The sequence below is a fragment of the Mustela putorius genome, unplaced genomic scaffold (assembly GCF_011764305.1).
Source record: "Mustela putorius furo isolate JIRA1106 unplaced genomic scaffold, ASM1176430v1.1 tig00003853_pilon_pilon_pilon, whole genome shotgun sequence".
Classification (NCBI taxonomy): Eukaryota; Metazoa; Chordata; class Mammalia; order Carnivora; family Mustelidae; genus Mustela; species Mustela putorius.
Genome location: NW_025422005.1, coordinates 69,907,858 through 69,968,805, shown reverse-complemented (window position 1 = coordinate 69,968,805; position 60,948 = coordinate 69,907,858). Strand labels below are relative to the sequence as shown.

The 60,948-nt window shown below is 40.6% G+C and overlaps 1 protein-coding gene across 1 annotated transcript; it reads left to right on the top strand.

Moving 5' to 3' along the window:
• Window positions 1-21,740: 21,740 nt before the first annotated feature.
• On the top strand, window positions 21,741-45,742 carry LOC123387276. The gene is made up of 4 exons (XM_045063435.1): window positions 21,741-21,810; window positions 22,804-22,958; window positions 27,406-27,690; window positions 45,312-45,742. The coding sequence occupies exons 1-4, from the start codon at window positions 21,741-21,743 to the stop codon at window positions 45,549-45,551; spliced, it is 750 nt and encodes a 249-aa protein (XP_044919370.1). The 3' UTR covers window positions 45,552-45,742.
• Window positions 45,743-60,948: the final 15,206 nt, after the last annotated feature.

Here is a 60,948-nt window from a genome sequence, read left to right as displayed (position 1 = left end):
AGCTCCTACTTTCGTTGATTTGTTCTATTGTTTTTTTGGTTTCTATTTCATTGATTTCTGCTCTGATCTTTATGATTTCTCTTCTCCTGCTGGGCTTAGGGTTTCTTTCTTGTTCTTTCTCTAGCTCCTTTAGGTGTAGGGTTAGGTTGTGTACCTGAGACCTTTCTTGTTTCTTGAGAAAGGCTTGTACCGCTATATATTTTCCTCTCAGGACTGCCTTTGTTGTGTCCCCACAGATTTTGAACCGTTGTGTTTTCATTATCATTTGTTTCCATGATTTTTTTCAATTCTTCTTTAATTTCCCGGTTGACCCATTCATTCTTTAGAAGGATACTGTTTAGTCTCCATGTATTTGGGTTCTTTCCAAACTTCCTTTTGTGGTTGAGTTCTAGCTTTAGAGCATTGTGGTCTGAAAATATGCAGGGAATGATCCCAATCTTTTGATACCGGTTGAGTCCTGATTTAGGACCGAGGATGTGATCTATTCTGGAGAATGTTCCATGTGCACTAGAGAAGAATGTGTATTCTGTTGCTTTGGGATGAAATATTCTGAATATATCTGTGATGTCCATCTGGTCCAGTGTGTCATTTAAGGCCTTTATATCCTTGCTGATCTTTTGCTTGGATGACCTGTCCATTTCAGTGAGGGGAGTGTTAAAGTCCCCTACTATCATTGTATTATTGTTGATGTGTTTCTTTGATTTTGTTATTAATTGGTTTATATAGTTGGCTGCTCCCACGTTGGGGGCATAGATATTTAAAATTGTTAAATCTTCTTGTTGGACAGACCCTTTGAGTATGATATAGTGTCCTTCCTCATCTCTTATTATAGTCTTTGGCTTAAAATCTAATTGATCTGATATAAGGATTGCCACTCCTGCTTTCTTCTGATGTCCATTAGCATGGTAAATTCTTTTCCACCCCCTCACTTTAAATCTGGAGGTGTCTTCGGGCTTAAAATGTGTTTCTTGGAGGCAACATATAGATGGGTTTTGTTTTTTTATCCATTCTGATACCCTGTGTCTTTTGACAGGGGCATTTAGCCCATTCACATTCAGGGTAACTATTGAGAGATATGAATTTAGTGCCATTGTATTGCCTGTAAGGTGACTTTTACTGTATATGGTCTCTGTTCCTTTCTGATCTACCACTTGTAGGCTCTCTCTTTGCTTAGAGGACCCCTTTCAAGATTTCCTGTAGAGCTGGTTTGGTATTTGCAAATTCTTTCAGTTGTTGTTTGTCCTGGAAGCTTTTAATCTCTCCTTCTATTTTCAATGATAGCCTAGCTGGATATAGTATTCTTGGCTGCATGTTTTTCTCGTTTTTAGTGCTCTGAAAATATCATGCCAGCTCTTTCTGGCCTGCCAGGTCTCTGTGGATAAGTCAGCTGCCAATCTAATATTTTTACCATTGTATGTTACAGACTTCTTTTCCCGGGCTGCTTTCAGGATTTTCTCTTTGTCATTGAGACTTGTAAATTTTACTATTAGGTGACGGGGTGTGGGCCTATTCTTATTGATTTTGAGGGGCATTCTCTGAACCTCCTGAATTTTGATGCTCGTTCCCTTTGCCATATTGGGGAAATTCTCCCCAATAATTCTCTCCAGTATACCTTCTGCTCCCCTCTCACTTTCTTCTTCTTCTGGAATCCCAATTATTCTAATGTTGTTTCGTCTTATGGTGTCACTTATCTCTCGAATTCTCCCCTCGTGGTCCAGTAGCTGTTTGTCCCTCTTTTGATCAGCTTCTTTATTCTCTGTCATTTGGTCTTCTATATCACTAATTCTTTCTTCTGCCTCATTTATCCTAGCAGTGAGAGCCTCCATTTTTGATTGCACCTCATTAATAGCTTTTTTTATTTCAACTTGGTTAGATTTTAGTTCTTTTATTTCTCCAGAAAGGGCTTTTATATCTCTCGAGAGGGTTTCTCTAATATCTTCCATGCCTTTTTCGAGCCCGGCTAGAACCTTGAGAATTGTCATTCTGAACTCTAGATCTGACATATTACCGATGTCTGTATTGATTAGGTCCCTAGCCTTCGGTACTGCCTCTTGTTCTTTTTTTTGTGTTGAATTTTTACGTCTTGTCATTTTGTCCAGATAAGAGTAAATGAAGGGGCAAGTAAAATACTAAAAGGGTGGCAACAACCCCAGGAAAATATGCTTTAACCAAATTAGAAGAGATCCAAAATCGTGAGTGGGGAGAAAGGGGATAAAAAGAGGTTCAAAAAGGAAGAGAGAAAAAAGAAAAAAAAAAAAAAAAGAAAAGAAAAGAAAAGAATTTTAAAAAAAGAAAACACCTAAGAAAAATGTAAAAAAAAAAAATATATATATATATATATTAGATAAACTAGTAAAAAATCGTTAAAAAAGAAAAAGGTAACAGTTAAAAAAAAAAAATTTTACCCGAAGGCGAGAAAAAAAGAAAATGAAAAAGAAAAAATTAAATTAACTGCAAGACTAAAAAAAATCACAGGAAAAAAGCCATGAGTTCCGTGCTTGGCTTTCTCCTCCTCTGGAATTCTGCTGCTCTCCTTGGTATTGAAACCGCACTCCTTGGTAGGTGAACTTGGTCTCGGCTGGATTTCTTGTTGATCTTCTGGGGGAGGGGCCTGTTGTAGTGATTCTCAAGTGTCTTTGCCCCAGGCGGAATTACACCGCCCTTACCCGGGGCCGGGGTGAGTAATCCGCTCGGGTTTGCTTTCAGGAGCTTTTGTTCCCTGAGCGCTCTCCGCAGAGTTCCAGAGGACGGGAATACAAATGGCGGCCTCCTGGTCTCCGGCCTGGAGGAGCCGAGAGCCCAGGGCCCCACTCCTCAGTGCGCCCTCAGAGAACAGCGCCCAGTTACTCCCGTCTGCCTGACCTCCGGCCGCGCTCCGAGCTCACCGAGCCTGCGACCGGTTCAAGGTAACACGGAGCTGCGAGCTTACTGTCAGCTCTGTCTCTGTAGCCGGCTTTCCCGCTCCAATACCCGCAAGCTCTGCGACACTCAGACACCCCCGATCCTTCTGTGACCCTGCGGGACCTGAGGCCACGCTGACCCCGCGTGGGCTTCGCCCCGGTTTAGCCTCTGGAGCGATGTCCCTCAGCGGAACAGACTTTTAAAAGTCCTGATTTTGTGCGCGGTTGCTCCGCCGCTTGCCGGGAGCCGGCCCCTCCCCCCGGGGTCTATCTTCCCGTCGCTTTGGATTCACTTCTCCGCCGGTCCTACCTTTCAGAAAGTGGTTGATTTTCTGTTTCCAGAATTGCTGTTCTTCTTCTCTTCGATCTGCCGATGGATTTTCAGGTGTTTGCAATCTTTAGATAAGCTATCTAGCTGATCTCCGGCTAGCTGAAGCAGTCTCAGCTTGCTACTTCTCCGCCATCTTGACTCCTCCCCCCGCCAATTTTTTTTTTTTTCTGCTTCTACTTAGATGATCTTTCCCCACCATTTCTTCTGCTGTGAATTACATTGATTGATTTTCTAATGTTGACCCAAACTTTCATTCTTGGAATAAACCCATTTGGTCATGGTGTGTTTTCTCTTTTATGTATTTCTGGATTTAATTTGCTTGTTTTTTGTTAAAGATTTTTATATCCATCTTCAAGAAATGTATTTGTAATTTTCTTCTCTTATAAAAACTTCGTCAGATCTTGATTTCAAGGTTATGTTGGCCTCATAAAATCCTCTTCTGTATGCTGAAATAAGATTTTGTTGGATTAGTATTATTTCTGCCTTAGTTATTTGGTAAGATGCATCACTGAAGTCTTCTGAGCCTGAAGTTTTGAAGTGAGAACATTATTGCACATTCAATAAAAAGTGAATTGTATTTATTTATTGCTGGGATAGCTTTCTAAAAGATGGAACAGGACATCTTGGGCATGTCTCTCCTTCCCCTGCCCTGTGCTGCCTCCAAGGAGAATTTTAACACCGCCTATATCCCTGAAGTACCCTGACTCCAGCTGATCCCTTGTCCTCCTCATGAATTGTTTTCATCCTCCTCCATACTGGAGAAGTCACCCTGTGGCCTGAGTAAATGGATCGATCAGACTGAGAAAGGACAGGGTTTGCTGTTACAACAGGGACAGGTGAGAAGCACCTGGGTGGCTCCATCGGTTAAGCATCAGACTCTTGGTTTCAGTTCAGGTTATGATCTCAGAGTTGCAGGATCAAGCCCCCAGTCGGGCTCTGGCCTCAGTGTGGAGTCTGCTTGAGATTCTCTCTCCTCGTCCCACTGCCCTTCCCGCTCATTCTCTCTCTCTGAAATAAATAAACCTTTCAAAATAAATAAATAAATAAATAAAATGGAAGTAGGTGGGAAAAGGTGGCCAATGTGAGGAATTGCGGGGACAATGTACCTTATTCTCATGGAGGCCTTTCCTCCAGGTAACTAATTACCAGACTTAGCAGCTTTATAACAGATAATACCTCACACTTTCTGTGAGTCAGGAAGGCAGGCATGGCTTAGCCGAATTCTCTACCTCAGAGTTTCTCAAAAGGGTGCAGTTGAGGTGTTGAACAGGGCTGAGGTCTCATCTGTGGCTCAACCGGAGAAAGAACTACTTCCAAGCTTATGTGGGTATGGATGGGATTTAGTTCCTTTCAGGAAATATGGGCCTCAGTTCTTTGCTGACTGTTGGTTGGAGGCTCTTCTCAGTTTCTTGTCATGTGGGCCCTCTACGTGGCAGTTTCACGAAGTCAGCAAAGGAGAATGTGTGTAGAGAGTCTGTTGGCACAACAGGGGTCGCAATCGCATGTGACATAGTCGTGGAAGTGACATCCCCTCTACTTTGCCTTACATTATTATGAGAAGCAAGTCAGGTCCAACCCACTGTGAAGGGAAGGCAATTACACAAGGACATGAATACTAGGAGGTGGGGATAATTGTTAGGTAATTACTAGAATCTGTCTACTACACATGGAGCCATTTCAGATTTTCCTATATCAATTTTGTTAATTGTGATTTTCAAGGAATTTTTCATTTCATCTAAATTGTCAAATTTATTTGCATAGCGTTAGTCATAGTATCCTCTTATCTTTTTAAATACCTGTCAAGTGATGTCCTTTTTAAATTTTTTATATTAACTATTTGCCTTTTCTCTCATTTCTTTTCTTGATTGGTCTTCTGAAGGATTTATCAATTTTACAAATCCTTTCCAGGAACCAACTTTTGACTTTGTTGATTTTTTTTAATGTTTTATCTGATTTCCTAACTGTATTGTTTTCTCTCTTTACTTTCTCTATTCTCTATTTCTCTATTTACTTTCTTCTTCTTCTTCTTTTTTTTCTATTTACTTTTGGTTTAATATGATTTTGTTTTTCTAGCTTAAGTAGAAGCTTGGATCCCTGATTTTTAATTATTTTTTTATTTTTTAATAGATAAACAAGATTTTCAAAACAATGTAATTATGTCAGTACATTCCTAGGGCTCCCGGCAGGGCTTTGGAAAAGGCCTATGATTGAGAAGCTGAAGCTTCCTCAGGCTTGCAATAATCCACTCCTTCTATTACTGCCTTTCATTTATTTTGAGAGGCACATCCCACCCCATCCCCCAACTTGTTTTAACATCTCTGGAAATGGAACATGTGCTATAAGCTGAGGCATCTTGTAATTGCTGTCAGCCAGGCAGAAGTCACGGCACAGTCATTGTTGCCTACGTGTGTGCATGACTTTGGGGAGGGCTGGCTGTTCCCACTGTCATCATTTCCGCTGAGCTGTATGCAGTTTTGGTACCTACGTTGAGTTTCAGTGGTAAACACTGTAAAAAGGATTACGTTATGATTCAGCACTGAAACCAAAAGATAGCGTATGTTCAGAAAAGCAAGAAAAGCCAGTAAAGTGTTGTGTTAGTGAAGCAAATGTTGTAGGAGGACTGCTCATAATTTGGATGTTTTCCTGTAAAGCAACAACCAATTTATTTCATTGTGTTTTCCCCTTTATGTATGCATAATAGTAATATTGGAGAAAAGCTATGTCTAACTCATAATTAAAACAAAAATTTTAAGTGATAAGAAGGCAATGAGCCATTGTTTAATTGGTAGTGCTTTCTTTTGTCTGCTGTGTCTTACAGTTGATGGTGACTCCAACTGATGAAATATTAGGTCGTCATTTAATTCCCATATAAATGTCCATGAAGGGACCACTATTATTACCCATTTTTAGAGGTGAGTAAATTCAAGCATGGGGTGTTAACTTGTTCAAGTTCACAGCTAGTAAGGGGCAGATCTGTGATTAGAATTTTGGAGTGTGGGGCTTAGGTCTATGCTCTTTACTGTGCATTATATTGTCGTGGTACATGAGGAAAAGGGAGAAGCAGTTTCTCTTTTGCGTTTCTCATCAATTAAAAATATTAGATTTTCCAGACAACTGTGGCCTTGTCCTTCTCTTCATTAGTTCACCACCCATGGATAAAACCTAAACTTCTGAAAATTCAAAGCCTTCCCTGATCTAGCCTCAGCCAACTCTTGCTTGACTCACACCCTCTAGCCACATGGAACTATTGCTTCGTGTGTCCATACCAAGGGCGTCTTTCATCCGGCCTAGCATTTAATTGATCTTCCTTTTACTCTTACAAACCTTTATATAGTTTTTGCTTATCTGAAGTTATTCATGTTAACCCCTTGTGTAAAAAAAGTTGATCCAGGAGGCCTAACAGCTCTAATTTGAAAGTCCTGGTGGCAAATGGTCCCTGGTTTGCCTCTGGAAATGTGGATTTCAGGAGGGCTCCAACCATTCCTGGAGCTGATAACTATACCAATAATATGGTTTATGCTGAGCACCTGCTTTCCTTCTGAGAGTCTGGAATGCTGGTATGTTCTAGGTAAAGGATGTCTCTATGACTACCCCCAGGAAAAATCCTGGGTTCTATGTCTCTAACAAGCTTCCCTGGTTGGCAACATTTCACACTTGCTGGCACAACTCTTCTGGGAGATTTAGGTGGATCCTGTGTGACTCGGTTGGGAGAAGACTCTTGGAATCTTATTTATGATTTCCCCTAACCACTATGCACATTTCCCCCTTGTCAATTTCTCTTTGTATCCTTTCCCTGCAAGACATCATAGCTGTGAGTATATGCTGAGTCCATATGTCCTCCTAGAGAACCATAAAGCCTGAGGGTAGCCCTGGGGACCCCAGTGCAACCCCTTTGCTCGAAATCCCTGCCCATGTCCTTCCCCTTCCCTCTTTACCTGGATAACTTTTTCCAGGGAGCTGCTTCTGAATCTCCCCCTCATCTCCCTGCTGTATTTTTATTCTTCCTTGGAACTACTGTAGTATCCTGTGGCAGTGTCTATTACTATACTTATCATATCATTTTATAACTATAGGGACACTGCCTTGCAGTCCTTTGGGGTTTTTGAGAGCACAAACTGGGTTATATTCATCTTTGTATCTGCACATCTGTCACACCGTGTTGATTGATTAATATTTATTGAATAAATGAATGCTGTGGCCAAGCTGGGATGTCTTCTGATTGCAGGTAACATCTGTAATAAAAATAATTGAGACAGAAGTTTGGAATGTGCTTCGAGAATTTTTTTTTTCTTTTTGCACATCTTTACCTACAGAATTAGTTATTAAATTGTTTCCTCATTCAATAGACACTTAGAAAACTTGTGTCTTTTTAAAAATTTTTTTATTTTTTTATAAACATATAATGTATTATGAGCTCCAGAGGTACAGGTCTGTGAATTGCCAGGTTTACACACTTTACAGCACTCACCATATCACACACCCTCCCCAGTGTCCATAACCCCACCACCCTCTCCCTACCCACCTCCCCCCAGCAGCCCTCAGTTTGTTTGATTCTCTTATGGAAAAAAAGTGTTTTTATGTTAGATGGGGTTCAGGGTATTTAAAAAGAAAGGAAAAAGACTAAAGCTTGAGTTGATGTTAAGAAAATTAGGAGAGGAGTGCCTGGGTGGCTCCATTGGTTAAGCCACTGCCTTCGGCTCAGGTCTTGATCCTGCAGTCCCGGGATTGAGTCCCACATCAGGCTCCCAGCTTCATGGGGAGTCTGCTTCTCCCTCTGACCTTCTCCCCTCTCATGCTCTCTCTTTCACTCTCTCTCTCTCATTCTCTCTCAAATAAATACATAAATAAAATCATTAAAAAAAAAAGAAAATTAGGAGAATTAAATGTAGGCCATAGCTGTGTCCTCTGCAAAATGGTGTTAAGGATACTGTTCTAAACCCACGGTCATGACAAAAAAGGAGTCTGGCATGATGTTTTGAGAGAAGGTACAAGGCCATTCCACATATTTATCAGTAACTGGTGCTTCATTAGTTCCAACGAAAATACATCTATCTTCTTGCGTGGATTCCCCATTGGCTAGAAACTTACACTTTTATTCTGGGACAGTTCATTTCCTGATACCTTCATAAAGGTGGTATTTAGATTTATTTTTTCCCTTCATTCATTGTTTGCTAATGCCTTACTTTTCCCTCCCACAGTTATATAATCACCTTGCTATTTTTAATACTGCTTTTCTGACAAAGCCAAGTCTAAGCTTTAACAGATACATTTCATATCTTGGAAGTTGCCCCAATGATTCACTCTGCTATGAACTGAATATATTATACATTTTTTGATTGTTCTTACTCTTAAAAAAGATATTGGGTTTCCTGAGATGTGATTTTTCAAGTTAAAATTAGAACTAGGAAAAGACACCCTCCTTGGGGGGTTTGGGAGGTAGGGCATGTGTAGCCAGGAGTGGAAGTGGTTGGTAACTCAGGACAGAAATAGTGTCAGCTAAGCTCAGCCAAAGTTGTAATTACATCTTGTATTTTCCATTCACAATATGGATGGATATGTGGTAACGCCAGGTGCGGAATTCATCAATTTCTGCATTGTTCAGTTTGTTAGGATTTAAACTGATGGCGGTCTGTCCAAAACATCCCCATGCATACTCTTCCCGGATGTTAGTGATCGTTATCCCGTGAAGGAGAAAATAGTGCTTGGGACCCTGCTTTTGGCCATATGAGGCTCAGGAATTAAATCCCTCTAGATAAGCTCTTCGTCCTTCTCTTCCTTTTGGCTTCTATACCAGAGTTGCCTAAATCATATACCATTAAAAAATTATGTCACGTGATGCACGAGTATATTATGGATTATTTATTTCAGCATAAGGAAAAGCAGATTATTTCATAATAGCCCAAATCACGGCCAAATAATTCAGATGTAAACTTGTAGAAACTCCTGAGAAAATCTTTTAAAAAACATTATTTGAATTTTGGTATTGCTCGAGCCTTCATTAATTTTTACCAAGATAAAGAGTTTATGTCTAAGTCAAGTCTATTATCCACAGGACACAGGAAAACCCACAGAGGCTAAGTAATAAAACTGCGGTTGGCCATGAATCGGCAGCCTCACTCCCAAACGTGCTTGCTCTGCGCCCTGTCCTTCTCTCTCTCTCGCTGAAATAGACCATAGAATCTTGAAATGTTCGGTTTTCTAATCAGAAGCTTTTTCCCCTCTTTAAACATATCAAGTCAGCAGACTTTTGGTGACGCTTCGATTTAAAATTTTTAAATGTAAGGTTTTCTTTTTTCGCTGGATTCATGCACTGGCCCACATTTTAGTTTTGTGATTCTATTTACCGCTATTGAAAGATCTCTAAGTGGTATATAGCTTAGTATAATCCTTCTCAGAGATATTTCTTCTGATAGAGTTTTCACTGCTTACCTTTGTACTCTTTCATAAATCCTGTCTTCAAGATGTTTCCTTTATAAAAGAAACAACTTCCTAAAATTCCGATATGGCCACATAAAATTACAGTTTCACATGGGAACAAGAGCTGAGCCAGACTTAGCAATTGAATGGTGACGCTAATACAGCATAATAGACGAGTGATGCCATCAGTCTGCTTCCTCACTTCTACTGTTTCTTTTCACTTGTTATTGCTCAACTCGGTCAAGAAGCAGGAACAAAGCCCTATTGTATTAGCATAGTTTCTCTCCTGCAGGAAAACGGCTAAACGTTCAACATCTTAGTGCAAAAAATAACTATTGGAAGAACAAAAGAATCAAAATGAGAATCTCTAACTCATGCTCGAAGAAATATTCCAGCAATGAAGTTCAAGCTGCATTATTAGTAGGAAGCCGATTTCTTTCCGGCCCTAAACGCTGGTCTGTGAATTAGAAGAGGTAAAGACTATTCTAATTATTATTGCCCCCCTGCCCCAAGATTTCTCATCCCTGCCTTTACATTTCTGATTTCTTATGAGAATTCCAGCCCTCAGAGGTAGGCAGGCTGTGGGTACTGACAGCCCTGGGAAACTGAGCAGCGTCTGAACACACAATGATTGATCCTTGCTCTAATTGAGATGGCTTGGAATGAAAAGTTACCGTATGCGAAAGATGACTTATTTTCAAACAACAACCCGAACAGTTGTATTTTCAAGAAGACTCGGGCTTGGTAATCATCATTTTTCTACGATTGCAATATATTCGTAAGTGTTGGAAAGAAAAAAAAAAAAAAGCCCGCACTGGCAAAAGCCTAATTGAAATGTAAAGATATGCGTCTGTTATTAGTGTAGTCAAGTTATTATTTTTCACCGCTTGTTTTATTAACATACATCTTGGGTTACGTGTTGCTTTAATCTTCTTTATTAAGATGAGCTGAAAGGTCCTGTCGTTATTTGTCATTTCGATGCCTCAGGTTCCATGTTTTGTTCTGAATTTTCTATGCCAACTTCTTTTGACGTGAAAGTGAAATATTGTTGTTTGGGTAGATGTGCGAATGGGTCTAGGGTGGGTGTTTTGTATAAAAACAATCACAGAAAATCAGTTGTGTGAGCAAATTCTGTCTTCAGGCAAAATAACACTTTTGCTGCAAATGCCATCCCACGGCAAATGTTCTCTGATCATCGCTTTCTCTGGGCTAATGTGATCCTTTCTCATCGCTTCCCCTCCCTGCCATGCCCCCCAACTCCAATAAAACTGGAAATACTATGGTGCAAATGGAGAAACGCACATACTTCTCCTTTCCAGAGGCGCTTTTATCGAAAAGGGAATACACCACAAACTGTTTTACCACTTTGACTCGGCTTCGGTAAAGAAGAAAGAGTAACTTCTCGGTTTGCAGCTGATCTGTGCTTTGGCGGTTCACAGGGCATCATGGTTATAAATGTGTTAGAGGATCCCGGGAGCCTTGCATGATTTTATACTCTTTTTCATAAATAAGTAAAAACGCATCGGAAGGCATTCGTACTTCCCAAGGAAGGCACAATTAAAGAAAGCGGAGAAAAAAAAACGAGACCTAGGATATGGACTCCGCTTTCTGCCCTGGGAAGGCAAACGCATTCACTTTTCCTTGTTGTTGTTGTTTGCTTTTTGCTTTTCTCAGTCCTCTGATTGAGTAATGACAATAGTTCAGTAGGAAAGCGCACAGAAAGGAAATAATGCCCCAGAGCACATCAGTAGTAAAAGTAATTAGTTCATTGTTAACATCAGGGTGCAGTTAACAAGCACACAGGCCCTGCTTTCTGGCTAAGCTGCCACATACTAGGGGAGTCAACTCCAAAGTAAAAATGATTTTGTGCGGAAGGAAGGAGAGCGGGGGATTATAAGCTTGGAAAAGACTGAATTTGGGGGTCGGGGGTGTTTTTCAAAAGCATAATCGGAATCTGCAAATGCAGCCTCGCCTCCTGGATCTGGTCATTATGCCTCACATGTGTATTCAGAGCATGTCCGCTCAGGAGAAACACAGAGACGCCGAGAGAAAGAGAGGCAGTGAGCGAGCGCAAGCCAGCGAGCGCGGGAGACGGAGCGAAAACCATTATTATACACAGCACCTAGGGAACACGAGATCTAATTGGAGAATCAATAACTGAAACCCCATTTTAAATATTCTGCTCTATTAATTCTTTAGGTTAATAAAAACTGCCCGCATGATGATATTTTAGGATATAGATATTCAGAGTTGGATTACTTTTGACAAGAGCGTAAGGAATCTATTCAAAGCTGATTTTCCCCCCTTTTGTTCACTGAGGACCTGCAGAATCTAAGATAAAAATGGCAGTTGTCCTGAGGGCACCCTGAGGCATGTCATTAAAATCAGAATTTGATCCTCTTTTCATGGTTACTTGGGACAATCAAGCACAGGAAACCTGAAAACTCATCAGTTTTCCAAAATATGACATGCCCTTGACTTTGTCAGGATTGCTGGCATTGAGCAGCCCCGGCTATTTCAAAATCCCTTTAGATGTCACTCTGTCTTCAAGAATGCACGCCGCAGAGCTGGTGCGAGAGAGGAGTCGCCGTGCCTCCTCTTGGCGCCTTCGTCCCGTGGAAGCCCTTGCTTCCCTGCTTCCCATCAAAGACAAATTCCATCTCAGTCTTCCAGCAACGGAGTAATTTACTAATCACAGTTAAGGTCAATCCGAGAAGTGTTTTCAGTGTACCCACCCATTCGGGCATTCCAGGGAATGGGTGACTTTGACTTTTACAGTTGCAGCGTGTGATAGATCACGGGACCACAGAGAATCTCGGAGAGGACTCCTTGCCATGGAAGATTTACATGGCTTGTTGTTGGCCATTTGGTTTTGTTTCTTTGCTCTGCTTTTTTATTTTAATTTGCACTGATTAGGCTTCTTTCATTTTTTTGGTTTGAATTACACCAAGCTGGAGACTCCACAAAACTAGAAATCTAGCCAACTTGAGTTGTGAGGAAAACGAAATGTGTATTTCACGAGGCATTCTTCAGGCACTAAAGTTCTCCTTTAACTAAGAAAGTTTCTTTTCTTTTCCTTTTTTTTTTTTTCCTTTTTTTAACTCACAAATTCTTAAACGGGTCTGTGAACCAAGGCCTCTTCCCACCTTCTACCCTAACACTTATTTTTTCCAGGATGAATGGTGAAGAGAGACCCCATTTCTGAGCCATATGTATTGCCTCCACCTGGGAGACATTTGAATATTCCCAGCCCTGAGGACAGCATTTTCATGCAGAAAGGCTAAAAAACTAACCCCAGGACAAACAGGAGGCTTTTCCAAGTGGGGAGCATATGGGTTAGCTATTTTGTCCCTTGCCTTAAAAATGACCTTTGCTTTCTATGAAGGTGAAAATAAAAAAGAGATTTGGCTATGGAGGTTTGCCTGCCCACTAGAGCCAGCTGCATTTTGATAGCTGTGGTTGTTGCAAGTATTGTCAGTTCAAGACCGTAAAGGGGACAGTACGTGACAAGCTATACTATACCTTACGTGTACCATAGAATGAAGGTAGTTCAGGTTCCCTGGCAAGTCCAGGAAATTCTTGTTGTGCTTAGGTCTCACACTTGGGGTACACTGTTGCTTGGGTAGAATTTCACTTGATGGAATTTTGATGGGTCAAAGCTGGTGTAGCAACAGGAAGTTTTTCATGAATTTCACTTTTTTGTTGTCATTCATCTGCTACCCATCATACTAAAACATTCACCTTTGGCAGATGTGCATAGGAAGAACGATTTCCACAAATCATCTCATTCCACACGGCCAGTTTTTTAGAACTTTTTGTTAGACTATAGTTCCAGTTCTCAAGATAAATAAAGTGTACAAAGAAGAGGGACTCTTAGGGAGCGAGATCTTGTGCAAATCTTTGATATTGTGTCTTATTTACCAACCATTTCATGTAAACGAACCTACTTCTCTTTTACTTGGCTTTGGTCTATAGCTTTGCATATGTTTTCCTTCACACCTGGAATGCCTTTTTACCTTTCTCTTCCTCTCTACATGCTCTGCGCCCAAAATCCAGTTCTGAAATCAGCTCCTGCTAAGACCTTTTGTTGATGTGTTCAACTTGACAAAGACACTCAGATGTGTTTTTCATTTTGTCATTGGTGTGATATTATAGCTCATAGTTTATCATTGCAGAAACTTTAATATATTGTAGGTGAACGAATGTGCCCCAAACCTAAAAGGAACATCTTATTCTAACACCTTCTATTGTCTGTGTTAACATCATCAAGGAAGGGACTGCATGGACCAGTTAGACCTCCTGGGTATCTTGATGAACTCTTTTCCCGGGTGTGCCATTGGACATAAGCAATCAAGGCTGCCATCTTATGGCAGCTCCATTAACTCGCTCCGTTATGTTCTATTGGGTGCACAATATGGTGGCTAGCGCAACTCAAAAAGTTCTTTTAGCTCCTCAAAGTAGTACAGAGCACTAACTCCCTACAAAGCACCTGTGATAACATGATAATGATAGACACGGTGCTCTCTGGTGGTCACTTAGATACTAGACCAGAGCTTGGCAAACCATACAGCCCCAAACCTGGCCTGCTATCTATTTTTTAAAATAAACCTTTGTTGGCACCCAGCTCAGCCCATTCACTTGTCTAGATATTGTCTGGTTGATTTTGTGCTCCAATGGCTGAGTTGAGTAGTTTAACAGAGACCATATGGCCCACGAGGCTAAAATATTTATTATCTGGCCATTTACAGAAAAAGTTTGTTGACCTCTGACCTAAATCTTTGCATTGTGTAGTAAGAAGACAATTACTGGCTTAAAGCATAATAAAGACTAATATAAATACCAGACCAAATGAACTATTAAAAGATAAATTACACAAATGTACCCTCTTGGACAACTTTAAAAGGCAGCTGCTTGCTATAAATAAATATTTAGGAACTTGTATTTTCAACAGGAAAAAAAAAAAGCACAAAAAACCAAGGCCTAGAGATGTGGGGTTATCACTCCTCAACTCTACTGAGAATAAGCACTGTTCCTGCAACTTCTTGTAAGGCAATCATTTCATGTATTTATTCAAATAAGTACTTGTTGAGGACTTGATTCATTCCAGGTACTGATGCCTGGAATGCTGCACGGTAAGCCAAATGGAAGGAAATACTTTACTCTCTGATTCTGTATGAGAAAGCTGAGTATCTAGAATAAATGGTAAGCCAGGACCAGAACCAAATCTCCTACCTTGCACTGTGGTCAAGTATGCTCAGGTCAATAATCATGCCTATGAGATACGCAGATTGGGAAAAACAAAAACATTATACAGATTCATGACAAACATGACTTTTTTTCTCTGGTGGTAAATTTATTGGTTGGTGGTACCATGTCTGATTTTCTTCATCAACATCCATATATGAGCTCGCCGAAAGGGCAATCCCAGTGTGAGGCTGTATTGACATTAACTAGCTGTATGACTGTATTCTCTGAACTTCAGTTTCCTCAGCTGTACAATGGGGTAAATCATCTCTAACTTGTCGATGATGGAAGGTAATGGGGGAGGGCGCTGTGCACGGAAACTGAAGATTCAGCACAATCCTGAGCAGCAGAGGTATCTGGATACGGATTCTTACACAGACTAACAAATATTCATGGAGTATCTCCCGTATCCAGTCTCGCCTGATACTGTTCCGTTCCAGCCTGTGGCCTGCTTGCTTTATTCCTAATTTGCTTAGTACTTTTCTTCATTGTGAAAAATCGGGAGCAGTAAGATTGGCCTAACCGAGCTGTGGTGAGAATTGTCACGAGATGCTCGAAGCCATCCGGCTGGGCGCCTGCTCCGTGTAAGGGGTTCAAGAGATGTGAGTGTCCTTTCTTCTGTCTGTATCCTCTTGACCATTAAGGTGGTGTTACCACAGTATCAGAAGGCACATCAAGTTGTAGAAACACGAGAGGGAAGAGAATGACTGCATATCTTACAGGTACCCCGTGGAAGTGGTCCTACTTCGCAAGGTGATGGCCTTGGTGAACAGGGCATGAAACTCCATCATGATGAAAATCTGTTGGCTTGTCCCTTCCAAAAATCTTGCTTCTTTGTCCTGGTTTGAAATTTGAAGGCAGAAGAAAATCCCTCTTATCACCTTAGTCGCCAGGAGTGATGGGACAAATTTGGTATATAAACACTATGTGAAGGTAGGGTAATTATTCTAGCAAGGTGGGGGAAATATCTCAGTAGTGAAGGAAACACTCCCTTTACCTCTTCTTGATTCTGAAGCTGAAACTTCTTCTGTGCCAGTCTGCTTTAAAATCCAATGGCACTGCTGCCGGCTGTCGTCGCATGATGTCAGAGAAGGTGCTGAACACTTAACGAATTCAGGAGTGTGTTTCCAGTGATGAGAAGTGCTGTCTAGTGTTAACAGTGTCAGTCTGAGAGAGACTTGAAGGCACAAAAACCTATGTTTATGTAGGTTCTCATTCATGTTGGGTGTTACACGTATTGCTTTTGATGAAGATGTATGATTGAGTTACTGGTTATGACATCTGTTGAGAGATGGAAGATTACCACGGGTGAAATGCGGCAGAGTAAAGGATGGAGTGTGAATGAAAGGTTACATGCACTGATGTCTTGTTTATTTGATTTAGGAGTCTGAGATAGAATTAATCTATTTCAGTTTTTAGCATGTTAGGAGAACTATCTTAAAGATATGTTTTCCCGTACATAACCGAAAGGTATCAAAAGAGGCTTCAAAAGGAAGATTTAATTCAGTTTAGTTGCACAGAAGTGTGTGCTGGGGGGTGGGGATGAGAGCCGGGACTCTGTTCTTAGAAAAAAGCCTAAACTGCTTTCACGTGTCTTATTCTGTTTCTATTCATGATACTACAGTGCAACAGGGAAAGCCAGGTTTGGGTTTTTTGTTGTTGCTGTTGCTTTTTTTTTTTCATGAAGTTTAAATGTTTTCAGTGAAAACCCATTTTATCTGTTATTTTTCTGGAACAGTGTGACTGCAAACCAAAACCATCATCTCTGAACACAGAAATTAAAGAATGAAATGGGCTATAAACTGAAGCTGAACAGTCTAATTTCACTGTTGCAGTTAATATGGTGAGAAAACCCTCAAAATCATGGGCATTTAAAGGGCAGAAAATAAATGCAATGTTTGACTTTGAATTCTCTGAATAGCACCCGGGTTTTGGCAGCTGAAAACGATGCTAGAATTCACAAGGAAGAACCGAAATTCTCTCAGAACGAATCATGCTCTGAATGTATGCACTTTCTTTCCCACACTGTTTGCTAATTCTACTGTGCTAAAGGGTAAGCTGGGCACATTACTGCCTCCATTTTACAGATGGAGAAAGAGAGCGGAGTTCTAGACGGTCCCAATTTACAAAGTGGGTCCGGGACAAGGTCACAAATAGAAACTTGGACCTCCTCACTCCCAGACTGCAGCTCTAGTCACTGAACCAAATTCCCTCTCTCTGGCCCATTCTAAATGCATTCGTTTATTTGCATCTGCAAAATGGAACACAAGTGGCCCCAAATAAGTGCTCTTGCTCTGGCCTGGGTTGGCTTCCCACTCCTGACCGTTCTGGAAGAGACCTCAAGACTCTTTTCTGGTTTCTTCTAGCAGGACTGTCTGCTGCAAAGTGGTCTCCCCGACCCTGAAGCCTAAATGCTCCCTTTTATTTTGGACTGTATTATAAAATGACTAAATATTCCTTGCTAAATTAAAAAAGAATTTTTTTTTAAAGTGGAAACAATTTTTTTTCAACTATGCATGTCTTCACTGCAGAAAATTTTGAAAGTAGAAACAAAGTAGAAGCAAAACAAAATGTCATAGTTTACTAGGACATAACTCTTATGAAAAATAAAAACATCTTGATTTTCATTTTTAACTAATTCAGATGCTTTCCCTTTTTGATTTAAAATGGAAAGCTTTTACTGCATATACGCCTGTGTGGATATGCGTGCATCTGTCTTTATAGACGCATATACATATACACATACACATACACAGAATCAAAGGAAATCTTTATTCTTTCCTACTCTCCGTTACTATGACTTTTTCTCAAATTTTCTATCCATTGATAGGAAAGAGAGGATGGTATTGCTATAAATGCCAGCCGGAGGACAGTTAAGTCAGGCAACGAACTATCCTCTTTTGAATTCCAGGGCACATGAAACCAGCCCTAATAAAAACTCCATTTTTCTTTCTTCCCCTCACAAAGTAATTTAAAATTGCATTCATTTTAGGATTTCTGTTGAAACACACAGAACCAAAGGCCTGAAACTGTCTATCGGAACAGCCTGGAATTTAGCGATGCCAGCCTTGCTCAGTTGAGTGCCTGACTCACTGGGACCACCCCCCCATCCCCCCCCACCAAGTGATATGCCAGAGAGCATAGACGAAATTTGATATTAAGGCAGACTATTGATTCTTTAGATTACCTCCTAGGGAAAATAATTATCATTTAATCTTTGTATGGGTGGATTTTTGTATTTTAAGGTCTACTTTTTTGGGGGGGGCAATAAGAGAAATATTAGTTTTGATCCTCAAAGTTCTTGTCTCTGATTTTAAAGGGATATTGCTTTAGTTCTCTATCCTTTATGGTATCAATACGCTAGTGGAAATGGTGACGAATAAATCCCACAGAAAGTAGTTAGAGAAGATCAAACATAACCTTCACTGCAGACATAGAGGTGCCTATTCTTTTTTACTCAAAAAAAGATCCTGACTTGGAGATGCCCTCTTCTTTCAGAACAGAAAGCCAGCATTGTCTTCTCTTCTTTCACTACTATTTACGCGAAAATAAACTTTTACTGTGTTCTATAATGGAATGCAAACTTTGATAAAGAGGGGCAGATTTAAATCACAGACCTAACTGCTTTATTAAGTATATTCTTAACCAAGTATCATTATAAAAGCATAAATAATACGTATGTTTGGTCACTGGAGAAAGAATATTAATAAATTATTAACTTCTAATAAATGAGACTGCTAAGAATTTTAACATAATTTAATCTCACTGCTGTGCATTCAGCTGTACCGTGTGAATAGATTAGTCCCCAGCTTCAGTAGTTGGGGGGGGGTCAGTTCATTTCTCAATGCCACGAGCAGAGATTCAAAGATATTTAAGAAAGATTACTCTTTGAAGTGTATTTCATTTACCCTCCTTAAAACACATAAAACATGAATTTTTCACTTAACTTTTTGGTGTCTTTGAAACTTCTGAATGCTACCATTTTACCTGCAATATCCTATTATTATTATTATTATTATTCCAGCTCAAGTTTTCCTGACAGAAATAACTTAGTACCTCAGCTAGAAATGTTATCAGGGAAAACTTGATGCTAACGTGGCAATTGGGTAATGAGGGGTTTGTAAACCGAGTCAGAGTATGTAATTCTCCTCATAGGTTGCTCTTTCTCTAGATTTTATGACTTTAAGTACTTCATGATCAGTAAATAATAAATTCAATTTACCGGATAGAAGTTTTGTCACTTAGAAATACTCACTTGGAATATATATTTCTTAATTGGCATCAATGGCACATTTCCCAGGAAGCATAACAAAATGGATCATTTAATAGATGCCCAATCTCTCCATCCATCTATCTATCAGTGCGGCACACGATGTTTTGACTTTAATATGGTAATTATCTCAGGCTGACTTCAGAGCAGGAAGCTGCCTCCCACACAGCAGTGCTTAATTACTTTAGACTTCAGCTTGCCAAGTGAAAAATTGACTGTTTTTTTGCACATTGCATGGAATTGAAATGATTTCATTGTCATTTCGGTTGAAATACAGCCTGACATCAGCATAGAATCATGGGAAAGATAATGCAAAATTTCTCTGAAATTCTAAAATGGTCTGAAAGCTGCCTTATTTTTTTATGAAGCGGCATTTCATTTCCAGAATGTTAATGAAGATCCACTTCATCTTGAGAGAAGCAAACTTTTAGGAATTCACTTCTGTGAATAATTCCAGCGGCAACTCCATAAAGGGCAAGGCTCCTAGGTAGCTACAATTTAATGTGCACTTTGACAATTAGGGGGCAGAAGAGCAATTGGAATTGGTGTTGACATGATCAGTGGTAAAAATTGTCAGTTTGGGCATGCAGCTAATAAAACTAAAGCAGTAATAACTGCCTTATCCAGAGAATTTAAGAAAGTGCACCCTTATGCAGATTCTGCATAATACTTTTAATGTGCTGTTGCACTAAACATCGGTACAATAGAGCAGCAAAGTGAACGCAGGCTATGTTTGGGTTGAAATTTATTAGAATTTCTTTTTTTCTTCAGATTGCAGCTGCCAATCACATGCTGCTAATTGAATAATTTTCAAGATACCAAAGGCAGATTTCATGAATAAAATGTCCACAAAAATGTTGGATAGAGGGAGAAAGTAAAATTAGGAGGGGAGGCATTGGTATAATGGAGCAAATCATACCCAAGCTTTTACTTTGGCCAGAAGCGCTCGGCAAGTAGCACTGACACCTTTGCCATGTAAACCGCAGGGGAAAGTAATTAAATTTAACAGAAGCTGCCCTTGATTTAAAGCCACAGGGGAAGTAATTAAATTTAATAGAAGCCACTACTTCTAAACAAAGATATATGGTATTTCTCTCACCAAATGTTACCTTATTTTTTTCAAATGTGCCTATAGCTTCTGGTAGCCAGCTTGTAGAAACCAGTTCCAGAACACCTAATGGACAATACATGATCGGAATATTAGCGGCCATACTGGTCAATCATCTGATGTGAGTGCATTGACGTTGCAGTTCCCGAAGTGGCGGAGTGCTGCGCTCTGCCCAGCCTGCTCAAAACCAACCCCTGGCCTTGCGATGGAGACAAGACATTTTGGGAAAAACATCGGCTTGCAGCATTGGGGGCAGCTTTGACCGTGCATCTGCTTCAACTGTCTCCCAACCTCCACCCCTGAGGCTGCCGTTATCTGGTTGAGCTGATTTGGTGTGCTAGCTTTGGAAGAAATAAAGTTCTCCTTTCCTGAAATGCGTGCTTTGGCTATCAGGGTTCTCTGGGCCAGGCCCCAGAGGCCGGCATATTTTCTTCCACCTTAGACCAGCCCAGCTCTGTGTGAGATGCTCCCTGAAAATGGTGGGGCCTCTCACCAAGCCACCTTCTCCCCAAGCCTTCTACCTGGGCTCTGACAGCCTCAAGGAAAAGGTAACTTGTAATATTTTGTGCAAGGATGCCCTGCTTCTCAAGTCATGCATCTTTGGGCTTTATCCTGAACTCATGAGGCCCATAATGGCCAGAGCCTGGGCTGCTCCTGTGTTTCTTTCAGCTTTGCATTAAAAAAACAAAACAAAACAAAACAAAACAAACAAACAAAAAAAACCCATAACAAATAGATATATATATTTGTTTTGTATATATATATATTTTTTTTTAACTCTTTTTACTTAATGGGATTGGAAGGAGTAGTATTGATGGAGGGTAAGAGGATTCGTTTCCCTTCCTAAACTTAAGATTAAGAAAACCAGAGATACCCTGCTTACTTAGGGCCTGTGGGTGACAAAGCGGTGGAACGGGTGTGATCCATAGGAGAGGCCTCAATGAAAACTAATTGTTGAAACAGTCTTGATCTGAATACCATGTAGTTTAGAGAGGCAGAGTGATGGACAGCGGGACCCTCTGCCTAGACTTCTTGAGTTTAAATCTTGTGCTGTCCTTCTAACTGCATGACATTGGCAAGTCGCCTTCTTGCATCTTAGCTTCATTATCTATCAGGTAGGGACAGTAATGGTATCTGCCGTCCAGGAGCGTGGGAAGGATCAAGTAGGCTCCATACACGTAAAGTGCCCAGAACAGTGCCTGACACACCATAAACACGGTCTAAATGTTGACCCTTATTACATACAATATATGCTGGATTTCATTGCCCATTGATAGTAACAGTTCCGCGTCATACCCAGCAGCATAAAAGAATATCCCCCATGGTTTTATTTGAATTCCATACTCCAAACTACATTGTAAACACGGATCCTTGTATATTATGTTTTCAGTGGACTCTCTCTGCAGCCACAGTCCATACTGCTTGAGTAGAAGAGTGATGGTGGTCTAGTTGGGAAGCCGGGGTGGGAAAATGCGGGTTGGAGGTATTGAGGAGATGGAAGAGAACACAGGGTTATCTGGGAGGTATGGCGGTGTGAGAGGTAGGCCAGTATATCTTGTTAAATCACGAACAAAAGCCCCAATAGTGCTTCCCTTTACTGTAGTGGATTATGTCAGTTTCCCTGGTTAGCTCAGAACCAGCACCACATAAGTGAAATCCGTCACTCTTCCTTCCAGGACTGAATGCAATAGTCACAACCCATTTGTCAACCATATATTTTCCTGTCATGGAGTTGTTGGGTGGAAAACCACTGGAAAAGAATTTTTCTTTGTCAGATAAACTTTTCACAATAGAAGAATGTAGTGAAGGCTTCTGAAATAAATCTAGCGGCACTGGGGAGTTTACAAATACTAGCATATTAATATACAGCTAAAATAATAATAAAAAACACCATGCTGCTAAAGATGTTTAGTATTATCAGCTCACTGCAGGAGTTTATTAGAAACTCCTGCTTTCTTTTATTAAAATTTCAATTGGCTTGGTGAATGAGATCCTATGTTAGTGTCATAAAGTGAGAAGCCAGAAGGAGAGGATATTGGCATTTAAGTGCAAATTTCATTTTAAAAACACTTTACATTATAAAAGAAGATTGCATATTGTAAATATTACATATAATGGTAGTGGTGTTAAAAGAAGTGTTAGTAATTTTTAAAAATTCATCAAATCGTCTTTGTTTATGATGATATCTGGCAGATTTTACATTTCTATAGTAAAGCAAAGTTTTAAATTTATCCCAAGATGTTTTTAGTTATGTGCACCAAACATGGTTTTAAAAAAGTTTTCGTGAAATGATGCATAAGTGTAATTTAATGGCAATTGTCGTTGGCAGTAGCACATGACAATTGCTTGATTTTATAATTAGCTGATGATTTTCCCTCCGCATTTTGGAAGCTTTTGTTAAACTAACTCGGTTTATCTGGGCAGCCGGACAGATTGCAAACCCTCATCTACGGTGGGATGCTGGGCTGGCAATGTCGTCGTAAATGATACGGAACACTTTCTGAAGGAAGCCCCGGAGTTGCTTTCCCGGCAGGAACTAACTGGTCGCTGCTCCTTTACCTGGGGGAAAAACTGGCGGTGAGGACAGAGGCAGACCAAGTCCGAGGTGCAACAGCTGGGAAGCCAAGACGAAAACCTCGCTTCCTCGTCTCAACATCTGGAGGCTTCATGGAAGTGGGAAGTCTGCAGGTTTGCAGCTGCAGCCCTTTCATGACAAGTTCAGTAAATTTTACACATGGTTGCTTGCCTCGCAAATATTTTCCAGATTTAACATGTTTACAGCATTGACATTTGAAGCTGAAGCCCCTTCCTTCTTGATCAGAGCGCAGAGTACTCACAGACCGCGTTCTAACTTTATGGGGTTGGAAATCTGGGAATGGGTCATTTACAATTTTCAAACAAATCAAAATGCACTTTGATCGCTGGTCCAAGTTTCTTTAAATGCAATGAGTAATAATAACAAATTAGCCCAACATAGTTATTTTCCCCTTAAAGACGGTCATCTTTAATGTAATTATTTTATTGCACTCTAAAATCCAACCAACATATTTAATCCATCTTATTCAAAGTATATATTTTCTGAGAAGGAACATTAACTCAGCAAATTAGGTAGAGGAGAGGCTCTGTGCCGGTGTGTGTTTATGTATGTTTTTACATTCACCTACATGTTCTGGGAGACTATGCATTTATAATAAAGGCAACATTTATCTTTACCTGTATTTTCTAATTGGAATCGCTCACTTTTTAAACAAATCTTTAGGTGCATTGTATGTTGTCAAAGCAATAGATGGAATATTCAGCAATATAATACTTTCAAAACAAAGAGAATGTTCTCTTGAATTTTTCAGTATTTAAGATCCCTAGTTTCAATTTTTTTAGCAGATTAATTTCACATTAACAACATCAGTTGTGTTTAACATTGATTTTGATCTGGCATCTGAAATAAGATGAGAAGTAATATTTATTGACACAGTCTACTTTTTTTAAGAGCCATAAACATTCAGTTGACTGTCACAATGCTCCTAAGTTGCTAACAGGCATGAGAAAGGCATTCATTTAATATGATACATTTTATCATCCTCATCTCCACAAATGTAAACTCTGTTGCTTTAAACTGGATTTACTGGTGTTCAGATATATAATTCTAAGAATTTTCTTTAACACTAGTTACATTGTTGAATACAATATTTCTCCTTCTCCACTGAAGATAAACCATGGTACATACTATATGAAAAACCCTGTCATAGAATAAACTTTAGGTTATGGTATTTCAAATACAAAACAAAAGCCACCTTTATCCCTCCAACAAAACAAATAAAAACCAGTCGCCTTGCCACTGTGCAAAAATGCATTAAGCATGTATCAATATTGCTCCTATAATTTGGAAGGGATGAGGGTGGTTTTTTTCTTTTTTTGTGTGCTAAGTTTATATCGCCTCTCCCCACTCCCAAGAAATAGATATTTGCCTTGAGTAACGTTTAACACAGTCCCAGGATGACTTATATGATCAGTCAAATGGCTTGTATTGATTTTGAAATTCGTATTTGTAGAAAGATATTTTAACAAGATTTTTGAAAGGAGACAGTACCTCAAAATCAAATGCATTTGGGATTAATTGCAGAGTCAAACATCTTAATTTTAAAGAGGAGAAAGACAAGAACAAATGAAAAAAAAATGAAGATCTGTAATGAAAAGCAGTAAAATAATTTAAGTGAATCATTTTATTAAAATGGCTGTTTCCCTATAAATAAGGAACCATAAAAAATACAATTTGTATATTCTGTTACAAAAAGCCGCACTCTAGGCAGCCAACTACTAAAATTTTATATAGGGGAAAAAAAATGCTCCCCTAAGGAAAATGTGCATATCTGCTGTTTCTTTTTAACAAAGATTGAGATGCTTATAAAGAACTTAGCAAAATCTTCTAAAAATAAAACCCATTTCACCATCCCTCACCCCCTCCACTGTGCACAGTGCATGTGAGGGTTTTCTTTTTTCCCCATTCATGCTGAATTGTCTGATTCCAATTTAAATTGCCAGTCAGTGTTTCACAGCTTTGCACAGCACTTTCTAATTTTTTCCTCTTGGGCATCTCTATTTGAAATGAAGCTTTACTGTCTCACGTAGATCTGCAACAAACAAGTGTACCTACTCAATGGTTTAATCATAACTGGCTAAGCTCAAAAAAAGAAAAAATGAGCAATAAGTTCAGGAAAAATGCATGGGACATCACCAGCCGACAAAATCAAAACCCTCAGCCGAGATGCAAATGATATTTTATTATTTGAAACAGCTGCCATGTAGCCTCAGACAGTTACTCTTTTTTCATGGATTCTTCCTGAATACCTTCATGAAGGTGTGGTATATCCTTTCATGCTTTCCCTGGTGACCAAAGCTCTCCTGCCATTTACCTTGCTCCAGGTGATTTTGGGGAAATACCACAGCCAGGCATCATTACAGAGCCGGGGTAGTTGTTTAGTTGCTAATTGATTCTCAGAGGAAGCAGAATGATTCTGTGGAATGGACTCCTTGTGTGAAATCCACAGACTGCTTTTGTTGCCCTCCCCTTTTTTTCCCTACAGTGCGTCCTTAAAAATTCTTCAGTTTAAGCATGCCTGTGTTTGTGAAATTAAAACTGCCACATTTTCTGGACATTTGACTGTGAAAAACCTTTATGCAGGAGGTCATAATACATTCTGCCTTTCTTAGCCAAAAAAAGAAAAGCTGTGTCAGTTCTCAGGACTAAGATGCTTTTCTACTTAAAAAAAAAATAAATAAATTTTTTTTTTTTACTCTGGTTTTAACGGTGGAAGAACTTGATGTATGTCATGATAAAAATTTAATCTGGGTGTTTTTGACCTGTGGTTCAAGAGGACTCACTCATGCCCTGCCACCAGAATCTCACAGGGCAGTGCAATAAACATTTGTTTTAAAATACGGTTTCATCTGTCTCGAGTCTTTACTGGGTAATCCTGTTGTTAGCATCTGTGCTGTAATGAATGCTGTGATATAATGGAAACTTTCACAAATAAGGCGTCCTTGCTTTAAAAACCGTGCGTGGTGTCGATTTTTTTACAGGTACATTATTTCTGCGAATGGGTTTATCAGCAGTACAACAACATTACAAGACAAGCTAAGCCGTAAAAAGGATTAAGTGGTGCTGTATAATACTGATTAAGTAACGGAGCGATACAGGCGAGCTGTGAGTAACCCGCGCTGCCAAGTCTTCTGAAACAACACAGTCATAAAAGTTTACTTTCCTTGCAGACCCAACTCTTTCCTCTGGGACCCTCTCTAACTGTTCAAACATAAGCTATTCTCCAGTCACTAAATTCTGCCTAGGTTCAAAACAGTCATCAACAACAAACACCCTTTTTTGGGTCTTCCGGTTTTCATAATGCTTCTGTGATATGCAGTTTGGGTCAGCAACTGCCCCTTACCCCCAGCGTGATTCTTAACCTCTTCAGTTTCCTTACCTGTAAAAGGAGGCTAAGAAGACTACCTTAAAAAGTCATTGTGAGGATCAAAGAGATGATGCTGATTAAGTCCTAAGAACAGTACCCTGCACATTTTAAGCACTAAAAATATTAACTGTTATTAAGGGAAATAATTGCGAGTTATTTTCCCCACTAATGAATACATTATGGGCAATTTTTTGTTTTGTTTTGTTTTTTAAATCTACTGAGATGGACTTCAAGTTTTGTTATGATTACAACACAAAACAGTGGCAGGTACCCTGAGAATGTTTTCTAATGCTGCACCCTGAAATTTAAGATCAGCGCAAAAGCAAGCTTCACATACACACACGCACACACGCACACATTCAAAATGCTATTTATAAATGACTTGGTGTATTTGCCCAAATAATATGTTTAATGTGAAGAATATTCCAAAACTGAGATTGACTCACTGAAGATTCTTTAACTGTCAGCTGCTTATGAGAAAGGTTCAGCTAGTTCAATTTTCACGTGAGAAATTAGTTTTAGAAGATAATTTCAGCCATATCACTTGGAATGCTTTTCACATGGGCTACAGAGGGTTATAAATTCTAATTTAATACAAGGCAAAGAAAAAAGAGGGGGCAAAAAAAGAAGTCTGTGGATTTCACACAAGGAATCCATTCCACATTGTTTTCACTAGTTTTTTCCAAGACCCCTGGGGGAATCCAACAATAGGTTATATCAAGTGCAATTAGACTCCTAAATCAGAAGCAAGTAAATTAAGACAGATGTTTATATTTCAAAAATAGTCAGCTTTCCTCATATTTGGGCACAGCTCATCAGATGTGTTAGGGAATAACAAGTCTCCCCTTCAGTGCATCACAGTTCTTTTCAGAAAACAGGGAAAAACACCTACCTGAGTGCAACTCCAAAACCTGAACACAAACTGGGTTATTCCACAATGTGATGAATGTAGATTGTGTAATTGCACCCAAACTTGGAACCCTAGATTTAAGTGTTTAAAACTTAATTTTGCATGTTGCCTTTCTGGGCTGTGCTGCAAACAGGTATAAATTGGAGTGGGGTGCCGCGGGGGGCGGGACAGCAGGGGTAACAGGCTGAGGGGCACTGAGCAAGGCTTTGTTATTAGACATCAGTGTTAGCAGCAGAGCGAAGCTTCTTTTGCTTGGGAAAAGCTTCTCTGCTGGGGCTGGAGAGGACTAAAGAAGGAGAAACCATGGTGGGAGTGGACAGGGGCTGGTGAGGGGGGCAGGGTGTCAGCAGAGGAACCGGTTTCTGCAGAGGAAGCAAGCTGGTGGCAGGCAGGCAGCCCGGGGAGGCAAAGCCGAGGGCGAGCAGAGGCACGCATCCCTGAGCGTTTTCTGGAAAACTACTCTCCAGTTTCCTGTCAAAACAGAGAACAGCAGTGGAGGGACCAACCCCCGAGGACCTCTTCAGCCGAAGAGACTCCGACTTTGGAGGTATATTTTATTTTTATTTATTATCACAACACAGACTATAAATTTAAGAATCTATTGGAGTAATTTCCCCGAGGAAGAAAGCTGACCCCATTCCTACCGCCGCCCTCCTCTCCAAGTGCTAAGTGTGCCGCGAAGCATTTGGAATGCTTTCTTAGGAGTTCCAGATCATTCGACCACTCCCACTGCAGCCGGTCCCTCAGTCTGCTAATCCTGGGGCTTATTTATGAGGACAGGCGAGCAGTGGGCACGCCTTGGCAGCAGCTGTGAGGCCTGCCCCCCACCCCAGGAGACTTGGGGTAGGTGGAGGTGGAGCGGGAGATAATGACCGTTTGGAGACAACCTATTGAAGCCACTGTTTGTTCTATAATAAAAATGACTCGGTGGCTCTGAGCATGAACTCTCAAAGGGAGGGTGCTGCGGGAGGCAGTCGGAGACTTTGTTTTAACCAAATGAACCAACAGAAGCTTGGGGCTTTGTTGTGAGGAGAGCCGGCTTCATGGCAGGCCTTCCTCAGGCTTCATTTGCTCCTGAGGCACCGGCCCTGCCCCGCGGGACTCTGTGGGTGAGGCAGCTGCAGCAGAGACTGGGAAGGGCTAAGCAGAGCTCAGAAACTTCAGGGAGGGGCGGACCAGAACACAGCTCCCGGAGCCACCTTCCAGAACACACAGGCCCAAGGCACACTGTCTCTACACACGCTTTCACAAAAACAGGAGCAAAATAAGATTCACACCACACCCTAAAGGTCCAGAGTCTGAACTGTGGCAACTGTCAGAATCTGTGATTTCCCCGGAGAGACGAGTCTCATGGGGCTCTGGAGAGGAGAGGCAGAGTGGCCCCACTGAACTTGGCCCCCAGGGAGCCTCCTGGTTGCTGCACTGGAGATACCCACCTTCTCTGAGATGTGTCTGGATGCTGCAGGGGAATGTTGGCGTCATAAACCCTGGTGCTCACCCCACAAGCCCCCACCCCCCGACTCCCCAACCTGGAATGATTTTAGAATGTATGCTGTTTGCTTACTTCAGGGAAAAGGGTCAGTCTAGGAGCAAGAGGAGGGCAAGGATAGTCCAGAACATGAGAGCAATAAAAGTGAGGTCAGACAGAATGGTAGAGTCACATAGCTTTCCTACAGGCAGGTTTCCGTGTGGGTTTTTAATACCAAACAAAAGACAAATGGCCAGTCACCCACTGGGTCACAGGGATTGCAGGCAGGGCAGCTCCTTCTCCACCGGGTCTGGGGCTGGGGGTGCCGTCCATCTCCTCCATCTCCGTGCACAGAAGGCTTGTGAGTCGAGGACCCCGCCTCCCGTAGCCCATCTCCCTGAAGCCGATTCCTGGCTCGGAGAAGCTCCCTGCTGTAGAGACAGGGAGTCTTCCCCAGGTCTCCCCGGCAAGCTGCTTGGCTTGCTTTGTGTTATCTCCTGGCATCTGTGCACACCCTGCTTGCATCTAATGTATATTTATTCTCGAGGACTAGGAGCCTCGGCAGGCCCTGGAGTTTGAGTGAATGGCACAGCGGTACTGGGGAAGATTCATTAGCTGTACGTTTCTAGGTTATTTGACGTGGGAGATTTTAAGCAGTTTACATGGTGAGGAGAAGGCAAAGTGACAATGTGCGAGCCTCTCATGACATGCAAATAAATACATGCAGCCAACACAGAATTGCCGTTTATTAGATAATCAATGTGATGCCAGATTTTTCTAAAGAGCACTAGGGAAAATAAATCCACAAGATAGAGGCCAAAGTCCAAGGGCCAGCACTGAGTTTTGCCCATGGCTCTGTCCCCTCCTAGGGGCTCCACTCCTCTGGATGACATGTAGCTCTCTTCACGGCGACATGATGAGGCAGGGACACTGATACGACTCCTCTGAATATGAAAAATAGAAAGAAACCCCTTTTTAATCTTTGTTTTTATGGCTGCAGACATGATTACATAGAGGAAAATCAATCCCAATGGAGCACAATAGATAATACAAAGTAATTGATTAGCCTTTATCATTTTCCGTTACGATATTAAAATAACACCATAATATCAAGCGGCAGCCACTGAGACATAAAGGAAAAAAGAGGAGCTGATTATGTCTAAGGGTAATCAGGTCAGGGAAGTGTGAAGGTAAGATAAATAAGGTAAATACGCAAATGGAAAAAGCCTTGAAAGAAGCAGAAGGGAGTTGGTGGCAAAGTGTCTACATAATAGAAGGGGATCTGATGTTGGGAATATCATCACGCGGGAAGCCAGGAGAGACAGCGGATTGCAGCTGTGTGATTGCGCTACGTCTCGGTTGGTGTCCCAAGCCATAGGGGCCAAAAGCTGAGTGACTTAACTTCTCTGGAAGGGCAATAATCCTTTCAGAATACAATGCCTGCAGCCTGACTGCTATCAGGCTATGAAATTTAGAAAATGAAATACGGGAAGCATTTAGCTCTCGGTGTCTCCCAGGCTCTGAGGCTACCCGCAGGCCATTGTCGGCAGCCACTGAGAAAGCCTCCATTGGCAGCCAGTGTTCCAGACTGCCAGAGACCAGTGTTGCTTTGTCAAAACCCCAAACGCCATGGTTTGTGTCCTAATGGAGAGCAGCTGACCAGAGTTGTTGAGAAACATGGCATCGACAGGATGCCTAGGTACATTATTCTGTGTTCTTGCCTGTTTCATCTTTCCATACATATTTATTCTTTCCACATATATTCATACTGATTAACGCAGGCATAATTGGTATTAATTATACCATCTTACATAAAAATATGACTAAATTTTCCCAGCAACATTTTTCTTCTTTGAGAATACTTATATATAAAAATATATATACATATTTAAAATATATAAACACACATAATATATAAATATATATGAATATATTATATATAGTGTATATATATGTATATATATATATATATGCTTTCTGTCTGATCAATAGATAAATATATTTAAGAGCTAGTTCATTGAAAAGGTACAAGATCTTTGTTTTGGTCCCAGAGTCGCTACATGACATGCTTCTAATTTAGATTTCTTAACACAGTGCCATACATGTGTTAAGCCACCGTTGCAAATAGCCCTGTAGAAGTCAGGTTTTCACATTCACACTTAAAACACGGTATAAAAATGTCGTGCCCACCAGAGTGGTCCAGCCCTTTGGATAAGCAGTAATCAGGAATGTAGCTTACAGTGGTAGAATAAATCACTGTACAGCCTGTGAGTATTAGAGAACTGGTTAGCTGTGATACCCTCAAGAGATGTGGGAAGTAGTTGTTTATTCAGCAGAAGGACTCCAGTTACTACAGAATTTGTTCTTAACTCTCCTAAGTCCTGGGGAGTTGAACTCATTTGTTCATTCATTCACTTATTCATCCCCTAATTGAAAGCCTGTTATGGGTCCAGAACTGAACCTGGTGCTGAGGTGGCAGAGACGGTCTCAAGGGGACACAGGCAATTAGGGAGCACAGGTACATTTAAGCAAATATATGAAAAGGTCCCAGTTGATAAGACACAGGTGCTATGAAATACAGAGGAAATGGAAAATCAGGTAGATATGAATGGGAAGGGCATTTCTAGACCGAAAAGATGGGGAAGGGCATCTCAGGCAGCATGACATTCATACAAATGGTCCCAAAGACACAGAGTGGTAATGTCTTGGGGAAAACAGGAATGGCCTGAATGGAATGCTGAGTGCGTGGGATGGAGTCATGGAAGACTTGACAGTTTCCCCCCTACAAAACAGAAAGGCCGTAGGTGTGTTTAGGCAGGGATAGAGTCTGATTGGATTGTTTTAGAGTGATGGCACTTTGACAAAGTGTGAAGAATGGGCAGAAGTGGGGACAAGAGGAACCATCACACTGTGGAGTGAAACACTGTCTTGGGCAAAGCCTAATGAACTTACTGTGCTAAGTGCAAGGTGATCCTATTGAAACAGTCATATCATGTACATCAAAGGCTTTGGGCAGCAAGTGGCAGAAAACAAGGAACAGCATCTCATCTCCAGGAGGTTCAGAAGGTCGGGATACAGCTCTGTTTCTCAGCCATTCTCTTAGGTGTGGCTCCTGTGTGTGTTGACTGTCCTTGGCTTGGTGGCAAGATGGCCACAGCCATTCCAGAAGACTTATCTAAATGTACAACGTCCAGAGAAGGGCCAACCCTCTCTCTCTCTCTTGCTCTCTTTTTAATGTCTCTTTCTTTGGAATGAATAATCCTTTCCAGAAATTTCCATCAGGTCTCCCTTCATTTCATTAGTCCTATTAAGTCAAATGCTTATTCCTAAGCCAATTACTGATAAAGTTTTATTACAGACTTTGGAGAGTCAACTACTATTCATGCCATGCTTTCTTTTCACTCCCTTTCCTTTTGATCTTCTTTCTCCCCTACTGAAATAACTTCTAGGTGGCTCTGTAATAAGCATGGGATGACGCCATGCCATCCTGTGTACAAACACTGCTTCATTTCTTTGTGAAGATCAAACTAAATCTGGTTGATCCCTATTCATGAGGACTGGTGAGGTGTCACCTATCCATTATTGTTCATGGTTTCCTTTCCTTCCTCATTCTGATGGATGGGAATCCTGCTATTCACACAGATCCAGAGGATGCAGGGAACTCCTGGTCCTGAGTCCACAGTGCTTCACTGTGGTGCTCCCAGCCCAACTCTGTGACGTCTTCTCACATGTGGTTTAAGGTCCCCACATTCTCTCAAAACCTGCAAATCTCATTCTCAGGGCCTGTGGAACCAAGTCCTACCTGGTACCGGAAGTTACCTTCTTCAGACAAATTCAGCGTAATTGTCTTAGTGGTTATGCAGAGTCTGTTAGTGATTGTTGGCTGGGGTCCATCTCTACCTGAAAAATTCCCTCCAAACCTTTAGGACCCAGATACCTGGTACCTTAGCTAGGGAGACAGGAGGTGTGCTGGGGCCAATGTACTTCATTTCTTCCTGATGAGCTTAGGGCCAGCCGAAAAAGACATCATTACTCAATTGTCCAACCTATAGCAGTTAAGAATTCCTAAAATGTCCTCATAGAATGCATCAGTGTATTGAAGGAGTAAACACAGCTATCTAGGGCCAGCTTGAGACTTAACTGGTCTCTCAGAGGAAGTCTGGTTATCAGGGTTCTCTAGTCCTGCATATCCAATATTTCCTTCTTTCATTATCTTTGATCTTCAAGCACAAACCCTCCCATCCCAAAACCCAAAACCAACTTCCCGAATTTATTGATTTGAGGTACTTATTAGCAGGAATGATCTGATTGATTAATTCACACGAAGCATGAACAACTGAAGATCCTGATTAAGTGATATTCTTACCTGGGCTATTGAAAATTTAAAAGAGCTATCTTCTACCCCAGATGAATCCACTTCTGATGGTGGATTTCAGGCAACATGGAGGAACGTAATTATTGGAAGAGTTGCAGGTGTGACCTCTTAAATTCACACTACGTGTTAGAATAGCACCTTTTACAAACTTCTATGTAGAACATTGTATTTTAATAGTCTACTGAAGGGGCTTTCTTTCCCACAAAACAATGACTCCCTTGAGGACAAGACAATGCCTCAGCCCCTAGCACAATTCATATCACAGAGCAGCTTTGTGTTTTTGATGGCTGCTAAAAGCGTCTTTTTACAATTAATCTATTCCGTGGGCTCTGGGGAAATCAAAAAGAGAATGAAGGAATCACTTTCTTGTTTTTCATCTGTTAAATAATCCATATTTTTCTAATCTTTGACAGTATTTAAATTCTGTAAATCACCATTGTCCAATTTGGAACTGTCTTAACTTGCTCACAGTTGCTTTAAAATGTAGACTTCCCATCAAGGCTTAGTATCTGGTTATTTAAGTGACCAGTTGAGAAATTCCCACAAATGCATTGGGTTTTTGTGTCAGAGCGCTTAACTTGCCTCTTAGCTCCACTCCATGCCCATGTGTGTTCTTAGTGATGTTTTCCAAGTGAGATTTCTCTGAATTTTCTGTCATTTTTCTAGAGAGTTAAAGTTTTCTATTTCACCACAAGCTTGTGGTTTGGGTTTAACTTTTGAGGGGTTCAATAAAATTGTAAGTATAGATAGGTTCTAGGGATAATTCTCACTCATTCTTTAGCAGAGGTGATGCTCTTGCAAGGCGAACCAGCAATATCGCCTCACCCACTCACTCTCCTTGCTTAGGTCAAAAACGCTGTGTGCTTGATTGTTTCATGTTATTATAGATCATTATGTTGTCTGTTCAGCATCTTTTTTTTTTTTTTCCACCAGTTGTCCCTTCCAACCTGGTGAAAATATTGATCGCTCGCTGTTGCCTCCTCTGCGATGATGATGGGCATGTGACTCAATCTGGGTTAATCAGGTTACTCCTCTCTGCTCTTGTGATTGGTCCAGAAGTGGGCACATGACCCATACTTAGCCAACCACAGTCATCCTCACAAAGGGCTGAATTTGTTAGGGAAGAAGCCAGTCTCTTTGCAATAAGCCTTAAAGATGACAAGAGCTTTGATTTAATTTGCTGGGACTATTTTTGCTACCGGGTCCAAAGAACTTGCCAAGTACAAAAAGAAATTAGAACCAAGAGATGGGTGGATGAAAGGAGGAAGAGAAAGAGAAGGATCACTGACGACAATGTCTGCGGACCTGACTCTAGCAATCTTTGAAAATTTGAAAAATTCTCTTTTTTTTTGTTTAAGCTAATTTGAATTAGGTTTCTATAAATTCTATCAAAAAGACTCCAGATAAACAAACAAACATGTTTTCTTTTTCTCTATAGAAGTACAAATGATATAAGCGTTACAAGATAGAGGTGCACATATTTTTGAACAAATTAAAAATGGCATGTGCTTGATGCTATAAAACGTACACGATGTTACGTTACCATACTAGCAGCTTCTATAGCCTACACTCAGATGAATGTGAACTCAGGATCCAAGGACTCCTGAAGAATTCAACTAAATAACTAGTAGTTAATAACTAATTTCACATGCAATTGAGAAAAATTGAGAAAGTAAATAAACTGTGCTTCAGAACTAAAAATAAGATTATATGCAGCATAAAATTATCTAAGGGAGAGAAAGAGAATATGACAGCAGCAGAAATCTTAAATCCAATTATACAGAAAACAAGGTAGGTGATTTCCTCATGTATGAACTGGCATTGGTGGCTTTAGGAATATCCCTGTTCTGCAGGATGGGTACCGCTTCCTCTGAGAGACCCTCCTTCATGGCACCCAGTCCTTACCCTTTGACCAGCAGTTACTATGCCAAACTAGAATTGCAGGATTACTTCCTGATCCCCAACTTGAAGATAAGCAGTTTGAGTGCAAGGGCTGTCTTGTTCATCGCTATATCCATCTTATCTAGCTGAGTGCTCAACATTTGCTCCGTTTACAAGGCAAACTGAGCACAGGGGCATGTCTGTTGATAGTGTCACAGGGGTGACAGTGCAGAGCACCCGTGTTCCAGTAGCTTTGTCCTTTGGGGTCGGCTCTTGGTTTTTCTTTATCATCTACCATCCTCTTTATGTTGACTCTTATGCTATGATACTTATAATGTTTATTATATAAGTGACTCAGCTCAAGTCCAAGGAAGAAACACAATCATGCAGCAGGACCTGGAGGAAAATTTCTTTATCTGGCTGTGGCTTTTCTCCCCGCTAGATACATGTTAAACTGCTGATGTTAGATTTGGTTTTCAAATAGAGAGAAAGAGTGTTCTAAACATGACAAGAAAGGCCTGTTAGTTACTACAGCTTAATTTCACTTAGTCCTCTTAATCTTCCTGTGAGTAGTATTATTTCCATGATAGAGTAGTATTATTTCCATTATAAGGCTGAAAATAACTTCTCCTAAAATAGAAAGTTCACAGTGAGTCAGGGTTTGAAACTAGTTCTAACTTCCCAAATCATGGCTTTTTGTACAACACTACTTAGAAGAGTAACTTTAATCCCAGGATTTTTCTAGCAAAGTTTAGAATAAACTAATTTATTTAGAATTATATTATTCCTGACCCCCCCCCAAAAAAAATTAATGCCTGAATCAATAAAGTTTAATTCAATTACACTTCATGTCTCAATTATCAGCAATAGAAAGGTTATGAGGAAAGCAGATTACCTGCAAATTTTATGTGGATAAAACTCATAAATAATATGTGAATAGCTAAAAGCTGCCAACACACTACACTCTTGGCTATAAAAAGAGATTGGTTATAAGTGAGGTGTGATGATTACCATGTTAGGTCAACTTACTCCTCCAGAGTTTATGGCAAATAATTATTTACCAGATGGACTTTCCCCTTAGAAATTTCATCTACTTGACTTCCTCTTTACTTGCCTTCTTTCATCATAAGGTTGAGTCTATTTCAAAATAACTTCTGGGATACTATTTGGGAGAGAAACATAGAGTTACTTTATTCCAGAGGGAAAACAAAAGATTGTTCAAACATCGGCTTAATCCATAGAATGGAGCAGAAGCACTATGTCTATTTTCCATGAGGAAGTCTGAAAGAGCAGAATAAATATTGTGTGGAAAATCCAGAAGGGACCTTTGTCACAGAGTCTAAATTATGAGGTGTTTTCAGGAAACATGCATTTTATCCCAGGTCAGGGCCAGCTGGGGTTGGAAAGGCAGTCTCAAATGATTTGACATTTCCCTGATACCTCCTGGAGGAAATATTCAGGTTCCTAGAGGGGAGTGTGTTTTGGGCTGACAGCTCATGTCTATTTTCAAAGCACCATTACCTATGGCAGGTGATGAAATACTCTGTAAGTTCTGACATGGTGAAGGTTGGAATAATTCAAAAGGGTCTTGCCCTCATAGGCTGCGATTACTGCATTCCCTATGAGTCTTTACAGACCCATTCCTCATGTTGTATATACTCACACATGGAAGACCATTCACACCCACATGCATGTGCATATACACTTTTTCACACATACAGATACTGCTAATTTCTTAATTGCACCTTTTAAAAAAAGTCTTCCAATTTTGCTCCTTTGTAATAGGGTAATATTGCAAAAATATTAGACTACGTGTTTTATTGCCTCTTAAATCTTGTTCCCTTGAAGTCTTCCACTGCCAAGGCTGAGCATGAATCAGATGATCCCTGGGAATGTGTGGGTTCGGATGTACGACCCAGAACAAAAAAATCAAACTATGATTGCTGAGGATAGAATGCATATGCTGCCCCACCCCCAACCCAGTTCCTATGTTGAAACCCTAATCCCTAATGTGGCGGTATTTGGAGAAGAGAAGAGGCCTTTGAGAGGCCTTGATGATGGAATGAGTGTCCTTATAAGAAGCCATGAGAGAGTTTGCTTCCTCTCTCTCTCTCTGCCATATGAAGACACGATGAGACAATGGCTGTCTGCAAACCAGGAAGAGGGCTCTCACCAGGAACCAGATCAGCCATCACCATGCTATTGGACTTCCTAGCCTTCAGAGCTGTGCGAAATAAATATTTGTTGTCTTAGCCACCAGTCAATGATAATTTGTTATAGCAGCCTGAGCTTACTAAATCAATGATGAGAGGGATGTGCTGGTTAAGGAGGAAGAGAAAATAGATTGTGCCTACTGCCCTATGAGGTGGCAGAAGGAGAAAAGTTGGGGGTAATGAAACAAATGGTGAAACCTATTCTGAGTGACTGGTCTGGACCCAGGAGATCACCAAATGTATGTCACAGACCTCAGTGTAGCTTCAAGTTTGGCTAGTGAGACTCAATTTGGGAATCAGTCATCAAGGAAGATGTCCTAGGTCTCCAAGAATTTTGCAGCTCACAGCTGTTCATTTCAAAGGTGAACCCAATAGGATATCCAACCATGACACACTCAAACACTAGGTTAGTCAGCCTATTGTTGATATCTGCCATGAAACCCAGGGCTTCTCCATCCCCAGACCACGAGGGCTGTAACTTGTCCCCTATATGCCAACACCATTTGATGAAGCAAGAGAGGAAAGAGTGAAACAGTTTCATTAGGGAGTGAACTTAGAGTCAGCTGAAAAATTATCCCAAAGAAACTATGGAACCGAAGGAGCTGAAACATCTTTAATAGGCAAATTTAAAGTCAAAGCCTATTGCTTCCCACCCTTCACCCCCATCAGCTTCCCAGAAGGGTGAGAGGTTATAAAAAGATTCTATTACTTGAAGAAAATAAAGAAGTCTCTTTTTCTTTGCTCATCTGGTATGTTAATTGTGACCCTCCCAACATAAGTAATACCTGCAGGACAGTTTTTGAATCGCTGCTAGGACAAATGTCATTTTCTGGGTCTGTCCTTCTCTGTGTCCAGGAAAAGCATCACCAAGTGAACCTTATCACTGCGCCCTGTGTCTTTCTCCTTTAGCTTCAACGGACTTCCAAGTTTGGTTGGTACTTGTTCAGAAAATGAAAAATGCGTTTTGGCCTACGTTCCCCTGCACAGATAAAGATCCTAATTGTGCCATTACAAGCTAGTACATAAATCTGTGTCAAGTTTCTCATAATATTATATCTGCCAATGAGATCTTGAAGGTATTGTTCTCCCTTTCACCTAATGACAGAACAGAACCCTTCATTGAGAGATGGGAAAGAAGGATGATTGAGTTCAATTCAGCCTGAGCATCTGAGTTTGTATATTTTAGGGGAAATGGACTCAATGAACAGACCAGCATTTTCAAACACACCAACAAAGCTGGCTGAAACATCTGGAAAAATCCCTTTGAGATTGAAAACATGTGATACACAACAAAGGCAACAAGTCCATGTTTTTATAGTGTCTTCATTGCAGTGGAGAAACTGAGTTGCCAGCAATCCACAGTCCTTCTTAATACCTGGCATTATTTGCCAAGCTATGGGGTAGGAGGAAAGTCTGAACAATGAGAAAATATGATGTTAAATACATAATATACACTCCTTACACATTTAAGGGAGTCAGAAAAAATGATCAAAACATCAGAAATAATTGGATTAGGAGTTAGTAGATTTCACCCAAATCCCACTTTTATTGTGGGCTTTTTTTTCCCCCCTCCTAGAATGATATTTACTAGAATTAATAAGAAGACCGTGTATTTACTAGCCTCTTTATTCCAGGTAGCTCATAGCCTCCACAGACATTCTTTTATTATTTCTCACAACATCTTCTGTGAGATTTTCGGCAAGAGGTTAGGTATTATCCTTGTTAAACCTGGTGCAGGAAAAGCAACTGTTTTCAAATGTAATTTACAAAAAGCACCTCTTAGGCTGAAATCTACATTGCTGTTAAGGAAGTCTCTCTTGGGGATGTTTTCTCCCTTTCCTCTTTAATTTAAAGTATGAGACTGTCATTTCTGTCGTTAGTTATTGCAGTAACTTTTCTCTCTTCAGACCAAGGTCAAAAGTCCCCCGCTGTTAGTCTATCCATGAAAGTGCTTGAACATACACAGCCGCGTTTCATGCATATTTATGCTGCAGAAGTAATAGAGTAAACATAAGAGGGATGAATTATTAAGGGCAAAGTAAGACTGATGAAATGCTGTTAGTTTAGATATTTGACTGATTTGTACATTTATGAGCTGACATGAAGCAGTTGAAGGCAAAGGAAACAAACTTGGTCTTCCTGCTAAGCCTACTCCCTAAGAATGATAACTCTCTGGGATTGAGAATGGAATAAAATCTATCTTATATCATCTATCTATTTATCATCTGTCTATCTATCTGCACATACGTCCATTTCTATAGTTACATATTAGTGGATTATTTCAAGAACTGCTCAAAAGCCTTTTTTCCATATTAATCAGGGTTCCTTAGGTCTTGTGGATTCTGGGGCTCCCATTGGCCCTGGGTTCTTCTGTAGATCTTTAGTTGCCTTGGACGTTTTTAAAATGAAGAGTTAGTATTTACTTTTAAGGCCGTTCATACTTAATTATAAGAAACCCTGTCAGGAATGAAGGTCCATTTCCAGATCTTTGGTTCTGATGTGGATGGGAAACTATTTGGCAATTTCCACATGGCCTCGTGGAGACCATTCTTTCATGATCATCAGCTCCGACTGTTCGGTGCTTAAGGGTCATCACGTGTTACAACAAAGCCTCAAGTCAACTCTATTGGGGACTAAAAGTCTGGTCAACAAGACTCAGTAGGTTCCACGAGAAAATAGTCCAGTCCTTGGATCTGCTATACCGGTTCTGCCTGTTTTTGCTGGGACTCCTCTCTGCTTCAGGTCGGCTGAACAGAGGTTGCTGATAGCTTCTGCCTGCTCCAACAGCTTCTTCGAACTGGTGCAAAGCTGGGGGTGGGGGGTGGGGGGCAAAGCTGGAAAGACATATCAAGAGAAAGAGACGATTTTTTTCTCATCCTCTTTGTAGGTGTTCTGTAGGTGCTGAAAGGAAATCGTGGGCTGGGGATGGGTAGATGAGAGGAGCCAGTTGAAAGGCAGGATTCTGAATGTTATGCTCAGGAAGAGAAGGCCGGGTTCTAATTTCCAAGGCTGCCAGAGTCCTGTTCGTGATGCTATCTCTTGCTTCTTTTCTCTTTCTGTAATCGAAGAGGTTGTAAGTTATCAAAAAGAAAAATAAAATCACAAACTAAAACATGCCACTGAAAGTCATGAGGTGGAAAAGGCTTTCCTCTTTAGTTTTGCATAAAGGGAATAAGAATCATTTAAAAAAGATTGTTGATGTTATTGTCCTCCAAAGAGAGCCAAGTGGTCCTTCCATCACACTCTTTGGGAAAATGAGAGCAGCAACCAACAGCTTCTTGCTTGATGTGTTTTGACTCTTAAAATTATTTTTCCCACTGGCAGACTCAAGGCATCCAGAGCAGGAGACCCGTGTCCCCACCAAATAGCCACATTTCACAAGGTTGCATTTACATAGAAGATTGTCACATTGTCCAGGTAGCGCTTATCATTTAAGAAATAATTATTTCTTCCCTATTGCTTATAATAACTACTTTAAAGCTCAAAAATGAACTCTATTTCCTCGCCTCAATTTTCTCTCCTCTGTCAGGTCTGCATACTCTGTGGGGCTTCTGGCCTCTGCTGTGTTGCTGGCGCAGATCTTTTCTTTCCCTGGGAGTGGAAAAAGGGGTCTTGAAATGTTTCCTTGGGGGGGGCACGGGGGAGTATCACACCTTTTACCAGACAGCCAGGTTTTCTCTTCTTTCTTCTGATTTAGGTTATTTTATGTTATTAAACAGTCTTGTGCTGGCTTAGCAGTCATTTACATATTCATTCATGTATTATACACTTAAATATTGATCTGTGTGTTCCTGTTGGATTTTGATGGCTCTCCAGCGCCAGGCCGTGTGCAAAGTGTCTGAGATGATGCCGTGACTGTAGCAGACGCCGCACTTACCTTCATGGAGCTTTAGGCCCATTAACTTCCATTAAATTGGGGAGAAAATTATACCCACAATTTATTTGTGTGGTTGGTTGTCCTCATTTCCATATAAAATGATAAGAATATTTTTTGCCAAAGAAGATAGCTGTGATAAGGAGCTTACCTTTGGATTCACTAATCTTGACAATAATCTACTAATTACTTTGTTCAGTTCTCCCACGGTGTAATGGGCTTTTAGAGATATTAGAGCAATTCTCAAAGGTGGGGGGGAGAAAAGAAGTCATGGTATATTTAGATTTTCCGAAGTTACGCGCAAGACTAGGAATTAATATACTATATTGATTTCTCAGTCAGCTCACCTGATTAAGGAAGAGAATTTCTGTCGCTTTGTTATGTATCTTAAAGCTGGAACAGGCCTGGGTGGTTTTTAAGCATGGTGGGTAGAAAGTTAAGTTTTGTTAACCGCAATCTAAAATGCACCGTTATGGATCCCAGGGGCTGCTTGCCCTCCTCAAACACTTCCATTTCTGTGCATCAAGTCAGGGCCACGCAGGATGGTGGCGGCCTCCACTTCCCACGGGTGAGATCTGGTGAGCATGATTTGACTTTGGTCTGTGGTCTTCCTGAATGCAAATTTTCTCTTGGACACTGAACTGTGGACCAGCAAAAGTTTCCCCTGCCAAGAGAGTGAAGGGCAAAAGGAGACAAGTGCTTTTTTGACCTCTCGCTTTAAAGCCGCTCACCCCTGTTTTATTGCACTTTCAACAGTGCATCAAAGCAGGAAACTTTAAAGTCTCAGTGAAGCAGGAGGACACAGCTTTTCCAGGGACCAGGGTAGCTTTAATTAAAATTGGGTTGTATTGGGGAATGTTTTGCTTTGTGTTTGAACCAAAAAAGAGGTGAAGGAGACAGAGAGGAAAGTGGAGCAGTTGATTATCTCCCTAATGACAAAAAAAAAAAAAAAAAAAAAAATCAATTAATTTACAATGAGAGGGAAGAAAAAGAACTACACCTACAGATTTACAGAATGTTCATTATCTATGGACTTTGGATATGAACCACCATCGACCTCAGATCCAAGGTCTGACAGTTCCAACCCTGAATTCAGGGGCCAGCTGATAAATTAAAAATCATTTTAAAGTTTAATATTAAAATTGATAATTGCTCTGTGGGAAATAGATTTTTCTGAACTTATACCCTTTTCCTGCAGTGATGAGCAAATGCAAGGCGATAAACTGTCCATTTGTCACAATGATAGATAGACAAATCCTACTTTTACCCTTGTTCCACAGTACTCATACATTTCAATTAAGGAGAATAAGTGCTACCATTTGTAACATGTGCTCATATTGTCTTATATAGCTTTTTAGGCCTTAGAGAATTCTCTGTAGGAATAGGAAAAAGTCTCCCAACATATCCATACAGCCATTGCAGTGTACTCCCCATCTCCTCAAGAGACATGGAGAGGGGGCTAGAGAAGAAGGTTGGTCATCAAACATCACGGGGGACAGAAGACATTGATAGACATTGAGGGTGATCAGTGGAGGATGGGGGATTCTGATTAAACTGACTCAGCAGGATTCTTGCAAAATGGGAGAAGGCAGAGATGAACACGGAAGCTCACGAGTTAGGGTCTAATTGACGAGAGAGTTCAGAGGACCCTGGCTTATGTTTGCTCAAGGAGAGACTCTTTGTCAAGATCACTAGAGTAGGGGAGGTGTTTTTCCCATTCTATCCATGTTAGGCTTGGTTGTATGACTTGCTTTATGCCATTGGACTATTAGAGGCTATGACCCTAGCAGAAGCCTTAAGTATGCTTGTGAGTTTGGGCTTGATTCCTTGGGCTCCTCTCCTCATCCCAAGGAGAGCAAGTTCTATGATGTTGTTGTTTCTTCACCATGGGCCCCAGAATGAGACACACAGAGCAGACAGGCATCTGACCAGAGGCTTATAGCTGGTCCCAGCTGACCGAGTCTGAAGCAGAACTGTCACAGACCTGTGACTGAGAGGAGGAAGTGCTTGTTGTTGTTGAAAGTCAGTAAGTTTGGAGGTTCGTTTATTATGCAGCATTAATTACAACCATAGTTGCCTAATATATCATTCCGCAAGGAGAACCTCCTATGGCCTCAAGACGATGACGCATTGCAAACATTTATCACAATGGTAATGAATCTATATCTTGTTTACCACTCTGTCTTAGCACATGGTATACGTAAGTTCTTGACAAGTGTGTGCTGAAGAATAAAGGAAGGCTCTTCCAGGTCAAGTTTCTCTCTATTTCATATCATCCCTTACTGCCTTGCCTCATAGATAATATTGTTAGTAAGCCATCTTGAAAGATGCGACTTTGTTTTCAGCTCTGTCTGTCCCCAATATTTATAATCTTGAACAGGATATGAGACGGATTAATAAGTACTGTGAGATTGTCATACAGTTTCACTTATTTGTGGAGCATAACAAATAGCATGGAGGACATGGGGAGTTAGAGAGGAGAAGGGAGTTGGGGGAAATTGGAAGGAGAGGTGAACCATGAGAGACTATGGACTCTGAAAAACAATCTGAGGGGTTTGAAGTGGTGGGGGGGCAGAAGGTTGGGGGAACCAGATGGTGGGTATTAGAGAGGGCACAGATTGCATGGGGCTTTGGGTGTGGTGAAAAAATAATGAATACTGTTATGCTGAAAATAAATTAAAAATAAATAAATTAATTTAAAAAAATACTGTAAGAAAGAAGTGTTTGGAGAGCACAAACACTCTCTCTTGGGACCTGGACTCAAATGGACAACAAGGTCATTAGGGGATGGGGAATGTAGAATGTTCCAGTAGACCCCAGGGAGGAAATGTTTGAATCAATTTAGAGATGTTGATGCCAAATTTTGAAACTAATAGGAATACTTAGGCATTTGTATCAAGCTCTTCACATTAAGTGTCTCATTTGAGACATGTATTTTGATTACTCTTAGTTTATCAGTGCGGGAAGTAAGGTTTAGAGACATCAGGTAACTTGCCTGAGCTGCTGAGTGGTAGAGATGGGCTGCTTAACCCTAACATCAACTTACAAATTCAACCAAAATATCATCAATATAGTTATTGATCCTGGACCACTGGCCCCAAGCTGCTGTTGTCCTTGATCCTTGATTTTATTTCTCTTATTTGGTTCATTATCTTCCTCCTTCTTTTCTTCAAATACATTCATTCATAACTGTAGTTACGCTCTTCTTCCGCGCCATAGAGAGAAGAGAATATGCAGGAAGGGGGCCACTAATTAGCTGGTCCCAGCCCTTCCCTAGGCTAGCGTGGTTTCTTTATTTTTAAGGCTTCAAGGCAGGGACCAGACTGGGCAAAGAACAATGAGTAAGTCATGGAGGTGATGCTTTTAATGATACATTCCCTAATGAAATGGCACTCCATGGGTTCACTTATTAGTAACTGAGCTCAAACAGCCATGTCCTACCGTCAGCTTGCCATTGACAACTCAGTGTGACCTCAGAATTGTCAACCCCACCTGAAAAAGAGCAAATGTTGCAGAAAATACAGGAACAGCAGCATAATTTCACGTGGAAAGATTAGCAACAACTGGGAAAGCTCTTGAATCTCTGTATTTCTAGGTTGCTGTGAAATTATGCCAGAAGTGTAGCTATTTGAAGAACAGGCTAACCTTGCAGTATTTGGGATTGCAGCTGATTTGTAAACAATAGGATGACTTGATTGAATGTTTTTAGAGGTTGGATGACAGTGTTGGCGCTGGAGGAGTGACCAGCACAACTCCACTGTCAACTAATTATATAGCGTGGTTCTTCCTTACGCTTCCTAGGGCATTGGGGTTTTTATCTTTATGTTCAGAAAATGATTTATGGGAAAAATACTTCTGTAGAGACCTTGCTTAATGATTGGGGGATCGTGAATGATACACAGATATGAAAGTTCATGAGACTTCCCCTTCATATCACCTCATTGATTCGAGTAACTCAATGTCAGTTATTGAATTAAACCTTTTAATACTTACCTGCCAAATGGGAAACGTGTATTTATTTACTCTTTATTTTACAGTGGGGTGGACGGGGCCATGATGATATGACATGTCTTCCTTGGGGGATGAACCAGATCTCACCTTCAGGCTTTGCATCCCTGGTCAAAGGCTACTCCCTAAATGGGGCCTTCATACATGAAATGTCCACACTTAAGGCTCTATACACCCTCATTAACAATTCATGATTCCTTTGTGTTTGGTGCTTTCTTTGGGAAAGCTAAACGAGCATAGTTTTATTTTGTTTGTTTCTGAGCTCTGATGTAAAACTAGAGATGCTCCAAGGTGAAATGAATTCCTGAGAATATTACTGCATGAAATCTAATGGTTTTCGTTCTCACAGGTGATGCAGTTGGGTTCGTTAGTGAGGAAGTCACGGAAAGGACAGAGCGTCGGAGGCTTCCTCAGCAACGTGACTCAGAACAGCTTCTATCCAGGTGTCACACGGACGGCGGACACCTGTTGTGGCCCATCCCTTTCTCACGTTGTCTTCTCAGAGTTCCTCTTCACAGCTCTGCAGGTCCTGTGCTCTCACACGTCATGCCGCCAGCTTCTCACTTTGTCTCCTGTGACTTCAGGGTGATCAGTCCCCTTTCTCTCAGCCTCTAGAACAGCTCTGTTCACCCCCAGTGCCTGCATCCTCCCTGCCTTCGGCTATCTAGTCACGAAGACCGGCAGTAATGAAAATGGGTTTCATTAAACAGGAATCCTACTTATTTTCTCAAACCACTATGCTAATAATCTCCCTTCTCAATATAAAGGCTTAAACACATACCAATATAACTAGTTTTTTTTCCAGCTATTTTTTTTTTCTGAAGAAGATTATTTCCTGGGGATAAAAATACCTCCATTCAAAATCCAGGACTTTGTTGTTAAAAATGAAGATCTAAAGTATATAGAACTCTTTTTTTTTTTTTTCTCCAGAAGTGAATGGAGCTTGAAACTCCTACCTTTTAGTCATTTGGTTTTGAAAATGACCACAAAATAGATATGAAGAGCTAAAACCTTTCCTCACCAAAGCATGAATTTTGCAGGCCCTTATAAATAAATCAAGATGAATATTAGAATACAGATATAGTTTATAGCCATATGAATATGGATAATAGAAATATAATTTTCTTCCTGGAACAACTGAAACATGTGTCAGGACAGACATTAGATCATATTGAAAGAATGGCAAGTCCACGGATGCTGTGATGGGCATTGTGTCTTTTTTAAAGAAAGCCACCCACACAAGACAGTGTCATCCTTCTCTGTTGACAGGCAGCTGGCGCCGGTACCATCTTGATTGGGGTGGAAGTTCTTTGGCCTCTACACCCTCTATCTAATGCCTGTGGTTTCCAGTCGAGTATATAACTTCCTATTTATCTGGAGGCTTGTTTTGAAATCGTCCTCCTTGTAGTTATCCTGACATTCTGTACTGTGGCCTCAATCTCCCCCACTCCTTTTTTCCCTTTCCCCTGTCATGAAGTTTGTGATCATCAGCAAGAAGTCAATTTTGACTCGTTCACTCTCTGGAGCTTTTAGAGCTCTTTGCAAATACCAGGAGCATGACCCTGGAAATTTCTTTTCCCCCAGAAAAGGGAAAAGCTCCACTTGTCAATCAGTCATCCTGAGCATAAATTCTTACAAAGGAACTCGGAGCGGCCCCTGTCTAAATCCATCAGGATGGCAGGGAGCGGGGGAAGAGGGGGTCAAGTTACTAAATAAATGTGATCAGCTTTAAAGTCTAGCTTCAGGGTTACTGCTTACATGGCCATTTAAACATAGCATAGATGCACAAAAAATACAAAAGAATGCCAGGTCCTTTGTTACTGGACAAGTTTGAGGAGTAAGGCATTCTGATTAATGGAAATTCTGGTTAATTGAATGTTAACCTACTTATGGACAGAACTTACCTAGGGCAGGGGCTTGGCCGAGGATCACAGAAAGATGCATGTCTCTTTTCAGGTGTGCATAATTTAACAAGTCATCCCATACTGCTTTTTAACTTTCTCCGTACTTGGTTTTGTTTTTTTTTTTTTTTTTTTTTTTTTTTTTTTTTTTTTTTTTTTTATAGCGCCTTGTCCATATATTTCTCTCACCCAGGAGGTTACAGGCAATTTTGGAGTGGAAGTGTTTTTTTTTTTTTCCCCCACCTTTGTAAAACCTGTAAAAATATTTCACATTGTAGACATTCATTAAATATTTGCTGAGTTATATTGATTTTTTTCCTCTCTAATATGCGTTGAGATATATTGCTCTACCAATGATAAATACCCACTATGTACATCAATGCCTTAAGTAGAAAAAAAGGTGCAGAAAACATGAAGCTAGTATATACTTGGATGGCTTCTATAAAACTTAAAAGCAAAACGTTTCCTTAATACTTCACATGTTCATAAAATCCTGATATATACACACCCTCTCTCGCACAAGCACACAACCTGTTTGAAATATATTCTACCAGAAATGTAAAAAGATACAAGTGGATCATAGAACAATGAAGAAAATACTAGACACAGGATTTAAAGAGACTAAACATGATTCAATGACAAGTACATATTGAACACCTCCTAGCTGTACCGTGATGTACTAGGTGCTCCGAGGAAGCCAAATATTGGGCCCTACTTTGTTTCACACACTGTTCTAGCTTCATAAATACATGGGGAATAACAAACGATAATCCTGGCTCCTTGTCCTCTGAGCTAGAGAGGAGAGTCCAATAGTTAGCAATTAACATAGTAAGTGACATATATAGTGGCTGGAAGGGGATATATGCAATAGACAAAGGAGAGACTGATCACAAGTGAGAGGGCTAGGCAGCCAAGTAAACAGGGAGATCAGAGTTGGTTTCTATGGGGAGTAATATTTGAGTGAGGACTTAGAAGTTACCCAAGCAGATATTTGGGGAAGAGCATTCCAGGCAAAGGGAGTGGTCAGTGCCAAGGGTGAGAGCACACTTGGTAGGTTGAGGGACAAGAGGCAGGTCAGGGTGTCTGGAGAGCAGCAGGTGGTGAAAGCAGGAGGGGTTCATAGGGTCGAGTGGCATGGGGTCTCTCAGGCCCTTGCACATGAAAACTGAGTCAAATGGAGATCCACAGCAGGGTGAGGAGCAGAGAAGCAATGTGATCAGATGTACATTTCAGAAGGCTCACGCTAGCGGTTGTGCTGAGGACAGACTGTGGAGGTGCTAGAAACAAGGAAACATAGTGAGAGACTGCTGTATGCTCCAGGGGCAACAGGAATATGTCTGATTCATTGTCCACTTCCCCTGTTTGACTTCAAGCTGTCTTAGCAAAGGCACATCTTGTCCAAAGTATCCTTTCCAACATAGGCTTTCCCACAAAGTAGGTGCTTAACACATTTATTTTGAATGAATGGATGTAACTTCAGTATATCACAGAAAGTTGCTGAAATCCCTGCAAAAGTTTAGGATACAGTGCTCGAGGCATGCAGAGGAAAACAAAATCATCTGTAACTCAGAAGGTTCCTAGTGGAGGAAACATTTCAGTTAGACCGGTGGTGATGGTAGTAGTAGTAGTAAGAATAGTAGCAGGGACCATTTACTGAGAACACACTACATCCCAGGCTCTGTGCTAATGCTTTGCACACACCAGCAATTGCCAAGACCAGAGAAGAGGATCCCCTGCGCAGGACTTGCAAAGTTCAGGGTTTAAATAGGTGGCCGACTAATCATTTTGCTTTGTCGAAAACCTTCTGCAGAATACATAATGGAAAATAAAGCTGGAAAGTGAGATTGAGGCTAGATTGTGGAAGACCAAAAATTCACACATTAGGCAGGTATTTGGGATGTTACTCTGGTTTTTGAGATTTATTTGTTTATTCAGCAGGGGGGTGATAGGTTTAAAGCTGAGCTTGGGAATGATTAATATAACTCCTAGATTACCTCTGGATCATTTAGCTAGAGAATAAAACTAGATGAGCAGTTGTTGCTAAGGTCAAAATCACAGCTTTATCATTTGGAAGCACTGATGTGGAAAACAGAAAAATGACCCCCCCTGATCTTTGTACGAGCCTGTGCGGTTTGCAGAGCTCTTGTTCGTGCATTGTCCCACTTGATCGTCGCAGCAGCTCTGCTAGGTGGCATTGTTATCACATTTTACAAATTGAGATGATTTATGCAAAAGCGATCAGTGCACAGACTGGCCTATAGTAGATACTCAAGAAATGTTAGCTGAAGTGGAAAAATAAGGAAGTACGGGCTTAGAAAGCCTAAGCATATTGCCCAAGGTCATAGCGCTGAAAATAAATGATGGAGCCAAAACTTCAAGCCAGTTTGTCTGAGTCTAATTCTCTTTGCTCACTCCCTAACTGCTTCTCTGCCACCCACCACCAGAGAGCCTCAGGAGTTCCTGGAAAATGACAGGTAAAGAATCTAGCATAATATACCTAGTGAGCTCACCGAACGCAAATCCTAATACGGAGATTGTTATTTAGTATTTAATATAAAATTCTATTTTAAGGGTTTCAGACATATACATATGCATTTATATTATATGCATGCTTTTATATGTTGTATTTTCATATGTTAGTATATTTGCATATACTTATGAAAGTGTGTGCATATGTGTAGGTATATACAACTCTCTCTTTATATATATGTAAAATAGTAGTTTGCTAGAGTTGTCATAACAAAAAACTATAGACTGTGTAGCTTAAACAGCGAACATTTATTTTCTCATAGTTCTGGAAGCCAGAGGTCCAAGACTAAGGCATGGGAAGGTTTAATTTCTACCGAGGCCTCTCTCCTTAGCTTGCCGGCAGCTGTCTTTTCTCTGGGTCCTCGCATGGTCTTATCTCTGTATGTTTACATTTTTTGTGTCTCTCCACTGTTTCCCTCTTCTTCTTCTTCTTCTTCTTTTTTTTTTTTTTTAAGATTTTATTTATTTATTTGACAGACAGAGATCACAAGTAGGCAGAGAGGCAGGCAGAGAGAGAGGGGGAAGCAGGCTCCCCGCTGAGCAGAGAGCCTGATGCGGGGCTTGATCCCAGGACCCCGGGATCATGACCTGAGCCGAAGGCAGCGGCTCAACCGACTGAGCCACACAGGCACCCCTTTTCCCCTCTTCTTGTAGGGAAACCGTTAGATTGGATTAGGACCAGTCCTAACAATCTCATTTTTGACTTAATTACCTTTTTAAAGGACCTATCTCCAAATACAGTCATATTCTGAGGTACTGCCGGCTAGAACTCCAACACATGAATTAGGAGGGACTATAACTCAAGCATAACATATATGTTATTATTAATTTATTTATTATTGATTTATTGTTTGCTCACAAGCCTTTTAGAATTAGTGATGTCTCTGATCTCCTCTTTCAAATTTCCAAAATGCCACATTTCATTAATGCCACAGTTCATTAAGCATTTCCTGAGGAAAATTAAGGCCCTTGGCACAATGACATGGGCACAGTGTGGTTTATCAGTAGACAAGTTGTGGTCTTTGGACCCCTGTAACCCTGCTTTTAATTCCAATTCCATTGCCTTTTTTTTTTTTTCTTCTTTAACCTGTGTGGCTGTCGGCTAGTTACTTAACCTTAGTTTCTTCATCCATAAATTGTGGGTAAGAGGGCCTTCTTAGTAGATTTGGATGAAGATTAAAAATAATTTATGTAAACATGTCTAGCACCGGGTCTTCCTAGAGCACAGGAGCTCAGTAAATGTTAGCTCCCTTGTCCATCACCGCCCTGGGGGAGCTCACAAGGCCATGCTCCCTCAGACAGAGGGAGATAAGCACACAGATAATTCCACTGGAACTTGATATGTGCCACAAGGGCTATATATAACAAAAGACTGAGTGTGCTTGAATGTTTCTGGTATTAGCTTAACCAGGATATTTCTGTAATAAATGAAATAGGCACCGTGTTCACGATTCTGTTGAACTGTCATTAGCTAAGCTAAAAAAAAAAAAATTAAAATTAAAAAAGTTACATTATAACTAAACTATCAGGGCAAAGAAAAAACGAATAATTGTAAACATCGTGTATCCCACTGCACTAGGCAGCCTAGAAAACTTCCCTCAGTGGTCCCCCCGTCTTGCTGCTCTCGGTCTTGGGTAATTCCTGCCTCCCTTGAACCTGGGCAGAATGCAGTGCTTCCCTCTTAATGAACATAATGCGGCTGACATGGGGGGATGGGACTCCTGGGGTGGAAGTACAAAAAGACTATGGCTTTTGTCTTGACTACTCCCAGGCATGTCTCTCCTCTTCACTCTCATCTCCCTCTCTCTGCTCTCTGTCTCTTTCTGTCATTGCCACTGACCATGGTGAGAGGGCACCTAGGCAAGTCTGTGGAGATTCCCCTACCGGCGAGCTGATATGGAAGCTTCTCCATCCTGCCGGCAGCTACACAGGCAGGATCGGAAGGAACTTCTTCTCTGCCACTTGAATCTTGACATGACTGCAGCCCTAGTCAAAGGCTTGACTGCACCTTGAGCCAGAGGCCCTCAGTTACGCCACACCTAGATTCCCAGTCCCCAGGAATTCTGAGACAAGAAATGGCGTGTGATTTAAGCTGCTATGTTTGGCGCTAATTTGCCACATGCAATAGATAAGTACTAATAATTCCAACAATTGTGTGTTTCTATAAGCATATATATATATATATATATATACCATCAGAAAAAGAAGAGGAAATCTAATCAAGGGAAGACTTTATATTAATTTTTTGTTTTACTTTATAGGTTCATTGGGTGAAATATTAGACTTAATAGAAGAAAACAAGCAAATATATTTTATTTTTACTCACTAGTAAAAGTATCAGGCATGGGGGCGCCTAGATGGCGCAGTGGGTTAAGTGTCTGACTCTGGGCTTCAGCTCATGTGTGATCTCAGGGTTGTGAGACCTCAGGTTGCGCTCAGTGGGGAGTCTGCTTGAGATTCTCTCTCCCTCTCCCCCTACCCCTCCCCACTCTCTCTCTCTCTCAAATGAATAAATAAATCTGAAAAAAAAAAATTCAGGCATGGCATGGCATTGCTAAAAAACACCTTGAGTACCACATAAATAAATCACAACATAAAGGGCTCACAGATGGGATCTGTGCGTGGAGCTCTGCTTAGATTAGCAAGGTGTTGGAAGCAAGCATAGCAGTGGGATCTCAAGAAAACAAGGAACCATATAACTGAGAGCCAATGTGCTTAATATTTACTCGACTAGATAAAAATGCAAAGAGTTCATCTTCCACCTTTTAAAAGATAGGTGTAAAATACATAATAGCATCAGCAAGTTGTATTTAGGGGACTTTCATGTCTGTTTTTCATATCTTTCCTATTTGTTCTATGCTCATAGTTTAGTTATGAAATAAGTCAGGTTAAATGTGGGATTTTTTGCCCCATTTTACAGATGAAAAATAGAGATATGATTCCATCATGCTGGGGATGTAGTTTGATTGAACCATCTTCCATTTCCACAATTTGAAAATTTGAGTTCATATGTTGTAAGATAGGTGTCTATGTATCTATCTGTCTCCAGCCATCTATCCGTCTATCTATCCACCCACCCACCCATCTCTCCTCTGTACTTATCTAAAGGTCAGTTATCTGACAATTGTCACCTTGTGAAAGATAGTCATAAGCCAGGAGATAGGCAAAATTTTCTTGGCGTTGGCTAAAATATGTGCCAAAGACACATGAACTAAACCCTAGGCTCTGAAATGATAATATTTAATTTAAGAGTTTTTCAGACTTTCTCTGAAGACCCCATGGGCACTTATTTTAAGCACAGTGCTAACAAGTTTAGTTTTGCTCATTTGTTTCCAGAACCAGAGCAAACTGAGTGAGGAGGCCAAGAAATGGGAGTGAGAAAACCTGGCACTTGGACAGAATTATGCGACAGCAAGGAGGGATAAAGAAGAAATTAAAAAGCAAACATAAAATCTGAAAAAGCAGTTTGGGACACTTTTAAAGTTATGATAAACATTGCGACTTGTTTCAAAGTGCTCTGCACTAGTAAATGCTCATCATTATCAAACCCCAAATCATTAAAATGTCAAACGTTTAAGGAGACAAACTCATTGTAGCTGGCATACTCTGAGCATTTACTTTGTAGCAAAAACCATGCTAGGTGCTTTACATACATTATCTCTAATCCTCTCAACCCTCGAGGTTTTGGAGATAGAAAAATGAGACTTGAGAATTTAAACCATTTCCTTAAGGTCATTCAGACAAGTGCTAGTAAGTGAGCTAGGATTCAAACTTAGATTTCTCTGATTGAAAACCTTCCACGATTCGACACAACCTGAAAGATGCTGATCAAAAACAGTTTAAGATTAAAAAAAAAAAAAAGTGCCTTAATGCCTATATAGTTGGCTAATCTGGAAACTGAATCAATCCACATCTAGCCATAATTCCCCCAACATATCACAAAAGTGAAATGTTAATTTTGGTGTACTTTTTGGTGGGGAGAGGAATAGAGTTTCTGCATGACATGAACAGGGTGTTTTTTTTGTTTTTGTTTTTGTTTTTTTTAATTAGACTTGGGTAGCAGCAGAATAGGCTGCTTTGTGAGATAGCTGGTTTCCCATTTCTGAGAATCTTATAGCCATCACTAACATTTTCCAGGGATGCTGAAGCTGTTATTTCTATACAGAGAAGGGAATAGATCGCCGAAGAGCTGCTTCATTCCTAAGAATCCATGTCTCAAAAATCCTATTTCATCCTAATATACAGTATTTCTAACAACTCATAAATGGGGAAGAAAGATTTGCAGCTAGATGAATTATCCTTCTTTAGAGCACAAAAATAGTGAGTTCAACCCTCTTGGCGGTTGCATTTAGCTCACCAATTTTTTGTGCCTGTAATTCTTTGGTGTCAAATGGATCACTGCATGTTCAATGCTTAATTACCGAATCTTCATCATCCCCAAATACTTCTGTGCTTAATATTTATTAAAACCCTTTTTTCAGCGAGACAAACCTCATCTACCATCTGAAATCTAATTTTCTTGACATTTTGTAGATAGTCGTTATGAACTAATAATATACAGTGCTGTTTGAAATCATCATTTCTTATGTTATACTATGAAATTAATTTTTCCCTTTTGATTTTTAATACATTTCTCTTGTTCTATTCAAAGACTGGTAGGGTGCCCTCTTAGTGATAATTTTGACCAGTCATTTTAAATTGCTATTCAAAACAGACTGAGTAGTGTTTCACATGAGCATTTTTATTAAATTTCCCATGATGTTACTTATGATTAAAAAATAACTACTGTGGCAAAAAAAAAAAAAAAAAAAAAAAAGAGAAGAAAAAGAAAAGAAAAAAGAAAAAGAAAATAAAGCCAAAGGAATATATAATCAAACACTTTATATCTTACTCAGAACAGATGAAATAAATCTAAATCAGCTTATATAAGTAAAGATAAATATTTGTAAGATAAGTTTCATTGATTAATACATTTAGCCATTCATTTCGCGTTTGGCTTATCCATTATGCTCAGTAGGGAGAGCATAGGGGAGACACAGTTCTCTCAGGGGCACACAAAACTGTGTTCGTTTAAAGTCAGAAGGAAAAAAATGAACTTTAAGGTAAAAGGAAATGTTTTATTAGATAGTATTAATATATTCATCTTTGTACCCACATGATTATAAAATAGAATTAAAAAAAAAAAAAACTTTATAAGTGGAAAAAGTGGCCCAAGAAGGCAAAAAAATGTCCAGGGCCCATGCAAGATATGGGCATGATGCACTGGTCCAGATTCACTCATTCAAACAGGGTTTACTGAGCTCCCTGCTACTTGGCAGGGACCACACTAGAACTGATATGTGTGGGGTGGGGAGAAAGTGGGGTGAAATGGTAGATTAGATGAAATGAAGAGGACCCAGCTTTTGTCTTCAAGGAACACGTGAATTCCCAAGGAGTGAAGAAAGTATGTGAATTGCTCTCTTCTTCTCCCTCTGCCTATCCCTCTCCCCTCAAGTGGGTGCTCTTGCTCTCAAAGAAAATGTGTGTGTGTGTGTGTGAATGAATCATCACAATACAATGTGGGAAGTGGTGTTATAGATACAAAGTGTAAGGGCAGCACTGAGAAGGCAGTAGCCAGCTTTGCCTTGTGGGCATGGTGGAGGGCAAGTTTCATATAGCACATGGTAGTTACACTGAGGCTTAAGAAGTGAGCTGGCTTAATAAGGGGGGAGTGTGGGGGCAGTGTTCCTGGCAAATGGATGGCATGTGCAAAGGCCCTGGAGTGTGATAGGCTCTGGTATTTTCCAGAAACTGCAGATAGTACATTATTCCTGCACAGAGTATATGCACGTACACTGTGGGGGGGGGGTTGTAGGAAAGGTAGGTAGGGTGCCATCCTGGCCTTGCCAATGAGATTACATTGCATTTTATAGCACAGGGTCTATGTTTCTTCTCCTTGGCATTAAATACTTTTACCATTTGGCTCCCAATGACAGTACAACCTCCTGAGACACTCTAAGAAATGCTCTAATGCCAGTCATCCAAGTAGACTTGCTTTCCTACTTCTACTCCTTGGCACCTGTTCTCACACTGTCTGCAAAGGACTCTGTCCATCTCTGACATCGTAGACTTCTGCCTGGAAACCCGCTCCGCCCCAGGCAGCACATTCACCAGGCCAACACCGAGAAATATCTTTGGGATTATTTAGTCATTCACCTTCATTTGCTGATAAAACTGAGGCCCAGAGAAATCAAGTGACTTGTGCGCATTCCCGCAGGAAGCAAAATGAAATGAAATTTGTCTGACTTTCGGTGGTACCAATTTCTGGAGCAACTATCTTCACCATACATTTGGTAATTAATCGTGTGCCATCTTGACAGAGCTGGTGCCATCTTCAATGATTTAATTTTACCATTTGATTTGTTTATACTTTGTTATATATTCCCATATAAATGCTATTCCCCTGTGGCCAGGAACTGCCTCGTCTTGTTATTTCTCTCAGGACTTAAAAGCAGTAAGCCCTTAAATAGTTAACAATCTGATTTAGGTTTCTCATCATCATGATTTGCCTGTATTGTAGAGATTATTAAATCTATGGCAAGAAAGAAAGAAAAAAATACCCAGCACCTGTCTTAATTTAGGTTTTCAAGGAGCAGAGCCTGTGACATAGTTCCTGTGCCCTTGATTTATCGAGTGTGCACTTCAGGGGAAAAAAAAAACAAAACCTGTGAGAGGGTGAGAATAGAGACAGGGTAAGAACAAGGCCAGCCTTGGCCTCTTGATCTACTGGAAGGAGAGAGTTCTGAAGCATTAATCATTCCACGAGAGTTGTCCAGCGAGGGGCCGGACAAGCCTTTCCCACCTCCTTGCTCCAAGGAAGTCATTGTGGGCTGCCCCTGGGCTAGGGCCAAGAAGCGTTATGTGAGTGTGATTTCTTTAGAGAGGGGGCTCTTGTCTGTTTAGGACGATTCTCAAAGTTGGGAGGTGGGCCGTTGTGAATCACTGTACACAGTAATCACAGCAGCCTGGGACTGGTAGACCCACTCCATAAAGGGAATCTGGACAGAGCACCCGTACCATCTAGCCCCACTCTCACCTGGGGGACAAAAATTCCCAACAAACAAAGACAACCCAAGAAAACAAAACAGAGAGTCCACATGATAGAGCCAAAGAACTGATCTTCTCCATCTGAAGGCTGGCCTCTTCTGATTAGATCATGAATTTTCTCAACTTATTCCCATGCAGCTTTACCTGCCCTGATGTCCATGTTGACTCTTATTCTTATAAAAAACAGATTTAATGTACAAACAAATTATTCAATTCTTCTAATGGAGTGGCTTGCTATCTCAGAAGAATACAATCACCTCTGGGGGAAAAAATGCCACAGATCATCAGAAATGAGATCACTTCCAAGGTTTTGAAGAAGAGATACTATAGCTTTTTTTATTCTGCCTTCAAATAGCTACAGTGACTGAGGAAAGTGCCAAGCCTCCAAATTAATCCTCTTCATAACCCCCAGAAGAAAAACACCAAATAATGTGCCTTATGGAGAATAAATGCAACAAAAAACACAAAAACAAACAAAAACAAAACAGTTAAAAAAAACAAAAAACAAAAAACGAAGGCCCATATAAATGGAGATTTTTCTTTAAGATCTCATCGGGCATAAAAATGTCTGTTGGGTGCAGAGGCACAATTCTGAAATCAAAACACAATCTGCCTAGCAGTGTGGGGTCTGGCTGTGTGTGGCAATTCCTAAAGACACCCTCCTTTTGAACCTGGAAAGTAATTTTGCTAGTGCTAATCTTAGTTTGAGCCTGGGAATTCGGATTCCATAAGGTCTCCGCTCTTGCAAAGGAACGTTCAGTCCCATCGTTCTCAAAACCGGAAGCCCATATTTTACTCAAGCCCTGGGTACCTCCGTTTACTCCGGTAAATTTGCATTGCCTCCAATGGAGTCCGTGGCTCTGCATCTGACTTTGGGATTTTAGTAACCAAAGGGGGCTTTGTGCTTCCAAAAGCTGAGCCCAGTGACGTCAAGCAGCTAGAAAGCTGCCTAGACCAGTGATGTGGTTTCTTTATCTATGGTCACCTGTACCTGTTGCTCTTGGATTGATTCATGAGCTTTTGTTAGCTTGTATACCTTTCACACTGTGAGATTTCGAATAATTCAGCATTCTGTTGGAAAGACAGAAGGAGAAGCGCACCCTGAAGCTTAGCTGGGATCCCAGCTCGTCCGCTATTTCCTTTATCAGCCCCCAATCAGACCAGACGACAGCAATCCCTGTGGCTTTGCACATGAGGTTATGAAGATAAATCCAGAGGTAATACCTACTAATGATAGTTTCTAAGAAAACTAGGGTCAAAACTGCCATAATGTCTACTTTTCTCTGGCATTTATACCGGCTACATTTTACTTAAAATGCAACGAGCTCTTAATGCATTTGGCATAGATAGAAAAAATGATGCACAAATGAACACTTGAAAATGTTTCTCTGAAAAACCATTTTGTCATGCAACCTCTGTAACTATAATTCCTTAACCCTCAGGTTATGTTAGAACCCATGAAAAGTTAAATCAGCAGTCAAAATGTATACCAGCCCCTCAAAACATTCCTAGCTTTCACTTGGCTTTGCACAACTTAAAAAGAAAGAAAGAAAGAAAGAAAGAAACATTTAAAGTGGGTGAATTTTTCCATAACCGATTACCAATAATAAATTATTCCCAATAACAAATTAATTTTTACCAATATCATAAATATTACCAATCAGATTACCAAAATCAATGAGCTTTAACTAGAAGGTATGGAGGAAAGTTCTTGGCTGACCCCAGTCAAGGAGGGTGAGGACAGGAACAATATAAACGGGCGTTTAGGGAAAGCAAACTATTTTGGTAGGAAGGTAATACTGATTTCATATAAGTTATATTTGAAGTGATGTAGGACATCCAAGTGGAGACTCGGTTCGGAACTATGAGGAGCTGATGGGAAATCAGACGTGATGAAAAATCTGGGAGTCATTACCATCTTTTGAACCTGTGGATCTCTCATAAGTGTCATGGGTTCACTTGTCCCCGCACCTGTGTTTAAGAGAAAGACTACTGGGAATCTAGAGATTGCACGGGAGGAGCCAAGTGAAGACAGGCCCGTCTGGATCATTGAATGACAGCCCCATCAGTATGTCCTTGAGGGCCGGGGGACCGCAGCTGAGTGACTCCTGCAAGCCCCACTCTATATGCTAATGCTTTTAATGGGTTTGTCCTGATGAGAATTCAGAAGTTAGAAATTGGCCAATTTTCATTCCCATTCAACTGATAAGGGTGGTCAGTGAGATACTTCAAGCCCCAGGAGATTATGGGTTTTGGCTTTGCTGCCCACGTGTCAAAAGGAGACCACAATTTCTGATAATTTCTTCTCCTGGAGAAAGGGAATGGGGAAACTGTTAGTCTGGACCTAATTCTGAACCACAAGGGGGAATTGGTTGATGAAGTGGAAGTGATTGAAACTGAGGGGGAGAGTGTCCATGGCATGTCAACCGAAAGTGACAACCACGAGGGAGGAGGGCGGGCCTTGGCAGATGTGTTTCCTGGCTCTCAGGAGACTGGTTTCTTTAAAGGACAAGAGAACGGATAGGCTTCATTCCACAGCAAAATTCTGAAAAGGAAGGAATGTTAGGGAGAACTGGAAGACATAGGAATAGGACTCTGTCTTTGCAGTTTCTGTTTCTTCCCTCAGCTTCTCTGAGGTATAATTGACAAATAAACTATGAGCTGTGTAAAGTGGACAGTGTGATGATCTGATACACGTGTACATTGTGAAAGGGTTTCCCCCATCAGGTTAATTAATGCATCCATCACCTCACATATTTACCTTCCCTCCCCCTCTTTTTTTTGACAGAGAATATTTAAGCTCTATTCTCTTGCCAAATTTCAATTACGCAACACGATACTATCAACTGTACTCACGGTGTTAGACCCTCAGACCTTACTCATCTCTCTGAAAATTATACCAGCCTCTCCCCGTTTCCCCCACCATCCAGACCTTGACTACTGCTTTTCTACTGTTTCTATGAGCTCAACTTTTGTTCTTTTAGATTCCGTATATAAGTGATACCATGCGGGATGTGTCTTCCTCTGTCTGGCTGATTTCACTGAGCAAAATGCCCTTCAGATTTGTCCATGTTGTCATAAATGACAGGTAATAAAAAAAGAAATGACAGGTAATATTTCATTATGTATGTGTACACACACACGTGTAAATATATGTGTATATCTCACATTCTCCTTATTCCTTTATCTGTTGACTGCTTCTTGGGTTCTTTCCATACTTTGGCCATTGTGGATAAAACTATGCAGTTTCAGATGATCTTAGAGTATAAGAAAAGAGAAGACTTTATTAATCAGAGAACAGAAAATTTCTGAGAAGTCCAAATTTTTGTGTACCAGCTTTTCATAAAAGAGGCATAGTTTATCCAAATAAATGAAACTTCGGTTCTCAGGATACTAAGATTTGTTTAGTTAGACTGAGGCTTCTGAATTATTTGTTCTACTCTTGTTGTTTCACTTGAGGAAGACTGTGCCCAGCGCTGCTCCAGGAATAGTTCAGGTCAGTTTCTCAGGGACCCACCATGACTGCAACCTGATTTTTGTCATTCTTAGTCCAGGCCTCTCTCTACCACATGTGGGTTTCTGAATGATGGCCTGAGAACTCCAAGGGACCCAAAAGCTTTGCTGGAGTGAAAGGGCCCCTGGGTGAGCAACTTTCTTGTTGGTTCCCACTTCCCTCCTCCCCAGTCCTGCTTTCAACAAAAGAGTTTATTCCCCTTTCTGTTTTATAAATATGTGACAAGTATGATTTAATTTTTTTTAAAGATTTTATTTATTTATTTGACAGAGAGAGATCACAAGTAGGCAGAGAGGCAGGTAGAGAGAGAGAGAGAGAGGAGGAAGCAGGCTCCCTGCTGAGCAGAGAGCCCGATGCGGGACTCGATCCCAGGACCCTGAGATCATGACCTGAACTGAAGGGAACGGCTTAACCCACTGAGCTACCCAGGCGCCCGTATGATTTAATTTTTAAAGGCAGTTCTTCTAAAATCTTTGAAAACCTCTACCACCCTCTGGTCATTTCATTGGTTATGATTCCACAAATGAAATACTGAACCAGAATCTGTGTGTTCAAACAATGATTAGGATGGAGGCCCAAATAAATGTACGTTTAAAATATTAAATACAAATATTTCTTAAAACAAAGCTAGGGCATATAAGCAAAGAGGAGAGAGAGAGAGAGCCGGATCTATAAGAAAGCTCCTGAAGCCTGGAGCTAGGAATTGATTGGAGTTTCTAAAAATGGCAGGAAAAATGCATTTCTTAAAGTTATATTTGGAAGATGATGATCAAGGACCCCAGCTTTGCTAAATTTTGTTTTGTTTTGTTTTGACTCGATTCTGATAACGGAGTTAATCTCCCTGGAAGTTCTAGGGAGATTAGACGCGTGTCTAGGCGTCTAATTAGAATTGCAAATTTAAAAAATTTTAAAAATATTTAACCACGATTCACCCTAAATGTAATGGATTATAATCT

Coding starts and splice junctions, on each gene's coding strand:
- LOC123387276 (XM_045063435.1), top strand. CDS start 21,741: ATGCGGGTTGGAGGTATTGAGGAGATGGAAGAGAACACAGGGTTATCT. Junction 21,811..22,803: donor GAGGTATGGCGGTGTGAGAG/GTAGGCCAGTAT, acceptor CTTTCCCGGCAG/GAACTAACTGGTCGCTGCTC. Junction 22,959..27,405: donor TGGAAGTGGGAAGTCTGCAG/GTTTGCAGCTGC, acceptor GCTTGGGAAAAG/CTTCTCTGCTGGGGCTGGAG.